The sequence below is a fragment of the Pipistrellus hanaki genome (genome assembly GCF_964339955.1).
Source record: "Pipistrellus hanaki genome assembly, chromosome: 19".
In the NCBI taxonomy this organism is placed as follows: domain Eukaryota; kingdom Metazoa; phylum Chordata; class Mammalia; order Chiroptera; family Vespertilionidae; genus Pipistrellus; species Pipistrellus hanaki.
The window spans coordinates 7926239-7987064 of record NC_140521.1 but is presented as its reverse complement, the minus strand read 5'-3'; the positions used below and the strand labels follow the sequence as shown (position 1 = coordinate 7987064).

Here is a 60826-nt window from a genome sequence, read left to right as displayed (position 1 = left end):
GCTTTCCAGTTGAGTGTGAGAACCCATGGCAGGAAGCACAGGCCAATACCGACTCCCGTCAGGGCAAGCTGGTACCTGTATCCAACCCCAGCAAATCCGGTCCTGAGACACACATACCCGCCTTTTCAAGCGGTCGGATCCGTACACACTGCTGTTCCCATCAGCGTCAAGCACACCTTAGCAGTTTATAAAATAGTGCTGAGCCGAAACCGGTTTGGCTCAATGGATAGAGCGTCAGCTTGGGGACTGAAGGGTCCCGGGTTCCAGGTTCGATTCTGGTCAAGGGCATGTACCTTGGTTGCAGGCACATCCCCAGTAGGGGGTGTGCAAGAGGCAGCTGATGGATGACTCTCATCGATGTTTCTGTCTATCTCTCTCCCTTCCTCTCTGTACAAAATCAATAAAATATATTTTTAAAAAAAATAAAATAAAATAGTGCTGAGCTGAGGGCTTGGCAAGGAAGTTCAATGATAAAAAGCCAAATTAGAAGCTAATCTGCAGGCATTTTTATTCTAGAAGTGAAGGGAGCTTGCTGCCCTCTGGTGGATTATGGATGAGAGAGCAGACACCTGCTGGGCTGCCTGGGGAGCCTCCCGGCTTATCTTTTCTTTCTTTCTTTCTTTAAATCTGTTTCATTGATTTTTTTACAGAGAGGAAGGGAGAGGGACAGAGAGCCAGAAACATTGATGAGAGAGAAACATGGACTAGCTGCCTCCTATACACCCCCCACTGGGGATGTGCCCACAACCAATGCACATGCCCTTGACGGGAATTGAACCTGGGACCCTTCAGTCCGCAGACCGACGCTCTAGCCACTGAGCCAAACCGGTTTCAGCTTATCTTTTCCTTTTTTTTTTTTTTTTTTAAGTTATAAAAATATGGAATGCTTCACGAATTTGCATGCCATATTCTTAAAGGGAGCAGCTGTGGCTCTGGAGGTCCAAGTGCTGAAGACAAGATTTCTGTATCTAGGGCAGCAACCCGCACTGCAAAGGGAGACAGGCAGCTGGGTCTGGAAACCCCATGCCATAGAGGATGTTCCTGAAATATTCTTTTGACTTTGGTACAATTATTGTTCTGTCTTTCTTTCCTTTACAGAGGATAGAGAGAAATATCGTTCCATTGTTCCACTTAATAATGTACTCATCAGATGACCCCTGCATGGGCCCTGACCAGGGACCGAGCCCACAACCCTGGCACATCAGTTCAATGCTGCAACTAACTGAGCCACCGGCCAAGGCCCAACTTTCTGTGAGGATGTTCTGAGCTTTGGTCTGAGAGGGCCACAAGGAGTTTAGTTGAAATGATCACATGCTCATATCAGTACTATAAAACGGTTTATTTGGAGAAAATAATTCCTAAAAGAATAAAGTCATGACAGCACCTGTTGGAATAACTCCCACCCTCTTGCCATCAGAGATTCCCAGTTGGGGCCATGGTCTAACACAGAAAGTTGCTAAGCACGTATCAAGTTCTGAACAATGTCTTTCTTAATCCCAAGAGATTGCACTCGGAGGCCATGGCGTTTCTACCACCCAGAAGTTCAGGCTTCCAGACCCTAAGCTCCAGGGAGAGAAGAGAAGGGAGAAATCCACCCCTAGACCCAAGTCTAGGGCCACAGAAGATGCTTTCCTGATCCTGGTCCTCAGGGACAATCAGCTTTGCAAAGGAATGATATTGCAGCTGGAAGAAAAAAAGAAAAGAAACAGCATCAGTTTGACGGCTCCATTCGGAGGGATCAGGAGGTGAGCCCTCCCGAGTTTTTCAATCACATTCTTAGTCCCGTAAAGCAAACGCCCAGAGAGACCAGGGCTCCCTCCACCTCTGCGTCTATAGACTTCTTCCTGTCTCAAGTATTCATATCAGTTCTGCAGGTCCCCTGGGGATTCCCATCATTTCCCACCCCCTCCCCCCAGCTTTATGTCTAACAAACATGCAATGGGCAATGTGTGCGAATGAACCAAAACAGGCATTTACCCCAGCAGTCCTTTCCCCGCCCAGCGTGTTGGGACAAGTCTGAGCCGGTGCTTCTCCCCTCTGCGGATCACTGTCACATTTAGCGGCTTCTGAAAGGAAAATGAGCTCGTTTATGTTCAACGTCCTTAGCACTCAAAGAAATCCAGGCTAAGATGCTGAGATGCTCTATCAGTGAACAGAGCGTCCGCCTGCAGACTGAAGGGTCCCAGGTTCGATTCCAGTCAAGGGCATGTACATTGGTTGCGGGCATATCCCCAGTGGGGGCTGTGCAGGAGGCAGCTGGTTGATGTTTCTCATTAATGTTTCTAGTTCTCTATCCCTCTTCCTTCTTCTCTGTAAAAAATCAATAAAATATATTTCAAACAAAAAACAAAACAAAACAAAGATGCACAGTTATCTGAAAAAAATTTTTTTAAAAAAAGAATACAAAGCAAAGCCAACTAAGGATGAACCCATTTGAATACCTTTTCTAAAAGAACAGATCTACTGCTTGGTGCACACAAAGTTTTCTGCAAGATATACCAAAACACTGAACAGTGTTACTTCCCAGAGAGAATGAAATTAGAGAAAACATTTACTTTTATATCTTTCTATACCATTAACTTTTTAAAGATGTGTATGTATTAATATTTTTTTAAGTATCCTTTTATTAATTTTAGAAAGAGAGGAAAGGAGGAGAGAGAAACATCAATGTGAGAGAGAAACATCAATGTGAAAGCAAAACATCAACCAGCTGCCTCCCACATGCCCCTGATCAGGGATGGATCCCGTAACCCAGGAATTGAACCGGCGGCCCCTTGGTGCATGTGACTCAACCAACTGAGCCACACCAGCTGGGCTATATGTACTATTTTAATAAAAATTAAAGCAAGATGCATCAAAATTTAAAATTTTTGTGTATCAAAGGATACTATCAACAGAGTGAAAAAAGCAGCCCTTAAAAAGAAGAAAATTCTGACATAGATAACAACATTGAAGGACCACAAAGACATTATGCTAAGTGCAGTACACCAGTCACAAAAGGATAAATATTATGATTCCGGCAATTCTAGGGTTCCTGACCAAATGCCACGTAACCCCCAGCTCACCCCCTCGCTGTGCTGCACCACGCTGCCAATGTTCTGCAGCGACTGGAAGTTCTGGGTGTTTACGGAGCCAAACTCCACAATCTCATCATCCACTTGCAGACCCTAAAGAGAGAAAAGATGGAAAAGCAGGCTAAAGGTTAGGTGTGCTTCTGGTGTTCTTTACCCTTCCACACCTAACTCAATGTCAAGGCCAAGAGCGTTTTCTGCAGGGGACAAGGACCGGCCCAAAGGGAAGAGGTCATGCATGAAGAAGGCAGATAATTGGGCACCTCCTCCGAGGGGTCCTTCTAGGGCAGATGAGGTAGAAGGTGGCCAGGTCTGCCCCGTGTCTGATAAAAGCTGGCGGTTGCAGAGGCCTGGAGATATGAGGGGAAAAGCCAACTGCTGCTCTCTGGGGTCCCGACCCAGGTTCGGGGCAGACCGACGAGGGACAGTCTGGACCTCTTTTGTTCAGGGGTCAGAACTTAGATAATGAGCAGCCACAGGCACAAGGCTGGCCACAGGCCCTAGGTGACCTTTTCATTCTAAGAATACAGATGAGGATGCACTCATCCCTTCAACAAGCATTTGCTGTGTTGTCCTAGCCCAGCGGTCGGCAAACTGCAGCTTACGAACCTCATGCGGCTCTTTGGCCCCTTGAGTATGGCTTTTCCACAAAATACCACGGCCTGGGCGAGTCTATTTTCAAGAAGTGGCATTAGAAAAAGTTTAAGTTTAGCCAAAACTGGTTTGGCTCAGTGATAGAGCGTCGGCCTGAGGACTGAAGGGTCCCGGGTTCGATTCCGGTCAAGGGCATGTACCTTGGTTGCGGGCATGTCCCCAGTAGGGGGTGTGCAGGAGGCGGCTGGTCGATGACTCTCTCTCATCGATGTTTCTAACTCTCTATCCCTCTCTCTTCCTCTCTGTAAAAAATCAATAAAATATATATATATTTTTAAAAAGTTTAAGTTTAAAAAATTTGGCTCTCTCACCCTATCCGGTTTAGCTCAGTGGATAGAGCATCGGCCTGCGGAATGAAGGGTCCCAGATTTGATTCCTGATCAAGGGCATGTCCCTTGGTTTCGGGCACATCCCAGTAGGGGGTGTGCAGGAGGCAGCTGATCAATGTTTCTCTCTCATCAATGTTTCTAACTCTATATCCCTCTCCCTTCTTCTCTGTAAAAAATCAATAAAATATATATTTTTTTAAAATTTTGGCTCTCAAAATAAATTTCCATCATTGTACTGTTGATATTTGACTCTGTTGACTGAGTTTGTCGACCACTGTCTTAGCCAGTTTGGCTCAGTGGATAGTGCTGGCCTGCAGACTGAAGGGTCCTAGTTCAAGTTCAGTCAAGGGCATATGCCTGGGATGTGCGCTCGGTCCCCAGTGGGGGGTGTGCAGGAGGCAGCCGATCAATGCTTCTCTCTCACCATTGTTTCTATCTCTTCCTCTCTGAAATCAATAAAAACATATTTAAAAAATATATGCTTGCTATGGGCCACCGACAGCCCTGTGCCGAATGCGTGGATGCGGCGGTGGACGAACAGAGCCTCGGGGTGGCGGGCCCTGGCTTACCGCGATGCTCGCGGGGGAGCCGGGGCTGATGCTGTTCACTTTGGCAAAGGCCTGCGGGGGGCTGAGGCCCGCGCTCTGGCCCAGGTTCTGGCTCATGGCCTCTTCCTGGGCCTCGGCCATGTCCCGGGCCTGCTTCTCCTTGTCCCGAGCATGCAGCTGGTGCAGGGCCTCCTCCACCTGCTTCATCACCGCCTTGTGGTCGTTCTGCAAGCCTGGGAGGAGGAAAGCGGGTCAGGGCCGCGGACACAGACTCCCTCATCATCCACCGAGTACTCAGCGAGCTTCCTACACGCTCGGCCTTACGCTGAACCACACTCAGGTGGAGTCATGATTCAGGTAACAGAGCAGGGAGCAGAAAATGTGGACAATAATTCCCTTCCTTTTCTTAAAATGTTTTTTATTGATTTGAGAGAGAGGAGAGAGGAACATTGATGTGAGAGAAATATCGATCAGGTATCTTAGCTACACACCCTGACCAGGGACCGAACCCACAACCTGGGCATGCACCCTGACCGGGAATCGAACTGGCGACCTCTCTGTGCAAGGGATGATGCCCAGCCCACCGAGCCACACCAGTCAGGGCGATAATTCCCTCCTTCTATGACCTGGTGGTAGACCACTGGCCTCCCGCCTGTGGCAGTGTGAACAAGCGCCCCGCAAAGACGGCCACGGGACCTGTGACTGTGCTGCTTTATGTGGCAACAGGGACTTTGTTGATGTGATTAAGTTCATGACCCTGAGAATGAGGTTATCCTGGATTATCGAGGGGGTGGGCCCAAGGCAGTGGTTCCCAGCGTGGGGCACATGCCCACAGGGGGGCAATTTGATTTTTAAGGGGGGCAATTCGAGAATGAGTTATTAACAGTGAATTTTTGTATTTATTTATGGCTCTAGGAGCCCCGGATACAGTATACATAGTGACATATTTATGCATTTCAGTTCTCTATTATATGTTTTCAAACTTTATTTGCTATTTTTTCATATCACTTCATATTACTATTTTTTAACAACTTCTTAGTAATGTCTTCCTCAGTTCTTCAACTGTCCTTTCCTCCTTTTATTTCTCTCTTTCACGGATGCCCTGTTCTTTGGGAGCTTGTTTAGACCGAGTTAATGGCCTTTTAGGCCTCCTCCACGTGAACAGGAGTTCACTTTTTGAATAGTAAGAATTCTATGTCACGGGGGGCACCAGGATTTTAGAGATGCTCAGGGGGGGCATGGGCAAAAAAAAGGTTGGGAACCACTGGCAAGGCCATCAAGGGTCTTTTTAAGTGAAGGAGGGAGGCAGACAGCGATGTGACAGAATCGGAGCTGGAGGGGTTTGACTGTCAGCTTTGAAGATGGAAGGAGCCACAAAACAAGGGATGCGGGCGGCCTCAAGGAGCTGGGAAAGACGAGGAACCAGCTCGCCCCGGAACCCACTCTCCGGAAGGAGCACGCCCTGCCCAGCACCCTATCTTAGCCCGGTGAGGCCCATGTGGAGGTCTCACCTCCAGAGCTGTGAGAGAACAAGTCAGTGCCGTTCTAGGCCACTAAGTTATACGAGAAACAGAAAACTAATGCACTGCCCCACCTCTGCTCTCCCTCCGTTCTGGGTCACTATCATCAACAGCGAAACATAATTCCTAACACATAATTGATGTGATTAGGATTGTCAGCGATATCTGACCTGGGTTTCTATTGTTATTTCAATGAAGTTTCCAGAATGAAGTAAAGCTCTTAAAAACAAAAGGAAGCTATAAATACAGAACCCTGAGTTTGACCCATTCCCTGAGCGCTCATTCCTCTGTGGAGACAAGGAGATAACCCTGTCTCAGCGGCAGAGAGGGAGGCAGATAACGTGGGAAGCTGGTGATTTCATTTGTGTGCTTTACTGTCGCCCTCTGCAAGGTGGGGCCCAAGGATCACTCACAGGCGATGTTGTGCCTGGCAGTTCGAACTTGGTACAGGTCCACGTCTGAGCGGGGGTAGCCCTCACAGTCCACCAGCGGCTCATCCATCCCAACGCCTTTTAGCTGCAGAAAAGAAATGTGGATTAAAAAAAACCGCACAGGCCTGCCCGGTGTGGCTCAGTGATTGAGCATGGACCCATGAACCAGGAAGATCACGGTTTGATTCCCGGTCAGGGCACATCATTAATGTCTGTATCTCTCTCTCCCTCCCCCTTCCTCTCTGAAAAACCAACAAAAACATTTAAAAAAATTGAAGTCGCACAGACCTCTTTCCCAGACTTCCTTCGCAGTCATAATGAAGGCGACACCTGTGGACCACTTGGCACAGACTCCGTATGTGACCCACATCCTCTCACAAGTACCCTCTACAGTGAGCCCTGTTTTTTTTTATTTTATTTATTTTTAAACTATATTTTATTGATTTATTACAGAGAGAAAGGGAGGGGGACAGATAGTTAGAAACACCGATGAGAGAGAAACATCTATCAGCTGCCTCCTGCGCCCTCCCTACTGGGGATGTGCCCGCAAACAAGGTACATGCCCTTGACCGGAATCGAACCTGGGACCTTTCCGTCCGCAGACCGACGCTCTATCCACTAAGCCAAACCAGTTTCAGCCGCCTTGTTGTTGTTTTTTTAATTAATTTTTAAAAAACACAAGCACTGCGTGAATCATTCTCCCTTTTTGAAGTTAGACTGTGCAGATAAAACTAATGACTCCTTTGAGCATGAGCCCCAAGGCCAGCCTCCTTGGCTCCTCCAAACCCTCCTCCTCCAGGCAGCTGACATCTGGCCACAGCCTTGGAAGCTGAAAGGGAGTGAAAGCCCCAAACGCTTCCAGCTGTGGCCGAACTTGGATTCTGCTGAATGTAAAAAAGATCTAAGAGGGCTTTCAAAGAAGGACACACTGATATCACCAAGGGCCCTTGAGGGGCAGGAACTGGGGGGCTGGGGACAGGCGAGGGAGAGAGACTTTTCATTTTACATCCTTTGGTAGCCTTTGAATTTTGACCATGGGACTGTATTCCCTATTTGAAACAATACATCTCTTTCAACATTTTAGTCTTTTCCTATGTAAGTCAGAGCATGATGTACAGAAGCAGTGAAACGTGTTACACACTGATGATGATGTAGGGGAGGGATTCTGCAGTTGGACAGCCTTTGATGTGATCTCAATTCTGCCACAAACCACCTGGGTGCCTTGGCTAAGACCTTTACCTCCTTCAGTCTCAGCCTCCTCGGTTATTAAATGGGAACGAAGGTACTAACCCGCCCACTTATCATGGGAATTGATGAGTTGACCCTATGTAGAGTGCTTAGCACAGTGCCAGGAACATGCAAAGTGGGTTGAACAGCGGCCCCCCAAAAGATATGTCCAAATCCTAACCCCAGAATCTGGGGATGTGACCTTATTTGGAAAATGGATTTTTGCAGATGGAATTAAGTGAAGGGTCTCTGAGATCACCCTAGATTTGGGGTGGGCACTAAATCCAGTACTGAGTATCCGTAACAGAGAAAGGAGAGACACATCTGGGACGCGGAGAGAAGGCCATGTGAAGGTAGAGGGCAGAGAAGGGAGTAAAACAGCTACAATCCAAGGATGACTGATAGCCTCCAGGAACTAGGAGAGGCACCCCCCTCTGGGCCTCAGTTTCCTCTTTATGCAATAAGGACAATGATCCTTAACTGTCACACAAAGTCCAGTCCTCTGACCAATAGCATCAGCATCGCTAATAAATTGCCAGAAATGCAGCACCTGCTCCGGCGTGCCCTGGCCCCCATCAGGATGGATTAGCAAAACCCGGAACATCTGGTAAACATTCAACACAGACTGGTGATGCTGGTGACTATCAATCACCCGGCCTCTGCAAACTTATAGCTCTGTGACGGGAGGCAGGTGAAAGGTAAGCAACGCCTCAGTTTCCTCATCCCTAAAATGGGCGAAATAACAGAGCTCACCTCAAAGGCTTGCTGCGAGGATGAAATGAGAAATGAGCTCACGGGTGGAACGAAAGCACGTAAAACCACGCCCAGCACAGAGTAAGGGCTCCGTACGCGCTTGCTAGGATACCCACGCCATTTGGTTCTCAGCGTTAGGAGCCTCTCTGCCACCGACAGAGGCCGCAGCTGCGGCGCCTAGGGCCTCCCAGTCCCCCGGGTCCAGGGGGTGAGGCCGGGGCCGGAGGCGTCGGGGCGCCCCCAGCCGCCGGGAGCCCCGCGCCCACACTCACGCTCTCCAGGACGCCATAGTTGGCCTTGATCTGCGCTTCGATCTCCTCCTTGCGCCGTATCAGCTCCTGGACATCGCTGACCGTCACCGCGCCGGCCTGCGGGGAGCCCCGACTCGGCTCGCCTTCTTTCTCCGACATCTTGGACCTCCAGCCGGGATTCTGGGCACCCGGCTTCCGGTTGCGGACCCCCGAGAAGACTCTGGCTACGGCTCCGCCCGAGGGCCAAAACACCGCGGCCGATCCGTCTGCGAGCGCTGGGAGGAGCAAGGGACGTGATTTCGTCGGTGGGCGGGGTCGCCTGAAGCCGTGCCCTGCTGGAACCAGCGGTCTTGTGGTGCCTCCACCTGGCACAGGGTTCGGAGGAATAGTTCCCTGGACCCCACAGCCAAGGTCAAAGCCAGTTAGTTTATCTCTCTCTAGGGGACTTTTTTTTTTTAATTTATTTTTAGAGAGAGAGGAAGGGAGACGAATAGAGGTAGAAACATCAATAAGAGAGAAACATCATCAACCTGCTGCCTCCTGCACGCCTCTCTACTGGGGTCCGAGCTCACACCCAGGTTTGTGCCCTGACCAGGAATCCAACCGTGACCTCTTAGTTCCTGGGTCCACACTCAACCACGAGCCATACCTGTCCTCATTCATTCAATTAACATTTATTGAGCGCCTACTGGGTGCATTGTGAGAGCACCGTGCATGGTGCTCGAATCCAGCTCTTCACATCTATGCATGTTGGAGGGTTTACAAAACATTCTTTTCTTTTTTTATATAATATATTTTATTGTGTGTTTTTGTTTGTTTGTTTGTTTGTTTTTTACGGAGAGGAAAGGAAAGGGAGAGATAGAAGCATCAATGAGAGAGAAACACCGATCAGCTGCCTCCTGCACACCTCCTACTGGGGATGTGCCCACAACCAAGGTACATGCCCTTGTCTGGAATCAAACCCAGGACCCTTCAGTCCGCAGGCAGAGGCTCTATCCACTGAGCCAAACCGGTCAGGACTACAAAACATATTCTTATTCCTATCCCTCATTTTTTACAAAGCCTACAAGGCTGTGTTCAAATTCAGGGCTCTTGCCACTTACGGCAATGTAGTGATCTTGAGTAAATTACTTCACTTCTCTGAGCCTCAGTTTTCTCATAGGTGTATCAATAGAAATCCATCTCATAGAGCTGACACTTTGCCAACAAATATTTATTGAATGCCTCCTTTGTGTCATACTTTGTCCTGGGTGCTGGATGGGTAAAGAATTGAGTGTTGCCGAAACCGGTTGGCTCAGTAGATAGAGCGTCAGCCTGTGGACTGAATGGTCCTAGGTTCGATTCAGGTCAAGGGCATGTACCTTGGTTGCAGGCCCATCCCCAGTGGGGGGTGTGCAAGAGGCAGCTGATCAATGACTCTCTCTCATCGATGTTTCTGACTCTCTGTCCCTCTCTCTTCCTCTCCGTGAAAAATCAATAAAATATATATATATAAAAAAAAAGAGTGCTGGGCTCAGTGCCTGTCAGATAGTAGAGCTCTATAAAGTTTGTGTTTTACTATTTTTATAGTATTGATGATAATACATTAATACTAACAATTTATCAAATAGTTACAATGTGCCAGACACTGTTTTAAGTGCCTTACATATAAACAACCTCTTGAAGCCAGGATTGTTACCATCCTCACTTGACAGCCGACAACACCATCTCAATAACCAACTTGCCCAAGTAGCAAAGCCAGCAGCCCGAATTTCAGCCCAGCCTAAAGCAAACTGACGGAACTTAATTTCGTAACATGTGCTCCTAATGTTTTGCCCTGAAAGGTGTAGCCTAACCTGAAATAGCCCAGCCAAGAACCAACAGCTGAATCTACTCCTTTAGGGCTGACACTAGCTCTGAAGAGCCGAAACTGGCCCCTAAAGCCGAAGACTGGCCCCTAAGACCCCAACCTCCTTCCCCGTAGCCTGAGCCAGCCCCGAAGGGCCCAGCCTCGCCCTGAAAGGTGTACCAGAGCCCGGGACAGCCCATCCACACCGAAAAGGACACACCATCACCATGTGGTACTCAAACATGTTTACCCTGAATTCGGTCATGGCAAACAAACACTCCAATCCTAACCGAGGGACATTCTTCAGAACAACCGGCCTGAACTCTCCCAGAAGGTCAGCCTTGTGAAATACGCCCGCGTGCTAGGCAACCCCCTAGAACCCACCCCGTGCGGGGTGTCCTGTTTGTCCCTCCGAGTCCCTCCCTGTATTTCATCTGGGTCCTTTACATTATGAATCGTAACGTACATATCTGCGTTTTCCGATGGGCTTAGGCATTACAGCAGCGGTTCTCAACCTGTGGGTGGAGACTGGTGGGTTGAGAACCACTGCTGTAGAGCCTAAGCCCGTGGGAAAACACAGATATTTACATGACGATTCATTGACAGCAGCAAAATTACAGTTATGAAGTAGCAACAAAAACAATTTTATGGTTGGGGGTCACCACAACATGAGGAGCTGTATTAAAGGGTCAAGGCAGGCGAAACCGGTTTGGCTCAGTGGATAGAGCATTGGCCTGCGGACTGCAAGATCCCAGGTTCAATTCCAGTCAAGGGCATGTGCCTTGGTTATGGGCACAAGCCAGTAGGGGGTGTGCAAGAGGCAGCTGAATCGATGTTTCTCTTATCGATGTTTCTTTTTTTTTTTTTTTTTTTTTTTAATATATTTTATTGATTTTTTACAGAGAGGAAAGGAGATAGAGAGCTAGAAACGTCGATGAGAGCGAAACATCGACCAGCTGCCTCCTGCACACCCCCCACCGGATGTACATGCCCTTAACCGGAATCGAACCTGGGACCTTTCAGTCCGCAGACCGATGCTCTACCACTGAGCCAAACCGGCTTTGGCTCTCATCGATGTTTCTAACTCTCTATCCCTCTCTCTTCCTCTCTGTAAAAAATCAATAAAATATATTTTTAAAAACCATTTTTAAAAATAAAGGGTGGCGGCATTAGGAAGGTTGAGAACCACTACTCTAGAAGTTCCTGGCACATTTATTGCTTCGTCTCTCTCAGCACCAGTCTTTGCACCTGCTCCTCCCTCCTCTGGGGCCTCATCTAAGGCCGGGCTGAAGTCAGCTCCTCCTTCAAGACCCAGCACAAACACGACCTCCCCTGGCCATCGATCCCCACCCGCCCAAAGCTGGCCTCTCCCCACGGCATTGTAAATGCACGTGTTTATCTGCGTGTCCACCCACTGAGGACTCAAAGGATGCCGGCTTGAGGCTTATCTTCAAATATTGGACCGAGCCGGCGTTTAACAGGATCCTAAGGGCCAGGCTAAGAGAACAATCCGTGCTCTTTCCCCATTCCAGCTGTTCCGGGGTTCATCTTACCTGTGAGGGGGCCAAGGGTGGTGGACAGACCACCCCCAAAGCCTTTGTTTCACAAAGTTGCCAAGATCTCAAAGAACTGGTGTTTGCCTCTTCCAAACACCCATCTCGTGCTCATTTCCATTTCACAGCCAGACAGAGGCCAAGACCCAGAACTGGGAAATGGAATCCGGAAGCTAGAGCCACCCGGGGGAGACCTCAGTCATAGTTCACACTGCCTGCCTTCAGGGACTCAGCGCATTTCCCATATTCTCTCTCCACCCTGGCCTCGGAGCCAGCCGACTGGCAAGGCAACTACCCTCCGTTCCTGCCTCTCTCACTCAACCGACTGGCCTCAAGGTCCACATTGATGGTAGGTCTGTGGTGGTTGGCTCACTAAGAATTGCTGTAGAATTTTAAATTAGTTACTGAATCAGTTCAGGACCCGTCACAAAACAGCTGACACACTCAGAAGGCTATTTTTAAATATTTTCTTGATTTTTTTTTTTTTTTTAAGAGAGAAAGGAAGGAGGGTGGGGAGACAGAAACATCTATGTGAGCGCAAACATTGATCGGCTGCCTCCTGCATGGCCTCCACCAGGCAATGGAGCCCGAAACCCAGGCATGTGCCCTGGAATCGAACCAGCAAGGTAAAGGACTGTTTACACAGTAACAGGCAAGGGAGCAGATAAGGGATGATAAAACCACCTGGAACTGGCGACCCTAGGGGTCAGACCCCACCCCAAGGGCAGGAGTGGTTTTAGAACCTAGAGAGGGGATGCACCCAGCAGGAGTGTGGCCTTCCGTAGAGGGACACTGGCCCAAACACCGGCGGAGAGGGAGCTGGGCAGGGAACAGCCCTCTTCTCCCTCCTCTCACCTCCTCTCCCTCCTGCCTGAGCCTCTGGCTGGCTGAGGGCAAAGGGGCTTGGGCACAGAATGGGGCAGGAGGGGAGGGACTTGGAGGGACAGACAGGACACCCAGCACAGCGGCCAGTACTTTCGAGGAGATATACACGCGCAAACACGATGGACATAGGATTTCTCGCCAGGGAAAGAGCTTACAAGTACATCTGACGACAACATGTTGCGGAAAAGGGTCACAGCTGTCCATGTTTATGTTTTTAGAAGGTGGCCTGTAAAATTGTACACCTGAAACCTATATCATTTGATTAGCCCATGTCTCTCCAGTAAATTCTATAAATAACTTTTAAAAAAGAAGGCAGTCTGAGTGGATATGGCCACACTGTTTATGGTGGTTGCCAACAGATGAAGAATTATGGGTGGGTTTGTTTTCTGCATTTTCTTTCTCTCTCTCTCTCTCTCTCGCTCTCGCTCTCGCTCTCGCTCTCGCTCTCGCTCTCACTCTCTCTCTTTTATTTTTAATTATGTGTATTTTCTCCCCCCCCCCCAACTTGTATTAATTCTGTTATAAAGAATAAAATAAGCCCTGACCGGTTTGGCTCAGGGGATAGAGCCTTGGCCTGCGGACTGAAAGGTCCCAGGTTCAATACCGATCAAGGGCATGTACCTTGGTTGCAGGCACATCCCCAGTAGGGGCTGTGCAGGAGGCAGCTGATTGATGTTGTTCTCTCATCATTGTTTCTAACACTCTATCCCTCTCCCTTCCTCTCTGTAAAAAAAAAATCAATAAAATATGTTCAAAATAAGAATAAAATAAAACACCGATCTGAGCTAGTTAAACAAAGTATGTTCGTTTTGTGGAAAACTCATAGTTGTGTGCTTTTTGTGCTTTCTCGTGTATATTAACCTACTACTCAACTTCAAAATACACACAAAATCATGAAGAACATTTTAAAATATATATTTATTGATTTTTATATAGAGAGGAAGGGAGAGAGATAGAGAGTTAGGAACATTGATGAGAGAGAGTCATTGATCAGCTGCCTCTTGCACACCCCCTACTGGGATGTGCCCCATGAAGAACATTTTAAAGCCAGTCCAGCTTTGAAAATTGAGATGAGATTCAGGCAACATAAAATTAACCATTTATTTAAAGTGAACAATTCAGTGGCATTTAATTAATTAATTTTTTTTAAAAAAAATATATATATATTATTGATTTTTTACAGAGAGGAAGGGAGAGAGATAGAGTTAGAAACATTGATGAGAGAGAGTCATCGATCAGCTGCCTCTTGCACACCCCTTACTGGGGATATGCCCACAACCAAGGTACATGCCCTTGACCGAAATCGAACCCGGGACCCTTCAGTCCCCAAGCCGACGCTCTATCCATTGAGCCAAACCGGTTTCGGCAGTATTTAATTTATTTACAATGTTGTGCAACCACCACCTTTATCTAGTTCCAAAACATTTTCGTCACCCCAAAAAGGAACTCTGTGCCCAGTGAGCAGTCATGCCCCATTCCTCCCCCACCTCACCCCTACCCCCACCCTCACTCCCAACCCCTACAATCTACATTTTTGTCTCTATGGATTTGCCTATCCCGGATATTTCATCTAAATAAGAATTTAAAACAATACAATTTCTCAGCCAATGGATTTCATATAAAAATTCAAAGCTCCAGCTTCTTGAAGAGAAACCAAGATGGCGGCATAGGTAAACACCTAAACTGCTGCCTCGCACAAAGCTCCAGCTTCTTTTGATCAATATCTGACCAAACTTGGACCATCTCCCCACAGGCAACGACTGGCTGAAGCTGAGTCATCGTTGGCCTAACTGATAAAGTGCGAAGCTAAACTCCACAGCCCCACCTGGCTCTGGCTCTTCTCTATCCCTCTCCGGGGGTCCCGGAGCATTTGGGATTCGAGTCCCTGAATAAGGGCCCCTCAGACCCTTCTTATTTGTTAAAATCCTGAGGGTTTCCAGAGGCATGAGACACACCAGGAAAAAAAATAAAATAAAATAAGAGAAATGTGGACGCGAAATAAGAGGGAACGACTCTCCACTCCACCACTTACCAGGATGAACCACTTATCGTCTCTGAGCCTCAGTTTTCTGAACTGTAAAATGGGCATCCTCATAACCTGCCTCCTGGGGTTCTGTTAAATGCAAAGCGTTGGACACAGTCATTCCTCTCCCTGTAGACGACAGAGACTGCTACCCCAGCTCTCCTAATAGTCAGCGGCAGGGAAGGGACGGTCAGAGAGGTGAAGCAATGTATTGAAGGTAACTCAGCAAACCTGAGGCCAGAGCTCATTGCCCTGTTACCCTGTGAAGAGTGGAAGTCAGTGCTCCGCAGGGAAGGGGGGGAGACGGTTGAGAGCTTGGGGACTCTGGGTGGGGAGGACACTGGTTCTTTCTGGAAGGGATCAATGCTTGGCCTTGAGTAATTCCATCTCCGGCTTATGCAAGTGATAGATAACGGTACTGACGTGATGGTAGTTTGGCCGGGAGGACAGAAAAAAACAAAACAAAAACCCTTTGATGTGCCCTGGACCTCGATGTCATAGCAGCTGCTCAGCCTCCACACCAGTCATGGAGGCTTCCCGCCCCCTAAGCCTCAGGCAAGCAGAGAGCGGAGCCCCTCCTGCCGGCTCAGAAGAGCCCATTATGAATTCCCTCCCCGGGAAGTCTGAGAGCCATATTTTCAAAAACACTAGCATTACTTAAAATTAAATTATAGTTGAGGTTACATGAAAAAGAAACAAAAATGCCAAAACCGGTTTGGCTCAGTGGATAGAGCGTCGGTCTGCGGACTGAAGAGTCCCAGGTTCGATTCCGGTCAAGGGCATGTACCTTGGTTGCGGGCACATCCCCGGTAGGGGGTGTGCAGGAGGCAGCTTGTCGATGTTTCTCTCTCATCTATGTTTCTAGCTCTCTATCTCTCTCCCTTCCTCTCTGTAAAATATCAATAAAATATATTTTTTTTAAAAAAGAAAAAAAAAAAGAAAAACTAACAAAAAATTAAATAGTATAAGCTTACCATTAAACAAACTGTATTAAACACAAAGGAATACGTGCTCGCATTGCCTCCCTTCCTCATTGTTTTACTACCGTTCACTATTACCTGAGCTCTTTTTTTTTTTTTAATATATTTTATTGATTTTGTACAGAGAGGAAGGGAGAGAGATAGAGAGTTAGAAACATCGATGAAAGAGAGTCATCGATCAGCTGCCTCTTGCACACCCCCCACTGGGGATATGCCCGCAACCAAGATACATGCCCTTGACCGGAATCGAACCCGGGACCCTTCAGTCCCCAAGCCGACGCTCTATCCATTGAGCCAAACAGGTTTCGGCTCCCTGAGCTCTTGTTACTGCACGTGCCAGTTTCAAACCCAAGTTCAGTGGCCTCACCTTGGTCGCTTGACTATAGGGAGTATTTACACCACGGAATTCAAATGCTAAAAATCAAGGCTTCCGAAACCGGTTTGGCTCAATGGATAGAGTGTCGGCCTGCGGACTGAAAGGTCCCGGGTTTGATTCCGGTCCAGGGCATTTACCTTGGTTGTGGGCACATCCCCAGTAGGGGGTGTGCAAGAGGCAGCTGATCCATGATTCTCTCTCATCAATGTTTCTGACTCTATCCCTCTCTCTTCCTCTCTGTAAAAAATCAATAAAATATATTTAAAATCAGGGCTTCATTTGTTCATTTGTTTTGCTGTTTGTCTAGGCAGGAATAGGCAGACTATTGGCCTTTGGTTCAAATGGGGACTCCTGTCTCTTTTTTCTCACTGTCTGTTTTTGTAAATAAAGTTTTATTGGCACACAGACATGCCAATTCATTTTCATACAACAGCAGGGTTGAATTGTTAGTTGCAGTAGAAGCTGAATGGACCTCAAAGCCTGAAGTATTTACATTTTCTATAACACAAGTATTTTGTGTTATAGAAAATGCTTGCCAGGACCGAACATCGATGAGAGAGAAACTGCCTCCTGCACACCCCCCACTGGACATGTGCCCACCACCAAGGTACATGCCCCTGACTGGAATCGAACCTGAGACCCTTCAGTCCACAGGACAACGCTCTATCCACTGAGCCAAATGGGCTAGGGTGACTTTTTTATTTTTGTTAATCCTCACCCAAGGACATTTTTTTCCATTGATTTTTCTTTTCTTTATTATTATTATTATTATTATTATTATTATTATTTTGAGAGAGAGAGTGTAAAGGAGGGGGAGAGACAAAGAGAGAGAAACATCAACATGAGAAAGACACATGAATTGGTTGCCTACCACATGCATCCTGACCGGGGCCGGAAAGCAAGCCTGCAATTGAGGTTCGTGTCCTTGATTGGATTTGAACCCAGGACTCTTTGATCCGCAGGCAAACACCCTATCCTCTGAGCCAAACTGGCTAGGGCTAGACTTTTTATTTTTAAAGCAGACAGATAAACGAACTTCCACAGCCAATTACTCCATCCTTTTTATTTTACAATTACAACTGACATTCAATATTATTTGATACTAGAGGCCCAGTGCATGAAATTCGTGCACGGGGGAGGGGGTGTTGGGGGGATTGTCTCTCAGTCCAGCCTGCACCCTCTCCAATCTGGGACCCCTCGAGGGATGTTAAACTGGGCATTTAGACCTAATCCTGGTGGGCAGTCCGACATCCCTTTCACAATCCAGGACTGCTGGCACCCAACTGCTCACCTGCCTGCCTTCCTGATTGCCCCTAACTGCTTCTGCCTGCCAGCCTGATCACCCTCTAACTACTCCCATGCCAGCCTGATTGATGTCTAATTGCTCCTCTGCTAGCCTGTTTGCCCCCAACTTCCCTCCTCTGCTGGCCTGGTCACCCCTAACTGCCCTCCCCTGCAGGGTTGATCATCTTCAACTTCCCTCCCCTGCTGGCCATCTTGTGGTGGCCATCATGTGTCCACATAGGGGCAGGACCTTTGACCACATAGGGCCAGCCATATTGTGTGTTGGAGTGATGGTCAATCTGCGTATTACTCTTTTATTAGATAGGATTAGTTTCAGGTGTTCAGCACGGTGGTTAGACACTTATACACTTTACAAAGTGATAATCCCAGTATCCACCTGGCACTGCCGGTAGTTATTACAATATTGCTAACTATATTCCCTGTGCTGTACTTGACATCTCCGTGACGAGCTGGTTTAGGCCTTAAAAGGGGATAAAGTTCGGGTCACACCCTCATACCCGTGTTCCCCCACGGGACCGGTTCTGCTGGGACAGCTGCCAACAGTGACACGGATGGTCCGGATCCAGGCTCTGCTCAGCGTTTTCTAACCACAGCCTCAGTTTCCTCATCTGTGAACCGGGAGAAGTCACAGTGCGTTGAGAGAATAAAAGTTACTAGCGGGCAATGGCCTGCCAGGGTGGGAGAGAGGCCGTCCACCCCAGGGAACAAGGGGCTGTCACCGAACGGGCTCTCCAGAAGCAGAGCCTGGGACAGAGCTTGGGGTGCAAGATGCGGTCAGGGATCCACATCGATGAGAGGAAGGAGGAAGCCAGATGGGAGAGAAAGAGCCGTCGACTCTCTGGACCCTCGTGTCTGTGGATACAGCGGCCTGTGGCCCCTCAGCCCGGGCACCGGGGCTCTGTGCCCCGGGAGAGAAAGGTGAGCTTCACCCGGCTGGCCCTGCCCTGCTGCCTGAGCCCCGATAACAGCTGGGCACCCCGGCCAGCCCTCACCCCTCCAGGTCCCCAGCTAACGTCTCAGTCCCGGGTGGGAGGGGACAGGGACTCTATCCATAGGCTTGTGCCTCTGCACCCTCCTTAGTTCTGTCTCGGGGCCGGGGAGGGAAGGTCCTGTAGTTACTGCTTTGAGGTCCGGTTTCCAGATGAACGAAAGCCTCTTGGTTTATTGACGGCCCCCGAATATAATGTGAATCACAAACAGGCCACTGGGCCACTCTGTCCAAGCTCTGCACCACACCCAGCTGAGTTTCCTGCTCAGCTCTCCGCCCTACGCTGCCGTAATCGGAGAAGCGTTTCAAGTCTGGATGATATTGCGACTCTGCTCCGCATCGCCTCACAGACAGAGCCTGGAGGGGCCCACATGGCGAAACGCAGGGTGGGGTGGGGTGGGGGGTGTCCGTGACACCTTACCCTCCGGCTCCCCCCCCCCCCCCCCCCGCCGATGGTGAGGAGCCTTCTGGCGTGTAGGCAGTAAGAAGCCCCTGACATCTGACATCCGTGCTAACTGCAGGCCCAGAGGTGGCGGCTATAAAACTCACAGCCGTTTTGTAACAAACCCCTCCCCCTTTGCTTGCATGGCACATGTGCTTAACCCCCTGGCAGTGAATTCAGCATTTACGGGGAGAGGGGGTCCCCTCCCCCGCTGCCTCTCCCCCTCTCTGGTTTCTCCAAAGCCTGGCTCCAGCGCTGAAGGCGGCTTTGACCTTTCCCCTCCCACCAGAGGAGAGAACCACATGCAAAGGCACCAGGACACTGGCTCCCGCACGCGCGCGCACACACACACACACACACACACACACCGCTTAGCCAGAATGAGCCAAGGGCTCTGGCTAGTGGACTCACTCCAGGTCCCCTCTACCATCACACCCCGGAGGCGATCTGCACCTCTCACTGCTCCCCACGGTCACGCCACAGCCACGCAGGCATCAGCCGTGTGGCCTCTGCCAAGGAGGCCCTGCCCGCCGCCCCCAGGCGCCCGGGCCGGTGCCGAGCACACAGCAAGGTCTTCAGAGCGGAGCTCAGGGCCCAGCCACCCGGGCCAAGGTCTGAGGAAGAGAGGCCAGTGTTTGCAGAGCAGGGACAGCACCTCCAGCCTCCGGGAGGACGGCTCTTGCTCCTTCCTTCTTTCCTTCCCCAAACAGTGCCCCTGCCAGGGCCCAGGGCCCAAGTCCACGGCTGCCAGCACACCTAAGCCTGGCCTCGTTGACGGGGGCTAAGGAGCCAGCACAAAGTCCTCCTCTAGCTAAGGCCTAACGCAGCGAAAAACAAAACACAAAAAACCACCGCAGCGCCTGGGCGGGATGGCTCAGTGGTTGAGCCTTGACCTATGAACCAGGAGGCCAAGGTTTGATTCCCTGTCAGGGCACATGCCCGGGTTGAGGGCTTATTCCCCAGTAGGGGGCGTGCAGGAGGCAGCCGATCAATGATTCTCTCTTATCACTGATGTTTCTCTCTCTCCCTCTCCCTTCCTCTCTGAAATCAATAAAAAATATATTTTGCCCTGATGCGGTTTGGCTCAGTGGATGGAGCATCGGCCTGCAGACTGAAGGGTCTCAGGTTCAATTCCAGTCAGGGGCACGTACCCTGGTTGTGGGCACATCCCCAGTAGGGGGAGTGCAGCAGAAGGCAGCTGGTCGATGATTCTAACTCTCTATCCCTCTCCCTTCCTCTCTGTAAAAAAAAAAAAAAAAAAAAAAAAAAAAAAATCAATAAAATATATTTAAAATATAAATATTTATATATATATATTTTGAAAACACACAAATAAAAATCAGTAAAGCTGACCCAGGCAGCAGGCGCAGGGAGGGGGCGCATCCAGAGGAAAGCAGGGGCGAGTGGGGCGGGTCTCCTCCCAGGCGGCAGGTCACACGGGGCACGGCCAGGCCCAGGGGTGCCCTCCGCCTCGGTGGAACCTTCTGGCCCGCGGGCTCCGCTCTGGCTCTCCTTTCTCTCTGGGTTTCTCAGCTGCCAACCTAGACCTGGGGCAGGGGGGTGAGATGGGCCGAGGGCGGGCCGGTGAAGTACCCCAGGAGGGGCAGAGTAAGGAGGAGGGACCACCGTGCCTGCCTCCAGCTCTGCCCAGGACACAGAGAAAGGGCCTTAGCCGGTTTGGCTTGTGGTGGCAGATGCCAGACTGGCGGGAAGCGGCAAACCACATACACACGGAAGTTCAGAAAAGGACTGTGTGTCCTGCACCGGTGCTGGCTCAGCGGAGTCCCCCCTCCAGAGGCTGAGCCCCGAGCAGCAGTGGGGACTGGCCTTTTACCCCCCCTCCTCCGCTAGCTCCTGTGTCTCTCAGATACGGACTCAGCTTCTGGGGAGATATGGGTGGTTGACCGATGGTGAAATGAGATTACAGGCATCAAGAGATGAGCAAACAAGCTGGGACCGGTTTGGCTCAGTGGATAGAGCGTCGGCCTGCGGACTGAAAGGTCCCGGGTTCGATTCTGGTCGAGGGCATGTGCCTTGCTTGCGGGCACATCCCCAGTAGGGGGTGTGGAAGAGGCAGCTGATCCATGATTTTCTCTCATCGATGTTTCTAACTCTCTATCCCTCTCTCTTCCTCTCTGTGAAAAATCAATAAAATATATATTAAAAAAAAAAAAAAAAAGAGAGAGAGATGAGCAAACAAGATCACAGGAACCAAGATTTGGTCCAGGTAGGATGGCTTTCTCAGGCTCAGTGGCTGGAGCACTGGCCCGCGGACCGAAGGGTCTTTGGTTCGATTCCCGGTCAAGGGCATGTTCCTCGGTTGCGGGCTCAATCGCCGGCCGATGGGGCTGATCAGTTGGACACGTGCAGGAGGCAACCCATGGCTGTGTCTCTCTCACACTGAGGTTTCTCTCTCTGTCTCTCCCCTTCCCTTTCATTCTTCCCCCCACCCCCCCACCCAAAAAAAAAAATCGATGGGAAAAAAAAAATATCCTCGGGTGAGAATTTAAAAAATAACAACAACAGAAGAAAACCGAGCGGGAAGGGAGGAGGTGCCTGGCGGGAGCACGCAGGCCGGACCTTGGACCTCTGCTCTCCCCGGCCCGGGCTGGTGGGGAGGGGCCCAGCCCTCGCCTGCCATTTGTCGGTTTTTCTCGCCGGGAACATGGAAACGCTGTGCCAGGTGATCCCTGAGGTCATCACCAGCCGGGAGGAGCCGTCTCTCCGGGTGTTGTTGTGAAGACGGACGGATGCAGGACCTTTTGGGAGCCAAACGGCAAGAGAGCCGTGGCCCAGTCCTGCCGGACGACGTCGGTCGGTGTCGGGGCTGGAAAAAGCGTTTCCAGGCAACCACTCAGAAACAGCCCCCAGAGAGTTCCTAATGTCGGGCCGGGTCCCTGCAGAGAGGGCTCAGCCCGGAGCTTCCGGGCCTGGGGCTGTGCTGACCCTCAGGGCGATGCCACGGCCGGCCAGCACTCACACTCCATCCTCCCGCCACCTGGAGGTACCGAAACCTGGGCCAGGGGCAGAGCCGTGACCTCTGTCCCCAGACTCAAGCTGTGGCAACACCAAGGCCCCATCCCATTCTCCAAAGAAACATAACTCATCATAACCGCCATCGACAAAGCCCCTACTCTGCAAAGACGTGGGCTCTATCGCATTTCACCCCCACCGCACCGTCCACGCTCCCATTTCACAGACGGGGAGACTGAGGCTCCGAGGGGCTCGGTGTCTCCCGTCAGCCACCCAGGACGCAGCAGCTCCAGGGCTTGAACCCCACCCCCGGGCCTCTAACCATGATGGGGTCCAATGGAGGCAACCCTCTGGCCCGAAGGTGAACCCCACGGGTGTCCTGCAAGCGGGGCTTCGGGCCTAGTTCCTGATCCCCTCCTACCCCCACGCTCCCTGGACAAGAATTCTGGGGCCGGCCCTGGGCTCCAGCAGCTGGCCTTGGCTTCTGGAGGGCAGAGGTCACAGTCCAGGCCCGTGGTCCTCGAAAGAATGTGCCCTTGGCTTCGTGCCCTGGCCACGGCCTAGTGGCCCTGGGCCAGTCACTCCCCCTCTGCAGACCGGGCGGCACTGCCCTGTGCGGGGCGGCCGCCGGCGCGCAGGCGCCCAGGCCTACGGGCTGCCAGGGCTGGCATCAGCTCCTCCCCCTCGCGCCCCCCCCTCCCCGGGAAGACCCAGAGGCCAGAGGCGGGACCTGCTGAGGGTTAAATACTGCTGCCCAGCACTCCTCCCGGCCTCTCGCCCCAGTCTTCCCAGCAGGACGCCCTGACCCAGCTCCACCATGGTAAGTGCCTGCCCAGGGCCATGGCAGCTTCCCCAGGGGGCACGGCCAGCAGGGAGACTGCCAGACACACTGTGTGGCTGAGTTTCCGAGCCTCACTATCCTTTTCTTTCTCCTTAGACGTCTTACACCGACAAAGGAGAGAAGGTACGCAGAAGGGGAAATGTGGGCCGGGGGCCAGGGACACTGGGGGGGGGGGCGGGTCAGCAAACCTCAGAAGAGGAATAAGGCGCTGGCTGGTGGGCTCAGTGGTTAGAGCGCCCGCCCAGGCACCTAAGGGTTGCAGGTTAGATCCCCAGCCCTCATCGGGCGCTTGAGGGAGGCAACCAATCAATGTGTTTCTCACACATTGATGTTCCTCTCTCTCTCTCTCTCTCTCTCTTTTCCACATACACCTTCTTCCCTCCCTTTCTCTAAAAATCAATGGAGCCCAGGGCCAGCGTGGCTCAGTGGTTGAGTGTCACCCTATGAACCAGGGGGGTTCATAATTTGATTCCTGGTCAGGGCATATGTCCAGATCTCGGGCTCTATCCCTGGTGTGGGGTGTGGAGACAGCCAATCAATGATTCTCTCTCATCATTGATGTTTCCATCTCTCTATCCCTCTTTTCCTTCCTCTCTGAAATCAATAATATATATAGATATATATGTTTTTGTTTTTAATAATAAAAATAAAAATCAATGGAAAAAGTGTCCTCGGCGAGGGGTGAAAAACATGAGTAAGCAGACGGGCTTGTGATGTCCCGGATGCACCTCAAGGTCACCTCTGGCCCCCAGACCGTGCTGGAGGCACCCTCGCCTTCCTAAGAAAAACACCTGCCTCTCCTTAAATTCCTGCCCGTCTCTCAGTCCTGCCCGGAAGCTCTTCCTAAGGTCCAGCTGCAATCTGTGCTGCTGTGGCTGTTCCCCTCTGTGAGAGCCGGGAAGGCCTCCGAGGGGCTCTGGAGCCCACGTTCTGCAGGAGAAACCGGCTTTGCATCCCGAGGGGGCGGACCAGGGAGGTGACCCAACTCCCGGCGCTCAGTCTCACCCCCTCTCCCCTCCTCAGCCCCAGAGAGGCCGATTCCTCCACTTCCACTCGGTGACCTTCTGGGTTGGCAATGCCAAGCAGGTAGAGGCCTGGGCGAGGTCCCGGGGTGGGCAGAGGGTGGGCGGGGGAGGACCTCGGGGATCGGGGAGGACTCCGGCGGAGCCTGTGATTGGCTCCCAGGAGGGGAGGATCAGGGGCAAGGCCGGGACCGGCTCCGAGGACAGACACTCCAGGTCCTATTTACACAGTCAGGGCCAGACCCCAGCAGGAATCTTATCTGCGGTCAGGAGGGGTCAGAGGGCAGACTCTCTCCGCAGGAAGGACTCTGCCCTGGGGCCGTGGGGCCGGGCAGCTGAGGGGAATGGAGCTCTTGTGGGGGCCCCCCGAGACGGCCCCTGGGCCCTCACGGTGGCTCTGTGATGCCTGCAGGCGGCGTCCTTCTACTGCAGCAAGATGGGCTTTAAGCCGCTCGCCTACAGGGGCCTGGAGACCGGCTCCAGGGAGGTGGTCAGCCACGTGGTCAAACAAGGGCAGGTGAGTCTCCCAGAAGGACCCCCACTCGCCAGGAAGCGCCCCCCCCTTCCTGCTGCTCCCCGATACTCGTGCCTTTGGGTGAGGTAGACCAGAAGGCCCTTTCTCCGAGCTGACCCGTGCGGCCCCCCACCCCCACCCCTGCCCTGACCCCTCCACCAGGCACCTCGGAACCACACGCAGCAGGGATCTCCTTAGTTTCTCCTCCTCCTCCGATGCGGGCCTCACGGTGCTCAGGGAAAACGCGCAGAGGCCTCAGGCATCGGAGCGAGAAGTCTGAGCCCAGAGGCCTCAGCAGCTGCCCCAGGCCCCCGGGGAGGCGGGCACACAGAAGCCCCCAGTCCTTCAGGGCCAAGGGACACACTGAGGCAGGGCAGGGACTGCCACCCGGGGCCGGGCCCTGGCTGGGGGGGCTACGCTGGTTCCTTCTGGCCCCACCAGGGGCGTCGGGGGCGAGCAGGGAGGAGGGGTGGGGTCCCCAGGGCCACAGCTCACCCGCCTGCTCCTCTGTGTCCTAGATCGTGTTCGTTTTCTCCTCTGCTCTCAACCCCTGGAACAAAGGTGAGGGGACCCCCCCCCCCCGAGGGGTTCGAGGTTCCCCGGGGCTGGAGACCTGGCACCATGGGTGGGATCAGGGGTCGGGGGTCGGGGAGGGGGCCTCAGCCGAGAAGGAGATGGAGCCCAGCAGGCGGGGAGCAGGGGCGAGGGGCCGTGACTCCACCTCCTCCCCCGCCCCCGCGGCCGCAGAGATGGGCGACCACCTGGTGAAGCACGGGGACGGCGTGAAGGACATCGCGTTCGAGGTGGAGGACTGCGACTACATCGTGCAGGTGAGGGGCCGCCGGGCGGGCGGGGCCGCGGCCAGGCTGCCCTCTGACCCCCCGCGGCCGCCGGCCGGGCAGGAGGGCGCCGCTGGGCTGGGGGACACGCGCTGGGCTCCCAGGGTCCTGGCCTGACTGCGCGTCCTCGCCCTGAGCCTCCGCCTCCACAGCGAGGAAATGGGGGTGACTCACCACAGCACCCCTACCTCACCGAGCTCTCCAAGGGGCCGGGAGGTCCCAGGGCCCACGTCTTTCTTTTCTTTCTTTTTTTTTTTATTTCAGAGAGGAAGGCAGGCGGAGAGAGAGATAGAAACGTCAATGATGAGAGAGAACCATCGATCAGCTGCCTCTTGCACATGCCCTTGACCGGAATCGAACCCGGGACCTTTCTTTTTCTTTCTTTTTCTCTTTTTTTAATATATTTTATTGATTTTGTACAGAGAGGAAGGGAGAGAGATAGAGAGTTAGAAACATCGATGAGAGAGAGTCATCGATCAGCTGCCTCTTGCACACCCCCTACCGGGGATGTGCCCGCAACCAAGGTACATGCCCTTGACCGGAATCGAACCCGGGACTCTTCAGTCCCCAAGCCGACGCTCTATCCATTGAGCCAAACTGGTTTTGGCTCTCTCTCTCTCTCTCTTTTTTTTTTTTTTTAATTATTTATTTCAGAGAAGAAGGGAGAGGGAGAGAGAGACAGAAACATCAATGATGAGAGAACATCACTGATCAGCTGCCTCCTGAGGATCAAGCCTGCAACCCAGGCATGTGCCCTGACCGGGAATTGAACCGTGACCTCCTGGTTCATAAGCCGACACCCAACCACTGAGCCACACCACCAAGGCACAGTGGCCATTCCTTGAGCACGACTCTACACCAGACCCTTCCCCCGAGAGGCAGTTCAGAGGTTCAGATCCCCGATCCCGGAGGCAGACTGCCTGGGCAGTATCGTACTACTTGCTGTGTGACCTCGGGCAAGGGGCTTCACTTCTCTGTGCCTCGATTTGCTCACCTGTAAAGTGGCGACAATGGGGGCACTTTTCGCATAATGTGAGGACGAAAGAGGTTAATACCTACAGCACTGCCTCACAGGTGACAAGCACAGATGCGCTACACACATACATGAATCACGCGTGTAAGGCACCTGGCAGAGGGCTGACACATCATCGGTGCTCAGTTAATGCCAGCTCACATTCTTCTTATGGAACACCCCCGCCCCCCCTTTTTTGTTTTTACAGATGGGGGAACGGAGGACTGGAGAGGGGACAGGGCCACAGAGGGAGTTAGGAGAGGCAGACAGACCCCCACCCCCAACCGGCTTTGTCTCCCTTAGAACCAGCTCTGGGCCTGGGCCTCGGTGCCCCAATCTGCCAAACGGGCGTGAGGCCTGGGTACCAGGGCCGAGTGCAGAAGCCGCCGGCCGGGGTTCCTGCCGGGGCTGGGCCCGCAGAGGTGGCCCAGCCGGGGCGCCCGGCCCTCACCGCCTCCCCCGCCCTCTCCCCCGCAGAAAGCCCGGCAGCGGGGCGCCAAGATCATCCGGGAGCCCTGGGTGGAGCAGGACAAGTTCGGGAAGGTGAAGTTTGCGGTGCTGCAGACGGTGAGTGCACCCCGGCGCCCCCACCCTCCTGCCACCCGCACCCACTGAGCCGCCGGGACGCCCCGCCTGGCACAGACCCCTCCTGCACCCCCGCGTCAAAGCACAGCCTTCTCCCCGGGTCTGCTCACCTGCAGCGCCTGCCCAGGTGCAGAGGCCGATGAGCGCTACCTGCCGCCCCCCCACCCCCACCCGGTCTACCCCTCCCCACCTCCCTTCCTCCCCAGGGGGTGACGTCATGGGGTGAGAAGCTGCAGGCGGGGCCTGGGGAAGCCGCACCTCTGGGCCAGCGGTGTGACTTTGGGCAAATCACTGCCCCTCTCTGCAGCCACATTCAACGAGCAAGGACTGGGGCTGGGCCCTCTGTGTGATCGGAGACGCACTACTTAACCTTTGTAAAAAATCAATACAATTTGTAAAAAAAAAAATCAATAAAATATTTTTTTATATTTTTTAAAATATATTTTATTGATTTTTCATAGAGAGGAAGAGAGAGGGATAGAAAGTCAGAAACATCAATGAGAGAGAAACATCGATCAGCTGCCTCCTACACACCCCTTCCTGGGGATGTGCCCGCAACCAAGGTACATGCCCTTGGCCGGAATCGAACCCGGGACCCTTGAGTCTGCAGGCCGACGCTCTACCCACTGAGCCAAACCGGTTTCGGCTAAAATATATATTTTTAAAAATGGTTCCCATCGACGGCGCCTTCGGCATGGCCTGACCCAACGCCCTCGTCATTCGTAGTCACATCTGTTCACGCACCGGCACTGACCGAGGTGCCGACCACACGGCCTTGAACCGGTGTCCCCGCCTCGCAGAGCCTCGGTCTGGGGGACACGCAGAGCCAGAGGAATTCCCTGGTGTCAGAGAGGGGCCGGACTTGCCCCAGGTCACACAGCGGGTCAGGGTGCCTGTCCCGGGCTGGGACCCCGGGCCGAGCTGGCCTCCGAGGGGGAGGGGGCGCGGGGAGGGGCCCAGCCAGCCAGCCTGGTTTCCGCCCGCAGTACGGGGACACCACACACACCCTGGTGGAGAAGATGAACTACACCGGCCTCTTCCTGCCCGGGTTCAACCCCACGACCGACAGGGACAGCGCGCTCTCCAAGCTGTGAGTGCTCCCGGACAGTGCTCCCCTGCTCTGGGCTTCTCCGCAGGGGTGGAGCCCCCGAGGGCCCCCACGGGTGGCACGGAGGGGCAGCACAGAGCCCAAGGACGTGGGCTCTGGAACCAGCCCGCCTGGGTTCAAATCCCGGCTCTGCCACTTCACAGCCACTTAGCCTCTCTACACCTCCGTGCCTTCACCTGTAACATGGGGCTGGTACGGGCGACAGAAATAAGGAATAAGATGCCGGCAGCGGGTGCCACGCATCAGGGAGCTGTTACGGTGGCCGAGGAGCCGGAGGGGAGGAGGGCAGGGTGAGGCAGTGACTCTCAGCCCTTAACCGAGTCCCTCTCCCAGGCCCCAGAGCAACCTCGAGGTCATCGACCACATCGTGGGGAACCAGCCGGACCAGGAGATGCTGTCCGCCTCGGACTGGTGAGCCCCGGGCCCAGGCCCTCCCCGCAGAGCCCACGCCCCAGGTCCCTGTCCCAGGACCCCGGCGGGGGCCCCAGAGCGCCGGCTGGCAGGAAGTTCCCTGTAGAACCGTCTCCATGGAGACCAGAGGACTTAAGAAACAAAGTGGCCTTGACCGATGTGGCTCAGCGGATAGAGCGTCGGCCTGCGGACTGAAGGGTCCCAGGTTCGATTCCGGTCAAGGGCATGTATCTTGGTTGCGGGCACATCCCCAGTAGGGAATATGCAGGAGGCAGCTGATTGATGTTTCCCTCTCATCGATGTTTCCAACTCTCTATCCCTTTCCCTTCCTCTGTAAAAAAAAAAAAAAAAAAAAAAAAAGGCCCAAAATGACCCCCAGGTGGAGGCCAGGAGGTACTGCCCCCACCCAAGGGGCACCCGGGTGCAAATTAGGAGCAAGGGCCCCCGCTCACAGCTCTGGCCGTGGAGGCACTGCTTTCCCCTAAGAGTCTGGTAACAATACTGCTCCCGCCCGACGGGCCGCGGCCGGGATAAAGGGCCGAAGGCGCGATGTGTGTGCCGGGACGGCACTCCTCCTCGGAGCGCGCTCCGGGGACCGGCTCCGGAAGGTGGGACAGGGTAAGGGGCGGGACAGCCCCGATGTTTAACAGTGTGTCCCCTGTCCCGAGGCGTTTTAAAAATCGGGACTGTTAAACATCGGGGCTGTCCCGCCAGAAGCGGGACCTCTGGTCACCTTAGGAGAGGGGCCCGGCCCCTCCCGCCCCTGCAGGTACCTGAACAACCTGCAGTTCCACCGCTTCTGGTCCGTGGACGACACGCAGGTGCACACGGAGTACAGCTCCCTGCGCTCCATCGTGGTGGCCAACTACGAGGAGTCCATCAAGATGCCCATCAACGAGCCCGCGCCCGGCAGGAAGAAGTCCCAGATCCAGGTGGGGCCGGTGGGCGGGGGAGGACATGGGGAGGAGGGGTGAGGGCCCCATGGGGCCGGTGGGTGGGGGAGGAGGGCGCGGGGAGGAGGGGTGAGGGCCCTGGTGGGGCCGGTGGGCAGGGGAGGAGGGCGCGGGGAGGAAGGCGCGGGGAGGAGGGGTGAGGGCCCCGGTGGGGCCGGTGAGGGGAGGAGGGCACGGGGAGGAGGGGTGAGGGCCCCATGGGGCCGGGGAGGGGAGGAGGGCGCGGGGAGGAGGGGTGAGGGCCCTGGTGGGGCTGGTGGGCGGGGGAGGACATGGGGAGGAGGGGTGAGGGCCCCATGGGGCCGGTGGGCGGGAGAGGAGGGCACGGGGAGGAGGGGTGAGGGCCCCGGTGGGGCCGGTGGGCGGGGGAGGACATGGGGAGGAGGGGTGAGGGCCCCATGGGGCCGGTGGGCGGGAGAGGAGGGCACGGGGAGGGGGGTGAGGGCCCCGGAGGGGACGGGACGGTGACAGGATGTCCTCCGCAGGAGTACGTGGACTACAACGGGGGCGCGGGCGTCCAGCACATCGCCCTCAAGACCCAGGACATCATCACGGCGGTGAGCAGCCCGGCCCGGCCCCGACCCACCCCCCACTCCGCGCCAGGGCCGATCCCCGCAAACAGGAGGGGGGGCAGTGCAGCCCCCGTTCACCGGCCCCTGCGGGCCCTGCCCCTCGCGGGCAGCACATCCTCCACCGCAGAGCTCATCTCTCTCCAGCGCCAGCCCCGGGCCTTCGCGACAGCAGGTGCCGGAGCTAACAGGAGGCCCGCCTCCTCCGCCCGGCCCCGCGGGGACTCGCTGTGTTTCTCCCGGGGCTCCCACCGCCTCTCGGGGCTCCCGTCGCCTGGCCGTGGAAAGGGGGATGTTCGGTCCGGAGGGATCGGGTCCTCGGAGCCAAATTAAATGTCCAGAGTCCACGGCTCCGGCCCCTGGGGCGGCGGGTCCTCCCTGCTCCTCCTACGGCTGCCCCGTGGCCGACTGCCCCGTTCCAGCCCAGCCCAACCGAGAATTCACTGCGTGACCCTGGCAGTTCCATTCATTCCTTCATTCGTCCGTTCACTCACTCACTCACTCACTCACTCAGCAGGTGTTTAGTGAGGGCTGACTGTGTGCTGGCTGCTGTTTTGGGTACCTGGGACCCTTCCATGGAGGCAGGGATCGAAACAAGCCAAATGGAAGGCAGAGAGCGCTCTGGGGGAAGAGGCAGCGAGGCCGTGGGAGGGAGCACGGTTCCCGGAACAGTCACAGATCTGCCCCCACGTGCACCGGGCGGCCAGGAAAGACCTCCCGAGGAGACATTTGGGAACGCGGAGCTGGAAGGGGCAGAGTGGGAGAAGCACGTGGCTCTCGGGGGGAAGCACCCCGCAGGAGGGACAGCCAGGGCAGAGGGAGGCTGCGGGAACAGCAGGGTCACGTGGCCGGAACGGCATGAGCGAAGGAGAGCGGGGCAGGAGCCCAGCTGAGCAGGCGGGAGTGGGGGCAGGTGGTGAGGACCTCCGCTCTGAGCCGGGCACCCCCGTGGGGCACGCAGAGCGGCGACATGGCCCGCGCTCTGGGGGTGACGCTGAGAAGAGATACTTGGTCTCTCCGTGCCTCGGTTTCCCCGGCTGTGAAACGGGGACAGTATCCTCCGAGGGCCTCCGGAGATGGCTGCTCTCCTGAGGGGGGCCACACGCCCCCGAGGGGGAAGGGCACGGGGTCGCAGCACACCCGGGCCGTCTGGGGGAGCTAGGACAGGGACCCTGCCTCCTCCCGGCCCGCACCTGCACCTGGCCGGGGATGCTGAGCCTGGAGGAGGAGGCCGACCTTGACCCTGTTCTCAAACAGATCCGCCACCTGAGAGAGAGGGGCATGGAGTTCCTGGACGTGCCATCCACGTACTACAAACAGCTGCGGGAGAAGCTCAAGTCGGCCAAGATCCGGGTGAAGGAGAGCCTGGACGCCCTGGAGGTGAGGCCGGGCGGCTCCGGGGGCAGCGGGGAGGCGAGTGGAGCTCCATCCCCCCTCTCCAGCGCTGCCCACAGCCCCGCCCCGCCCCAGGCACGCAGACACAGAGCAAAGCCAGACCAGGCCCCCCCGGCAGGGGACTTGCATTCTGGTGGGGGAACAGGTGACAAGCACACAGCACAAACACCAGCAGAGAGCCAGGGAGTCAGTGCCCGTCGGGAAGTTAGAATAGCCTGTGACGGAGCATGACCTGGGGCCGTGTCACAGGAGGCGGTCGGGGAAAGCCTCTCTGAGGACCTCCCGTTTCCAGGGGAGAGAGCAGTCCTGGCAGAGGGAACAGCAGTGCAAAGGCCCTGAGGCAGGAGCTAGCTCCAGTGCCTGAGGAGCAGAAAGACTAGAGTGGATGGAAGGACAAATGGCCTAGGTCACAGGGGTAGGCTATTTAGGACTTTGGTCTTTGTTCTTCTGTGGCCGAAAGTCATAGTAGCTTTTTTGGGGCGGAGAGGGGGTTTCTGATCATTTTAGTAATATAATAGAGGCCCAGTGCATGAAATTCATACACGGGTAGGGTCCCTAGCGGCTGCCAGCTGGGGCCTCCCTTTGCACCCGCCTTGGCCTGACACCCAAGGCACCGCCAGTTCACCTGCTCCACCATCCTGCCATGGTCAGTTCTGGTAGGTCCTATTTTGGGAGTGTGGGGGCCCCCATCCTGGCAGTGCGGGGTCTCAGACGCTGGCCATGTTCTGCATCGCCCCCTGGTGGCCAGTACACGTCTAACTCCCTGTATGTCGGAAAGATGGATTTTTTTTAAAGAGGCAAAAGCAGAAGCAGGGAGAACTCTGGGGAGGCTACTAGGTGGTCCAGGCCAGCCATGATACAATTGGGGAATCTCTTTAATTTTTACTTATTTATTTTGAGAGGGTCTATTTGGAGCTGTCTGGAGCTGTTGGAGACACAGGCCTTTTCTTGGCTTAGGGCACATGTGTCAAACACAAGGCTCGCGGGCCAAATCCAGCCCGCCAGGCCTTGCAATGTGGCCCGCACCGCACTGTCATCACTGCACTCCGCTGTCAGTTTATGACATTGTCAGTTTATGACTGTTCAGTAAACCATTCGGCCCGCGATTTAGGCTGGATTTTAGATTTTGGCCCCTTCTCTGATTGAGTTCGACACCCCTAGCTTAGGGGGTGCAGGAGCCCCTTCCTATATGGACTTTGTAAGGAATCCGGGGTGCCAGGCTCGGCAGGTGGTGGGCCTCCCCGTGACCCCGCCCTCTCCTTCCAACCTAGGAGCTGAAAATCCTGGTGGACTACGACGAGAACGGCTACCTCCTGCAGATCTTCACCAAGCCCATGCAGGACCGGCCCACGCTCTTCCTGGAGGTCATTCAGCGCCACAACCACCAGGTGGGCGGCACCTGCCCCCCAGCCAGCCCGAGGGGGGCATGCAGGTGAGCCTGGCTGGCTTCCTGGACTCACAACTCACCTCCCCTCTCCTGCTGCAGGGCTTCGGAGCCGGCAACTTCAATGCACTGTTCAAGGCTTTCGAGGAGGAGCAGAACTTGCGGGGCAACCTCACAGACATGGAGACCAACGGCGTGGTCCGGGGCATGTAGACCCGCCCCCGCGAGCCCCGCCGGACCCGCCGAGGCCCCGCCCACCGGCCCGCGCACGGCGGACCACGCCCCCTCGCCCTGGAACCCGCCCACCCGCATCTCTGAACAGCAAGCCCTTCTCTGATTGGCCATTCACTCTAGATCCCGCCCACCAGCTCGTTGGGATTTCCGCCCCAAAGTCCCGCCCACCTCCTGACCACGCCCCCTCGGCCCAGGGCAATAAAGCGGACGGGGATCCGATGCGGTGTCTCGGTGTCTGTGTGGGAGGCTGGAGCAGTGGCGCCGTGTGGCCGCAAGGGGGCAGCAGCGCTGCAGGAGGCGTCCGGGTTAGGGGTCGGGTGCCCCCCAGCGGGAGCGGAGGGAGGCGCCAGGTGCAAGCGCTTTGCTAACAGGACCGCCCGGTCGTGGGGAACCCTGGAACCGGGGAGCAGAGGGCTCACACTCTAGAAGGGAAGACAGTATCGTCTGCTGAAGGGATAAATGCTATCAAGAAAGTAAGGCAGCCAGAATCGGTTTGGCTCAGTGGATAGAGCGTCAGCCTGCGGACTGAAGGGTCCCAGGTTCGATTCCGGTCAAGGGCATGTACCTTGGTTGTGGGCACATCCCCAGTAAAGGAGCGTGCAAGAGGCATCTCTCATCGATGTTTCTAACTCTCTATCCCTCTCCCACAATAAAATATATTTAAAAATAAAATAAAATAAAGCAGGGCCCGGCCGGCATGGCTCAGTGATTGAATGTAGACCTATGAACCAGGAGGTGAGGGTTCCATTCCCTGTGTGGGGTGTGCAGGAGGAAGCCCATCAATGATTCTCTCTCATCATAGATGCTTCTAACTCTCCCTCTCCCCTCCTCTCTGAAATCAATAAAAATATAATTAAAAAATAAAAAGCAAGCGGGTGGTGTGGAGGTGGAACTGGAGAGGGGGAGATTAATTTTCCATCAAGGGTGACATGTGAGGGCCAGCGCAGGAGAATGTGGAAAAACAGCATCCCCGGAAGAGGGAACAGCAAGAGTGAAGGTCAGAAGGTGGACCCACCGCCCCTGGCAGCCTTCTCCTGCCTGGCGGCTTTCTGATCTCTAAAGAGGAGCCCAAACTCCTGGGCACGGAGAGGGGACGGTGAGCATTCTTGCTCTGCGACCATGGGACACACACGGCGTCTGGCTCTGAGAGGTAGAACAGGGAGGAGGGGTCTGAGCCCCCTTCCCTCAGTGCAGCTCCAGTCCCGCACAGCCTCGCTAGTTCATGCTCAAGTGTGAATGACTACTTGCAAAAGAATGACGCAGTTGGGAGAGGAGCTACTTACTAGTCCTAAAGCTGTTGGAAGGACATTTTTCTTCAAAATCAGACACTCAACCCATTGAGCCACACTGGCTGGGTTCTAAAGTAAATTTTTAAAAAATGGGTGGTGGGCGAGTGGCCAGGGAGAGATCAATGGGGAGGGAGGGGGGAGACATATGTAATACTTTCAACAATGATTTAAATAAATAAAAAAATCTCGTGGGTCCCCCCGTCACCTCACCACTGGACCGGGCAGAGTTGAGACCTATCTGGAATACCACAAACACCGCCTGTATTTCACTCTTCTCCACCTGCTAATCCATCCCCTCCCTCCTCGCATGTAGACAAGAGCACTGCTGTCTCCTTAAATGTCCAACGTTTTTGAGTTCTAGTCATGGCAGCAGGATATTGAATCCACCTTCCTAAATTGCAGACTATTAGCAGTATTAGATCCCCAAGGTTTTAAGAAAGGTTCTGGACGGAAAACTATAAAAAGCTGTGCCTTGCCGGGCTAGTGTAGCTCAGTGGTTGAGTGTTGACCTATGAACCAGGCCACAGTTCGATTCCTGGTTGAGGCACATGCCTGGGTTTTGGGCTCGATCCCCAGCGTGGGGTGTGCCAGAGGCAGCCGATCCATGATTCTCTCTCATCATTGATGTTTCTCTCTCTCTCTCCCTCTCTGAAATCAATTAAAAAAAAAAAAAATATATATATATATATATATATATATATATATATATTAAAAAGCTGTGACTCAGTTTAAGATCTCCTTCTGCCCTTGGCACAGCCAGCCCGCCCTCCACGGGGGCAGGGTGTGCCCCCAAAAGAAAGCAGAGAAAGGAGGGAGAGGAGAGCAAGAGAGACGGCGTATCTGTAAGAAAAGTCAGTATATTTATGGTTTGCTTTATAAAAGTTACTATAATACAATGGTACATAGTATTGAATTCACAAAAATATGAACAAATATTTACAGCAAGACACACCCACAACGGAAACACTCCTCTTCAAAACAAGATCCATACGGAGAGAGCCTAGAAGCACAAACACCCCTAAAAGGCGAGGGTTCTTTTCTTTGCGGGAAGGGGGGGAGGAGGGGAGGGGAGGGGAGCAGGTTAGGGAGGGGCGGGGGAGGGGCGGGATCAGAAACCCCCAACACTTCCAAAGCAAAGATTTGTTCAATGAGAAGGAAGGCGTTGAAAGAAAAACCGGCCGATCCATTTCTGGACATGACAAACTAATCCGGGCTGGGGTTCCTGGGGACATCTCGGGCGGGGTGGGGGGGAGGCCAGGTCTCCCCACATCCCCTCCACTTCCTCTATTGGGGGGCGGGGGGGGGGGGAGAACAAAGACAGCCCCTTGGGGGCTGCACACGGAACTGAAATCAGCCGTCTCTACAAGCTACACGTTTCCTCGTGTGAAAAATAAATATTTCCTCGGTCGCACAATTAGGCAGAAAACCGCAAACGGGAGAGAAGGTGGCCGCTGTGCCCAGGGTCCCCCTCTGCGTCTCAGCGCCGCCGGCCTCGGCGGGCACAGTCTCAAACAGAGAGGGCTCGGGGTGAAGGAATCGGAAGAAAGAAAAAAACACAACAAAATCACCAACGACAAAAAAAAAAAAAAGAGAGAGAGAGAGAGAAGAGAAAAATAACAATTCTTTGTACAGAATTTACATGATAACAAGCTTGACACAAGCCGAGATACCAGAGGCCCCTGCGGGCGGTGGCGGCCTCCAGGGCGGGCGGGCGGCCAGTCCTGGTCACGTCCCGTCAGTTATGCACACGCCTGTCCTGTTCTGCGTCCGGGGGGCGGGACCTGGGTGATTTTTTTGTTTTTTGTGTTTTTTTTTGTGTTTTTTTTTTTTTTTTGGAAGTACAAAGAAATGAGCCAAAAAAAAAAAAAAGTCTTCCCACGTGTTTCTACAAGAAACAATGTTCCCGAGAAAAAGTCCTTTCCGGCAGCCTAGCTATTTACACAGAAGTGGGGTCTGAGCTTCGCACACCTCCTTCCCCTTTCGCTGGATTCTACACGCGCACGAGAACCAAGCCCGTGGACTCGAACCCTGCAGAGGGCGGTGGGGAGGGGGGGGAGGGCGGGAGCGGGGGAAGGAGGGGCTAAGAAAAAGAAAAAAAGAAAAAGGAAAGAAAACCTTGTCAGGTCTAGATCTGAATTCTGAAATCTTTTCCGAGATCTTCCTTTTCTCTGGGAGAAAGCGTCTCACTCTGGAAATAAATATGCGCTTGATGTCTTAGGGAGAGTGCGGGCTGGGAGCGGGCAGGGGACGCTTATAAACGAAAAAGTCCACGTGCGTCTCGGTCAGACGGCCGGTCAGACGCCCGCAGCGGCCAGCCGGGCCCCGCCTGCCCCGGGCGGCCCTCCTCGGGCCCGTGACGCCGGGCCCTCCTGCTGGGCCCCTCGCTGCTGGCATTCGAAGGAGAAAGTAAACACTGAACCCAGACTTGGGGTGGCAGAGAGCCTGGGGGGGGGATTCCTGCCTGGGACGTGGCCCCCCTGGCCGCGGGGGGAAGGACAGACGGGGTGGTGTCTGTAGGTTCTTCTCCCGGAGTCCGTGGGTGGAGGGCGGGCCTTCCATAGTGTTCTGAGGTCAGAGCCGCCGGCAGCCCCTCCTGTGTGTGAGCAGCACCCGGCGGCGCCACGACTGCTGGACGGTCAGCGCCCCGGCCCACAGCGGCCTCTGCAGCCCCTGCCGGGGTCCCCGCTCCCCGAGTCTGCCTTCACATTTCAACGGTTAAAATGTCTTTTCGTGTGACAAGAAAGAAAATAAAGGGAAGACAAAAAAAAACAAAACAACAACGTAGCAGCATTCACGGAAAGAGGCTGATGACAAACCACAAGGGGAAAGAGGCAGGAGAGAGAGAGAGACGGAGCCGGGGAGAGCGACGCAGACAGAGGTGTTCACGTGGCGTCGGACGCGCGTCCTCGAGGGACACACGGGCTGGCGGGCGGGCGGGCGGACGGACGGACGGACGGACGGAGAAGCCCTTTCCCGCCGAGGGCCGGAGCCGGGCCTGGGGTAGTGTTGGGGCGCCAGGCCCTGCCGTGGCCGCTGGGTAGAGGACAGCACCTGAAATGGGGCGGGGGCCGGCCCGGGCCGGGCTAGTTGAGGGTCCCCCGGCAGTTCTCGGAGTTGCAGAGGCAGGGGATCTTGACGTCCTCGATGGGGAACTTGTAGTCGTAGGTGATCTCCTCGTTGACGTTGATGTGCTGCTTGGAGTAGATGACGATCTTCTTCTGCGACTCCACCGTGATCACCTTGGCGTAGCAGTTGGGCTGCGGGCCGGCGGGGGGCGGGGGGGGCCGGTGAGCAGAGGACCCGGGCAGCCCTCTACCCCCAGGGCCCCCGTGGAGCCCCGTGCCTGCCCCACGCCCGCCCCATGCCCCCACGCCCCCGCCACCTGCCCTGGCCTCAGCTCCCCCAGCCTGGCCTCCGTTACTATAATAGACAATGACAGTGGCGACAATCATCAGTTATCTCCCCGGGGCTTCCGCTTCTATGTGCAACGCAGGGGACTCCCCGTTTGTGTCTGTAGCCCCGGCCTCACGGCTGTGCTCCAGAGAAGGGGTCGGCAAACTCCGGCCCCCAGCTGCCCCCATTTCAGCAAATAAAGTTTTGTCGGCACACAGCCACACCCATCCTTTACATATTGCATAAGTTCCTTTTGTTACAGTGGCAGTGAAGCCGTTGCTAAGAGATGGTCTGAGCCACCAAGCCAAAAATATTTACGGCCCGGCGGGCCTGGCGCAGTGGTTGAGTGTCAGCCTATGAGCCAGGAGGTCAGGGTTCGATTCCCAGTCGGGCACATGCCCGGTTGCGGGCTCCATCCCCAGTGGGGGGCGTGCAGGAGGCAGCTGATCAATGATTCTCATCGTTGATGTTTCAATCGCTCCCTCTCCCTTCCTCTCTGAGATCAATAAAATATATTGTATATATAATTACCAATGACAGCAAAAGTTTGCTGGCCCCTGCTCCAGACCCAGAAACCCTAAGAGTGCCCGGTGTCTGCCTGTGGCAGCTCCAGCAGACACCTCTGGGGAGCACTGCACCATGCACACAGGTCCCCCAAGCCTCCACCTCCTACCCCCCGCCCCCGCCCAGCAAGGCCAGATCTGCCCACACCTGGCTGGGGTCTGTCTCCGATAGCCCGCCTCTTCCTGTTAGCTGCTCCCCACCCGGGCCAGAGGCTGCGGCCAGGGCCCGTCACCCCACCCCACCCCACCCCACCCGACTGCCGCTGCCTCTGCTGAGGAAGTCTGCCCTGAGCCACAGCCAGGACCTCTCCCCACAGGGCAGCACACACGCCACCTGTGACCCCACACCTCCCAGCGGCCTGCCTCAGCTGAGAGACCCTGTCAGCTCTGCCTGCCAGGCCGTGACCGCCCCCCCAACCTGCCAGCCTCAGCTCTCACCCTGCTCAACCCCACAGCCCCCCGCTGCCCCCAAACAGGCGTTCCCCCCCTGCCCCGGCACCACCTGTCCTGAGCGATCCCCTCCCTCCCTCAGCCCTCACAGGAGAGTCCCCGGGAAAGTCCCCACTGGTCACCACCCTGAGGGCAGCAGGCCGAGAGGCCGCTGGTCAGCACACTCGGCAGGCCTGCACGCAGGACACACTCCCGGGAGGACCTGCCCCTTCCCGTTCACAGAGCAGGACGTGGAGGCGCGGAGACACCCTGTGCGCAGCTTATGGTCACGGGCTAAGCAGTGACATCAAGACCTGAAACCGGAGTGAGGGGTGTTCTGCTCCAAGCCCCCTGTGCTTTTTATTTATTTATCTGCTTATTTTTATTTAATTTCAGAGCGGAAGGGGGAGGGAGGGAGGGAGGGAGAGAATCATCGATCGGCTGCCTCCTGCACACCCCTTACTGGGGATCGAGCCCACAACTAGGCCATGTGCCCAGACTGGGAATCGAACAGCGACCTCCTGGTTCAGAGGTCGACGCTCAGCCACTGGCCCACACCAGCCAGGCGGCCCGGGCCTGTTTTCAGAGTGAGAAACTCCTCTCCAGGACACCTGCCCGCCCCAGACCTGCGAGGCCCACCGGGGGGTCACCAGCCACAGGTGAGGCGTCTCAGTCCAAACTCTTAAGAGCAGAGTTAAAACTCAGCTCCTCAGTCACTCACTCCAACCACACACAGGTCGGCGCTCGGCCCTGCACAGGGCGGGCCCGTGTCCGCGGACAGCACGGACCCAGCGCTTTGCCCGCACCGCCCGGACCGGGCCTCACCGCGCCCTGTGCCCACTGCGCGGATGGGGAGACTGAGGCCCAGAGGAGAAGGGCTCCCTGCTGGCGGCCCCCCCGGCCCCGCCCCGCACCGGCACTCACGTTGCAGCTGTGGTTGATGAAGCGCGCGAAGTTGCCGCACTTGGTGGCGTCGATGATGGTGCGTGGTCCACCCGGAACATGTAGCTGCTCCCGATGCCCTCGTCCCTCATAGCGCTTCTCCCGCATGTCGGCGATCACCTGGCAGGAGAGCCTCTTAGGGCTGGGCGCCCGGCCCCCCACGCCCGGCCCCCCACGCCCGGCCCCCCCACGCCCGGCCCCCCCACGCCCGGCCCCCCCACGCCCGGCCCCCCCACGCCCGGCCCCCCACGCCCGGCCCCCCCACGCCCGGCCCCCCCACGCCCGGCCCCCCCCACGCCCGGCCCCCCCACGCCCGGCCCCCCCACGCCCGGCCCCCCCCACGCCCGGCCCCCCCACGCCCGGCCCCCCCACGCCCGGCCCCCCCACGCCCGGCCGCAGGGCAGCGCCCGCCGCCCGCCTACCTGGCGGATGTTCTGGCCCACGTACTCGATGACCATCTCGTCGGCCGCGATGGGCTCCATGGCGAACAGGCCCCAGTCGTGGATGTGGCTCTTGCAGAACTTGAGCTTTTTCTTCCGGAACTGAGGGCGGGAGGGGGGGAGGGGGGGTGAGAGGGCGGGGAGGGGAGGGAGGGAGGGGTGAGAGGGCGGGAGGGGTGAGAGGGCGGGAGGGGTGGGGGAGGGAGGGGTGAGAGGGGGGGAGGGGGGAGGGAGGGAGGGGTGAGAGGGCGGGAGGGGGGTGGGGAGGGAGGGGTGAGAGGGCGGGAGGGGGGAGGGAGGGAGGGGTGAGAGGGAGGGAGGGGTGAGAGGGCGGGAGGGGTGGGGAAGGGAGGGGTGAGAGGGCGGGAGGGGTGGGGGAGGGAGGGGTGAGAGGGGGGGAGGGGTGGGGGAGGGAGGGGTGAGAGGGCGGGAAGGGTGGGGGAGGGAGGGGTGAGAGGGTGGGAGGGGGGTGGGAGGGAGGGGTGAGAGGGCGGGAGGGGGTGGGGGAGGGAGGGGTGAGAGGGCGGGAGGGGGGAGGGAGGGAGGGGTGAGAGGGCGGGAGGGGGGAGGGAGGGAGGGGTGAGAGGGAGGGAGGGGTGAGAGGGCGGGAGGGGTGGGGGAGGGAGGGGTGAGAGGGCGGGAGGGGTGGGGGAGGGAGGGGTGAGAGGGCGGGAGGGGGGTGGGGAGGGAGGGGTGAGAGGGTGGGAGGGGGGAGGGAGGGAGGGGTGAGAGGGAGGGAGGGGTGAGAGGGCGGGAGGGGTGGGGGAGGGAGGGGTGAGAGGGCGGGAGGGGTGGGGGGAGGGAGGGGTGAGAGGGCGGGAGGGGGGAGGGATGGAGGGGTGAGAGGGCGGGAGGGGTGGGGAAGGGAGGGGTGAGAGGGGGGGAGGGGGGAGGGAGGGAGGGGTGAGAGGGCGGGAGGGGGGTGGGGAGGGAGGGGTGAGAGGGCGGGAGGGGGGAGGGAGGGAGGGGTGAGAGGGAGGGAGGGGTGAGAGGGAGGGAGGGGGGAGGGAGGGAGGGTGAGAGGGCGGGAGGGGTGGGGGAGGGAGGGGTGAGAGGGGGGGAGGGGGGAGGAAGGGAGGGGTGAGAGGGGGGAGGGGGGTGGGGAGGGAGGGGTGAGAGGGCGGGAGGGGGAGGGAGGGAGGGGTGAGAGGGCGGGAGGGGTGGGGGAGGGAGGGGTGAGAGGGGGGGAGGGGGGAGGAAGGGAGGGGTGAGAGGGGGGAGGGGGGTGGGGAGGGAGGGGTGAGAGGGCGGGAGGGGGGTGGGGAGGGAGGGGTGAGAGGGCGGGAGAGGGGTGGGGAGGGAGGGGTGAGAGGGCGGGAGGGGTGGGGGAGGGAGGGGTGAGAGGGGGGAGGGGGGTGGGGAGGGAGGGGTGAGAGGGCGGGAGGGGTGAGAGGGAGGGAGGGGGGTGGGGAGGGAGGGGTGAGAGGGCGGGAGGGGTGGGGAGGGAGGGCGTGAGAGGGGGGGAGGGGGGGTGGGAGGGAGGGAGGGGTGAGAGGGCGGGAGGGGTGAGAGGGAGGGAGGGGTGAGAGGGAGGGAGGGGGGAGGGAGGGAGGGGTGAGAGGGCGGGAGGGGTGGGGGAGGGAGGGGTGAGAGTCCCGGTCTGGGCCCTGCCGCCTGCCGACGGCCCGGCCTCACCTTGAGCTGGTTGAACTTGAGCAGGTCGCTGTCGCAGCTGCCGGTGAAGGAGGACAGCAGGCGCCGCTGCTCGGACCGGCGCTCGGAGCCGGCCCGGGTGGAGGCGTGCGGCTGCGCCGGGATGCTCATGCCCTGCGAGGGGCGGAGGTCAGAGGTCAGAGGTCAGGAAAGGGGCGAGGCGCCCGTGTCCCCGTCACCGCCCTGATGAGCTCACCCTAACTCTGGGTCCCTGCCACCCCACTTCCTCGCCCCAGCCTCCGTGCCTCCCCTTCCTGACAAACAGCGCCCTCCACCCCTCCGTCCTTCCCGGCTCAGCGGGGGCCTGGGACACCCCGCTTCTCTGCTGCAAGATGGCGGTGTGTTTCCTCCAAGCCCCGTGGCTCCCACCACGGCCCCTCACAGCTGCCCCGAAACTCGAAACCACAGCTCCTGCGGTCACACCCTCAAACCCCGTCCTCCCGGCCGCCCTCACCCTCCGGCCAGCTCCTAGCACCCGAAGCCGCACCCTCCCACACACTGCGCTGGCCGGCGGTCAGCACTCCACAGGCCCTGGTGATGCCCGAAGTGCAGGTGCCACCCCCTCCCTCCTCAGCGCTGGGCGTCCAGCTCCCAGGCCAGGCCCACCCGTTCCCTTGTCTCTCCCGCCCAATCCACTCCACTTCCAACATCCTAACATTCCTGCCGTTCCCTCACTGGTGTCCATGTTTCCCCCACAGCCGCCCGAGCCCGACCCCCGCACGTCCGACATCGGTGTGAGCGGTGTGAGCGAGAGATCACAGGCTGAGCCGGCCCCGCCCGCCCTCTCCAACCCTCCTGTGGCTCCTCCCGTACAGAATGCAAATCCTCTACAGAATGCAAATCCTCGTCCTCCCGCAGCCTCTCCGGTGACACCTGGCCTGGCCTTTCCTTCCCGCCCAGGCCCTGCCTGCCGCAGCCAGTCCTCCCCTCACGGGACCCTCTCTGCTCAGCTCCTTACGGAGGCTTTCCTCTGCTTCTCGGCGGCCCCTCCCCGTTACCCACGGGGCTGTTTCTCCACTTCATTCAGGTCTGGCTCAAGTGTCACCTTCTCTGGCCCCGTCTCGCCAACCCCCAGCCTCCTCTCCTGTGGCCTCCGCCTGGCACCCATTTGTTCACTGATTTCCTACCCCCCTCAGGACGTAAGGGCCGCGAGGAAAAGAATGTCGTTTTGTTCGCTGTCCTGCAGCCCAGGACGGCGCCTGGAACACAGCGAGAGCTCCGCAGGGATTTGCTTCATTGAAAAAAGGCACGGCCCGGCCGGGGTGGCTGCTCAGTGGCTGAGCATCGGCCTATGAACCAGGAGGTCACGGTTCGATTCCTGGTCAGGGCACAGGCCCAGATTGCAGACTCCATCCCCAGTGTGGGGTGTGCAGGAGGCAGCCCATCGATGATTCTCTCTCATCACTGATGTTTCTAACTCTCTCTCCCTCTCCCTTCCTCTCTGAAATCAATGAAAGTATAAAAAAATAAAAAAGTAAAATTAGACCTAACTGCTCTGGCTCAGTGGATAGAGCGTCGGCCTGAGGACTCAAGGGTCTCGGGTTCGATTCCAGACAAGGGCATGTACATTAATTGCATGTAGGGGGTGTGCAAGAGGCAGCTGATCCATATTTCTAGCTCTCTATCCCTCTCCCTTCCTCTCTTTAAAAAAAATCAATATATATTTTTTAAAAAGTAAAATTTTAAAAAATTAGAAAGGAATGAGTGAGCCTTCTGGAAACGCAACTGAGCTCTGCCCACACCCCTGACTGAAGCTCTCAGAGGCTCTCCCTGCCCGCCCTCCCCTCACCACTCACACTCTCCATGTGCCACACCCGCCACCACCCTCCCCCTGCCCGCACCCCGGCCAGGCCCCCGGCCCGCCGCCCAGGCCCGAAGGCTCGGTGTACCTGGGTGTCCGTGGGGGGCTCGTCCGTGCTGGCGCGGGTGCTGTTGAGGTATCTCATCTTGTCCTTCTTGTCGATGGTGTAGAAGCCCTCACTGCGGGCGCAGCCTGTGGCGTGCTCCGGGATGTCATCCTCCCGCTTCTTTTTCTTGGCTGAAGAGAGGCTGGTGGGTGGGTGTGGGTCAAGGGCCACGTGGACACGGATGGCAAACCCCTCCTGCGACGCGCCCACCGGTCCCGCCGTGCCACCCTCAGACCAGCCTCCAGGAGGATACGGACCCCGCCTCATGCCCACCACTCCGCCACCCGGCCCGCCACGGCGGCCAGAGCTCCCAGCTGCCAGGGGTACCCAGCTGCACAGCTGTGGGCGTGTCTTATAATTACCCACTCTCTGCCTCAGTTTCCTCATCTGTAAACTGGGTTCCTAACGGTGCCTCTCTAGATAGCTACTGAGATTTAGGGGCCTAGCAGAGTTCCTGACACGAAGAAAATGCTCAGCAAGTCCGTTTAGAGCAGTGGTTCCCCACCGGTAATACAGCTCCTCCTGCTGTGGTGACGCCAACCATAAAATTGTTTTTGTTGCTACTTCATAACTGTAACATTTCTGCTACTGTTATAAATCGTAATTAAATATCTGTGTTTTCAGATGGTCGCCCAAGACCACTGGCTCTACAGCACCGGTTCTTAACCCTGACCCACAGGCTGAGCACCGCTGCTGTGGAGCCTAAGACCCTCGGAAAACACGTAACAGTAGTAAAATCATAGTAACAAAAATAACTTTATGGCTGGGGTCACCATGAGGAGCTGTATTCCAGGGCCGCGGCATCAGGAAGGAGGAGGACCGCTGGTTTAGGACGGGGGAGGCGAGTTCCAGCCTCAAACACCCTGTTCACCAGCGGCTCTCAGGGGAGCCTGCGGTGAAGAGCCACGTTCTGGAGCCAGATTTCAGCTCTGCCACTTTGGGGCTGTGTGACCCTGGGCAGGCTGCTGAGCCTTTCTGAGCCGCGGCTCCTACACAGACATGATGGGACCTCCCTGGGCTGCTGCCTCCGTTACGTGGAACGGCCACTCCGCTCCCCTCGGTCAGCTGTGAGCCCTGCCGTCTGGGGTGAGCCCGGCTGGCCTGGGGGCGTTTATAGCGTCAGTGCCGACCCCGCGTGGGGACAGACGCTGCCTCTCGGGGCCGGTGGCCGTGCTCCCTCCGCCCTCTCGGGCCGGGGCCGGGCCCGGGCCGCGGGCAGGATATAGGGGTGGTACACCCAGAGCGTGTCGTTGAGCCAGTCCATGCCGTTGTCCTGCTGCAGCAGCCGCTCGTAGGTGACGCACAGGAAGCGGATGTCCTCCTCGTCGATGCCGCCGTTCCAGATGTCGTACAGGATGGTCATCTCCTCGAACTCGGAGCGCGGCCGGAACAGGGGCGGCGGCGGGGAGCGCCCGGGCGAGGCGGGCGCCGCGGGGTCCTCGTGGCGCTTCCGGGGCGGCCGGCGCCAGGGGCCGCGCGCCTTGGCCAGCTCCAGCAGCTCCTCGGCCGCGTCGTCGCGCCCGCGGGCGCCCGGGGGGAGGCCCTCCGACAGCCACTGGTTCTCCAGCTCCTTGAAGGGCAGCTTGGCGGGCTCGGCGGGGGGCGGGGGCGGGGGCGGCGGCGGCTGGGGGGGCAGGGGCGGCGGGGGGGCCGGGAGCCCCGTGTTCCGGAAGTCCAGGGTCACGGCCCGGGGGTCGTGGGCGCTGGGGAAGACCGGGGTCTGCGGCTGGCCCGGCAGGAGCAGGAGGTCCCTGCCCAGGGCGGCGGCCCCCGGCGGCCGGACCAAGGCCCCGTCCAGGGAGAGCAGGGCTGGGGGGGACCGGCGGGGCCGGCCCGGCTTCCTCTTGATGGGGGGCGGGCAGGAGGCCAGGGGGGTGGGGAGCAGGGGCGGCAGCTGGGGAGGGGCCCGCGCTTGGGGCCGCAGGACGGGCACGGGCACGGGCAAAGCCAGGGGCAGGGGCAGGGGCAGGGGCAGGGGCAGCGGCAGGCCGGTCTCCAGGAGCACCTGGGACGGCAGGGGGCCGGGCCGCTCGTCCCGGCGGCCGGGGGGCAGGGGGCAGAGGGGCAGGAGCAGGGGCCCGCCGGGCTCGGGGAAGGTGGGCGTGAAGCTGAAGTCCCGGCCGGGCGTCCGGGGGAGCCCGCCGCTGCCCAGGCCGGGGGACTGGGCCGGGTAGGAGAAGGGGCTGCCGGGCACCGGCGGGGAGCTCAGGGACAGGGTGCTGCTGCCCCCCGACAGCGGGGGCTCCCCGCCGGGCGTGGCTGGCACCGTCTCCATGCTCTGCGACTTGGCCAGGCCGCAGATGCCCGGCGTCCGCGGGGGCTGGTCTTCGGGTGGCGGCTCCAGGGGGGCGGGCGGGGCCGGGGGCTCTGGGGTCTCGGGCTCGGGCGGAGGGCTGGGGGGCCGGGGCGGTCGAGGGGGTGGCAACGGCGGCTGCGGAGGCACGGAGAGCAGCAGAGGGGGCTCGGGCTTTGCTTCCGCGTCCTCCCCTGCAGAGACGGGTGGAGACCAGGCCACGTTAGTCGGTTCAAACACCTCTGGGTGCCCTACTTCTGCCCCACTGCGCACTTGATACCTGCCCCACGCACAGCTCCGCGTCCCCGAGACTCTCCTGAGCGTAAAGACGGAGGCCCCCGCCCCCGTCCCCCCCCGCCGCCGAAACCAGCTTGGCTCGGTGGATAGAGCGTCGGTCTGCGGACTGAGAGGTCCCGGGTTCGATTCTGGGCAAGGGCATGTGCCTTGGTTGCGGGCACATCCCCAGTGGGGAGTGTGCAGGAGGCAGCTGATGGATGGTTCTCTCTCATTAATGTTTCTGACTCTCTGCCCCTCTCTCTCCCTCTCTGTAAAAAATCAATATATATATATATATATATATATATATATATGATTATTAAAAAAATAAAAAAAGACGGCACCCAAGCTGAGCCCCTGAGGACTCTCAGCCTCCAGCCCGGGGTCGGGGACACAGCAGGTGCCGGTGTTAAACGTAAACCGGAGGCGGAGGCACGGCCGGCAGCCTCTGCCTGTCTCTAGAACAGCGCTGTGGACAGGGACTGCGCTGTGAACCAGGAGAGGGGGCTCTGTGAGCCAATCGGAGCCCCGTGTCTCCGGGGCAGGGCCTGTCGGGGCCTCTGCGCGTTCCTCCACGTGTTTGCCGCGTTCTCTATCGCACCAGCCGTTCCCTTGCACCTCGGCCTGGAACCAAAGCCCTCCGGGGCAGATCTCTCTGTCTGTCTGTTAACGCCTCTACAACAGCACCGGGGACGCAGCCACGTCTCACTAAAACGCCTGTGAGGACCAAGGCCTGCGGCTCTGCAGCTGAAGAACAGAACTAAGCGCATGTAACAGGCTTCTTCCCTGAGGGCTTCAAGTCAGAGTGCGAACTAACAGCTGGCTGCCTCGCTGAGTCTAAGTCCATTAAAACTAAGGACCACAGACCCAGCACCCTGCTCCCCACCGCCCTCCAGGGCTCTCACAGCACCGTGTCCAGTGGCCCCCAGCCGGCTCAGGGCCGAGCAGACACGTCCATGGCGGCGGGGAGTTCTAGTGGAACGCACTGCCCGCCCGACACGCTCCGCGCAGCTCCAGCAAGCCCGTGTCCCCGCCTGTCTCCCGGCCCCGCGCCCCAGAGCCTCCCCACCTGCCTGGCCCTCCTTTGGGGGAGCAGGGCCTAACCTGTGGCACCTTCCACACCCCCATCCTCTCCTCCCACCCCCCCGCACGGCGGGGGCATCGGCCACCCACCCCATTTTGCAGATGGGGAAACTGAGGCCTGGGAAAGTTCCCTGATGTACCCAGCGGAGCCTGGGCTCCTCCTGCCCCCGCCCCACAGTCCCCCGGGGCCGGGGCAGTTACCTCGGGGGGGCTCCGGGGGCGGGGGGAGGCGGGCCTCCGTGTCTGTCGCAGGAGGCTCCGGGGACGGGGGCCTGGCCGCTTCCTGGCTCGGACCCGGCTCCCTGGGGGGTTCTCTCGCGCCCGCGGGCGGGGGCAGCTCCTCCATCGCGGGGGTCCGCTCCCCGGGGCCCTCGTCCTCGATGTCCACTTCCTCCTCCGTCACGGGCTCGACCACCGGGGCCCGCGCGTCCGCGTCCTCCTCGAAGCTCTCGTCGGGGACGGCGGGGGCCATGCTCTCGTCCGTGGTGGCCTCCTCCTCCTCCTCTTCCTCCTCCTCCTCCTCCTCCTCCTCCTCCTCCCCGGCCGCCGGCTCTTCTTCATCCTCCGAGGAGGACGATGACGAGGACTCGGAACTGGACTCGAACTCCGAAGACGAGGAGCTGCTGCTGGAGGAGCCGAGCCCCGCCCTGCGGGTGGCCACGCTCGCCGTCTCCTCTGGGGGGGACACGGGGGGAGCGGTCACTCCGCCGCGCAGGGGGACACGGGGGGGACACGGAGGGGACACGAAGGGACACGGAGGGAGCGTGGGGGGACATGGAGGGGGCGGTCACTCCCGCTGTGCGGGGGGACACAGAGGGACATGGAGGGAGCGGTCACTCCGCCGCGCGGGGGGACACGGGGGGACACGGAGGGAGCGGTCACTCTGCCGCACGGGGGGACACGGGGGGGACACGGAAGGACACGGAGGGAGCGGTCACTCCGCCGCACGGGGGGACACGGGGGGGACACGGAGGGACACGGAGGGAGCGGTCACTCCGCCGCACGGGGGGACCCGGGGGGGACACAGAGGGGGCGGTCACTCCCGCTGTGTGGGGGGACACAGAGGAACACGGGGGGAGCGGTCACTCCGCCGCACGGGGGGACACGGGGGGACACGGAGGGGGCGGTCACTCCCGCCCTGTCCGGACATCTCACAGGAGCAGGACCGCAGGGTGCGTGGGGCGTGTGCCCAGACGGGCTGTGACCGGGCCAGGCTCTGCCGCAGAGGCCCGCTCACCTGCGTCCGAGCCGCCTTCCTCCCTGCGGCTCGCCTCCGACCCGGCCAGGTCCTCCTCGCCGTCGCTCTTGGAGCCTTCCCGGCCGTCGCTGTCCTCGTCGTCCTGGGGGACGGAGGGGGTGAGCACAGCGCCCCTCGCCCGCCCGGCGCCCCGGCCGCCCGCCCCGAATGGCACCTTGTCCGACGTGGAGGAGGAGGAGGAGGAGGAGGAGGAGGAGGAGGAGGAGGAGGAGATCTGGCTCCCGGGGGCTTCTTCCTCTTTCTCTTCTTCCTCCTCCTCCTCCTCTTCTTCCTCCTCCTCCTCCGTGCTGTCCGGCTCCTCCTTGTCCGAGGCCGAGGAGGAGGGTGAGGTGGACGAGGACCCCGAGGAGGAGGAGGCCGACGAGGACGAGGACACGGACAGTGACTCCTTCTCGTCCTCCTCGCCGCCGCTGTCCAGCTCCAGGGGCCGGGCCGGCCGCCGCCGCACGCCCACGCCCTTGGCGTCCCGCTTGGCCAGCTCGCTGGGGGCGTCCGCCATGTCCCGGTCCCGCTCGCGCTCCGACTCTGCGGGGAGGGGGGTGTCGGCGGGAGGAGGAGGGGAGGAGCCGCCCCCGGGACGGAGGGAGACGGACACACACACACACACACACACACACACCTTCGTCCTCCTCGTCCACCGAGGCCGAGGGCCGCAGCCGCTTCTGGTCCCCGGCCGTGGCCGTGTCCGGGGGCTCCTTCCGCTTGACCTTGAAGGAGGGCAGGCGGATGGCCCCGCGCAGCCCGATGCCCAGGCCCAGGCCCTCGTAGCCCAGGCCCTCGCCCTTGCCCCACGACTCCAGCAGGCACGAGGTGATGCGGTCCTTGGGCTTCGGCCGGTCCTCGTCCTTGTGCTCGCCCGACTTCACCGGGGTCAGCGAGGCCTGCGGGCGGGAGGGGACGTCCCCGCGGTGAGGGGGCCGCCCGCCGGCGACTCCCTGGGCGCCCCCGCCCCCTCCCAGGGCAATCAGCTGCTCCCGGGACGCCCCGGAGGTGGCAATTCTCCAAAAACATCACTTCAGCCGAGACCGGTTTGGCTCAGTGGGTAGAGCGTTGGCTTGGGGACTGAAGGGTCCCGGGTTCAATTCCGGTCAAGGGGCATGTACCTTGGTTGCGGGCATATCACCAGTAGGGGGTGTGCAAGAGGCAGCTGATCGATGTCTCTCTCTCATCGATGTTTCCAACTCTCTATCTCTCTCCTTTCCTCTCTGTACAAAACCAATAAAATATATTTTTAAAAAAAAAAAAGTGGGAAATGTTATTAAAAAAACATCACTTCACACCCGGCACGCGTGCGGGCCTTTCCTGGGGTGGGGCAGTGTCCCCGGGGGTGTCTCGGGAGGAGAGGGTGCTGGCCGGGCCCCCCCGCTCCGGCCCCAGCCCCCCCCCCCGCTCAGCCCCGGGCCCCCCGCTGCCGCCCACCTTGGCCATCCGCTCCTTCTTGTCCCACCACTCGTCGAAGGCCCGGAAGGCCACCACCTCCACCATCTTGCGGTTGAGGTCGCGCTTCATGATGGCCTTCAGCTCCTTGAGCACCACCAGCAGCACGCCGTCCACCGTGGCCTTGTGCGGGTCCTCCTGGCGCGGCAGGTAGCCCGGCGGCGGCACGGACGGGTCGAACTTGGGCAGCGGCGGCCAGGGCTGGCCGCGGCCGGGGCCCGCGCCGCCCAGGGCGAAGGGGCCGCGGTAGGGCGGCAGGTTCACGAACTGCAGCCCGGCCGCGGCGGCGGCCATGAAGGGCGGGTAGGGGCAGGCGCCGTGGCCGGTCATCAGCCGGCTCAGCATCTGCGTCTGCATCTGGAAGGACATGGGCATGCCGCCCCACTGGCCGCCCAGCACGTGGCTCATGTCCACCTGCATCACCGGGAACAGCCCCGGCGGGAAGGGCGGCAGGGGCGGCAGGATGGGCGGGGGCGGCACGCCGGGCGGCGCCGGCAGCGGGGGCGGGGGCACGGCCACGGCCGGGTGGGCCGGGGGCGGCGGCGGCGGCGGCAGGGGGGGGGGCATGGGGAAGCCGGGCTGCGGCGGAGGGGGCGGCGGGGGCGGGGGCAGCGGCGGGAAGCCGGGGGGCGGGGGCAGCGGCAGGTTCGGGGCCAGCACGGAGGGGCCTGCCACGGCCGCCGACCCCGGGGCCACCACCATGGGCTTGGGGCAGTCGGCGCTGGTGATCGGGGCCGAGGGCATCTCGTCGTCGGAGATCTCCATGTCCTCGCCCGAGGACTGCTGGCCCTGCGGAGAGAAGGGAGACGGCGTGAGCGAGCGTGAGCCTGGGGGGCCAGGCCAGGCCAACCCCAGAATGCTCTCTCAGCACCGGCGAGTTGGAGGAGAGGCCTCCAGCCACGTGGCCTCAGCAACGCACATCACCTCTCTGAGCCTCAGTGTCCCCATCTGCATAATGGGCGTCCCAGTCCCTGCCTCCGGGGTTATCATGAGGACCCCGTCATTTCACAAACACCCCCTCAGCACTGTCCTCGGTGCTGGCCACGCAGCGCTGAACAGGACAGACAAGGCCCCCGGAGCTGGGCCCCCAGAGGGGGGAGGCAGAAGGGAGTCGGGAGAAAGAGGTGAGATACGCCGTGTGTCCCGGAGAAAAAGGAAGCCGGGAAGGGGGTGCGGGGAGAGGAGGAGGACAGATTCTGCTTCCGTTTGAGAGCTTCTGTTTCAATTTGTATTCAGAGAGGATAACGCTAATAACCAGCGCCTCCGCGGCTCTCCCTGTGGGCCTGGCGCTTCTCTCAGCACTGCACCTACATCAACTCAGAGCGCCCTACGGGCCGGGCCTGCCAGCTCCTCCTCTGCGGAGCGAGAAGCGGGCACAGAGAGCTCCCGTCCTTGCCCAAGGCCACACAGCCAGCAGGAGGCGGAGCGGGATTTGAACCAGAAGGGGCTCCCGGTCAGCCTGCGGTCCTCCCTGTGGCAGAGAAGCCGGAGGAGAAGGAGGGGTGGGGTTTGACAGGACTAAGGCTACATAAACAGGAGGTATGACTTTGTTTCCCTTAATTACCCTTTTCATCGAGTCTCATGATGGATGATGGGCCCCTCTGTATGGGCCTTTCTTCTCTCACTTTATTTTTAGGATTGCGTTTATCGGGGCGACAATGGACAGTAAGACTGTGCGGGTTTCAGGCGTACCGCTCTATAACACATCCTCTGTGTGCTCTGCTGTGTTTTCACCGCCCACGTCAAGACCCCTTTCCCTCTGCTAATCACCACACTGTTGTCTGTGTCTGAGCTTTGTTTTTGTTTTGTTTTTTTTGCTTAATCCCTTTACCTTTATCACCCAGCCTCCCAACTCCCTGCCCCTCTGGCGGCCAGTCTGTTCTCTGTGTCTATGAGTCTGTTTCTGATTTGTTAGTTCATTTTGCTCATTTGATTCCACATGTGAGTGTATCACATGGTGTTGTCTTCCCCTCACTGGCTGTGCCACTTCCCATGATGCTCTCCAGGCCCACCCACGCTGCTGCAAACGGTGAGATTGGTGAGATTGCCTTCTCTTAACCGCACCGCAGCTCTCCGCCCCCTCGGCGCCTGCGGGCCACGTGGCCGCCGTCAGTAACGCTGCGGTGAGCACACGCGCCCCCTTCCTTATCCGCGCTGTGACCTCGGGATGCCGGCTCCCCTCCCCCCCTCCTGACAGGCGAGGAAACATGGCGAGAGCGCCGAAAGCCACTGGCCCGAGAGGCAGAGCCGGGCACCGGCAGGCCGGGGCTCCGGCCAGGATGCCGCCTGGGGCGGGGGCTGCTGTGGAGCCCAGGGATCTGGTGGCCACCCCGGGAGAACAGGGGAGTCGAGGGCAAGGGCCAGTTTGCACTGGGGTGCAGGGGGGAGGCGTGGGGCTGCACGGTGGGGGTGGAGCAAGAAGGCAAGCAGGGGTGGGGAGGAAAGGGCCGGGCCACCCCCAGGCTCTCGAGTCGGGACAAGAGGCGAGAAGCTGCCCTGGGCGAACCTGGTGGAGGCGGACGGGGGGTGTGCAGGCGGTAAGGTCAGCCTAGAGGCGAGGAAGGCCTCACAGGAAAACAGGGGGTGGGGTGGGGTGTGGAGAGAAACAGCAAATCTATGGCAGCAGCAGCAAAAAGCTCTGGCTTTTGCTAGGTCCTCTCTATTCTCCTTCTCTCTCTCCCTTCCTCCCTCCCTCCCTCCCTCCCTCCCTCCCTCCCTCCCAGGGTCCCCACGCGAATGCTGAGAGAGCGAGAGCGAGCGGCGGGCAGACCCAGCCTGGTGCTCCGGACAGCGCCCAGAGGATCAGCCCTGGACAGCGCCCAGCAAGCGGCGCCGCCAGCAGAGGGTTAACCCAGCCAGCCAATCACGGGAGCCGGGATCTGCGCTTGGCCTCGGCCCCTCCCTTCCTCCCTCCCTCCCTCCCTCCCTCCGCCCGGACTTGCCTGGGGTGAGAACCAGAGCCTGGGGTGAGAACCAGAACCGGAGGAAACAGCCCCAGCGCCCAGCACCAGCCCAGGCGGTGCCTGGAGCTCCCCCTGGGGCGCCTCCCTCAGGCCCAGTGTGAGGCAGGTGCTCGCCCCTTCCCATTTCCCTGGCCCCGAAACTGAGACTCAGAGAGGGAAAGTGCGTGCCAGAGCCGGGGCTCAAGGCCTGGCGCCTGCAGTTTTACCCACCAGTCTGTGAAGAAAGGGGATCTCCCTCCTTTATTCCCCCTCCTCCTCCCCCCCTCAAAGCGGGCCTCCCTGCGCAGCCCCGGGGGGCAACTCCTTGGTCAGTACCCAGGAGCAGAGATGCTGCTCTCCCAGCGGCCAGCAGGGGGCGCGCGAGGCCAGCCTGGAGGTCCTCAGTGCTCCCAGGCCTCCCAGGGCTAATAAGGTCCCGAGGCATCCAGGGCCCTGGCGCTCTGGGCCTCAGCCTCCGCCGCTTCCCTTCAGTGACTCGGGGGGGGGGGGGAAAGCCCACCCTCCGACTGCTCTGTGCCTCTCTGCCCGCTGGTCAATGGAGGGAAGAGGGAGGGCCGCCGGGCTGGCAACCCCCACCTCTGCACACCTGTCAACTCCCCAGGCTCTGGCTCTGCGGCACCTGAAACCACTTCCCCAGAACTGCCCGGAGGGCCCCTGGAGCCCCAGCACCTGTGGTCCCTCCTGGGCAGGCCGTGTTCCTCTCTGTTCCTCCCCGAGGCAGCCAGACCGGCCTAATCACAGGGCCTTTGGCGGGGACCCTCCTCCCGCCACCCACGGGGGCACTGTGCTCTGTCTATGCCCCTGGCCGCTCTTGCCCATCCGGCCCACAGGTTCCGGCCCACAGGTTCCGCACAGGTCTCCCGGAGGAGCAGAGTGGTCAAGGAAGATGACCTAGTACCCGCCTCCTCCCCTCCTTCCCCCCTCCCCCCCACCAACCCTGAAGCTGGGGGTTCGGGCAATGAGACCCCAGGAGAGGATCTAAGGGTGAGGACAACCTCCTGGCTCTGGGCTGCAGCCTCCCCCTGGGCTAACCCTTAACTCCTTCACCACTGAGCCAGGGGAAGTGGGAGAAGGCACGTTTCAGTGCCCTCCCTGCCTGCCCGCCATGGTTCCCCCTCCTTCCGGAGGCTCCAGGGCTCCCACCTTCTCCCCAACCTTCCCGAGGAGCCTCGGGACCACCCTGACCATCCATCCCTCAGCCGCCCCACAGAGCAGGGCGCCGCACCATCACCACAGCCCGCACCATCACCACAGCCCGCACCATCACCACAGCCCGCACGCTCCGGGACCCGGGGGCCTCCCCCCACAGACGGAGCCAGAAGAGATCCCTGGGAAGCCCTGGCTTCCCACTCCCAGGAGGGCGGCAGAACTAGGTCACGCTTCCTTCTCGCCTCGGCTACTCGGGAACCTAAGAGCCAGACCAGCGGCTCAATCACAGCCTCGTGCTTCCTGCATCCCTTTTTTTTTTTATCCCTTTTTCATTCTCTGCCGCTGACCTGCTCTTCTGGCCGCCCTAGCCCTGCTGCTTCTATGTCTTAGCTAGATGTCCAAGGAGATGCTGTTTCAGACGGGGAAGGAGGGAGACACACCAGACAGACAAAGCCCATCCCAGAGGAGAGACGGACGGACAAAGCGGGCGGTACCTCATCCATCTTCTCCGAGGTCGGGGTCCTGTCTCCAGCCAGGTCCAAGGTCGCCTCGGTCGCCTGGCCCAGGAGGCCGGAGGGGTCCGGGGGGCCCGGCTCGGGCGGGGGGCGGGGGCCCAGCCCCAGGTCCAGCTCGTCGTCCTCGTCCGAGTCCGGCAGGGGCGTGGGGCTGATGTCCTCCAGGCCGGTGCTGGAGGGGCGCGAGGAGGGCGGCGTGGGGCCGCGGAAGCCCGGCTGGCAGTTGGCGCCGAAGGGCGCCAGCGGGGAGAGCTGGGAGGAGGAGGAGGAGATGGGGCTGCCCTCCATCTGCAGCTCCGGGTCCGAGTCCTGCTCCGGGAGGAAGGGCAGCTTGGTGCGCTGCTCCTTCAGCAGCATCTCGATGCGCGAGTCCAGGCTGTCGTGCGGCTTCTCCAGCCCCGCGGGTGACGGCGCCTCCAGCGTGGGGGTGCCCGGGCTGTGGCAGGGCTCGGGGCTCCAGCCGAAGGCCGGCCGGCCACCCAGCTCCAAGCTGTTGGCCTCGGGGGGCGGGGGGCCGGGCGGCGTGCCCGGCTTCTCCTTGGTCCGGGGCTCCGTGGGCGGCAGGGGCGGGGGCGCAGGGGCCCTCCGGAACTCCCCACTGTCCCGGGCCCCGAAGGCGGCGGCGGTGGCCGTGGTGGGGGCGGCCGTGGTGGTGGTGGGGGCGGCGGGCTCCTCGGGGGGCGGGGGGAACGGGGGCACCGGAGTCTGGTAGGGGGAGAAAGCGGACTTGAACGTGACCCCGGGAGCGGGGGTCGCCTGGGCGGGGGGCGGCGGAGTGTGGGCGAACGTGGCCGAGTCCTGTGGCTGGGCCTTGAAGGGAGGGCCGCCGCCGGCCCCGCCGCCCACGGCCCCGAACGGGAGGTCCGCGGAGCCCCGGAAGCCGGCCGCGGCCCCGGCCCCCGCGGGGGCGGCGGGCGAGTTGTGGACGTAGTGGTGCTCGTGGCGGCGGTTGTAGGCGTCCGTGAACTTGCTCTCGTGGCGCCGGGGCTTGAAGGGCACAGCGGGGTCCTGGCCGAAGAGGTACGAGGGCGTGGGCTGGCGGCTGGAGTAGCTGGAGTCCTGCGAGAACGGGGTGCCCAGGCGCGGCGTGAGCGGGGTGCCCTGCCCGTAGGAGTTGGGGGTGTCCAGGCGGCAGCTGGAGTAGGCGGTGTCCTGGGAGAAAGGCGTCCCGCCGCTGTTCGGGGTGACAGAGGAGGAGCCGGAGCCACAGCCCGTGGAGAGGCCACCATCCTTGAGGCGCTTCAGGGCATCAGACAACTAGAGAGAGAGGGAGAGAGAGGGAGAGGGAGAGAGGGGGGTGAGGTCACTGGGGGGGTCTGTCCCCCTCTCACTCTGGCTGCCAGGAGTTCAGAGCCAAACTGGTCGCCTCGGGACGGCAACATGTGAAGTTGGGGGCGCGGGAGGTTGAAGAGGAGCATCTGGCTGGTCCCACCCTTTCTCTATCTACTCTCAGGGCAGCCAGTTATCCTCGGGGACCCTGCAGGGTCTTTCCTGTCCCTCAGGCGGAGAGAAGAGAAGATCCAGGACCTCCTTCCCGCCTCCTTCCCGGCAGGGGGAGCAGCAAGGACTACGGGCGTGGGGCTGAGAGGGGCCTCCCAGCCTCTGGCTGAAATTATAGGACCTGGCAAAGGAGCCGAAGGAACCCAGCTGGCCGGCGAGGGACCGGGCTCTTGGTTCGGGAAAAGCCGCTCCGCAGGGAGGGTGGCGGCAGAGGCTGGGGACAGGCTGGGACGGCTCTCAGGTGTGGGTGGGCCGTGGAGCATCCTGGGAGGCGGGAATTGGAGGGGGGGTGTCAGTCTTGCTCTGGAAAGAGGGACCTGAACTCTGCTTTCTGGGTGCACGGGGCACAGGGTGCAGCACCTTCGAGGAGAGCGGGCTCCAGGTGGGCTCTGGGGCCGTGGGAACCCCAGGCTGTGCGTGGCCAGGCTCGGTTCCCTCCTCGGCCCCGGGGGCCACACGAGGGAGCTGGTGATGGGGAGAGGGGCGCTGATGTGATAAACCCACCTGCAGGGCCTCGTTCACGATGGGAGAGACCGCATCCAGCTCGCCCACCGGCAGGGTCTGGGGTGTGTACCGGCCCGTGACCAGCAGCTCATAAAACCGCATCCGGGTTTCCCCTGTGGAGGGACAAGGGAGGCGGGCTTCAGCCAGTTCCCCGACGGGGCGGCCCCCACAGGCTGGCTTCTTTGTGGGTCCCCGTGCCCGAGACCCCAAGCCTGGGGAAGCTGTGTGAGTCTATCCCAGTTCCCACCTCTCTGCACCCTCCCCAGGAGCCCCATCTGCGCCGCGAGGCTGCTACGCTGTATGATTTTTCTCACCTGAGACTCAGAAGTTAATGCCCGGTGGGGCTGGGGTTCCCCCAAATACAGAAATGCCACCCCAACACAAAGCCTCTTCCTGCACCTGGACCCCCCGAGAAAAGAGCCAGGTCCCCCCAGTCCTGCCCTTTCCCTGTGCCAGGAGCAGCCAGGGCCTGGCGGCGTGTGGGGAGGAGAGGGGGCAGTTTGTGGGTAACTGATGGGGGCCAGGTGACCAGCAGTTTACAATAAATACCGGGTTCCTGTGAACACCACAGGCCTCTCCCTCCGCACAGACCCCCAGCTCGGGGGACCAGCCCCATCCGGTGACCTTCTGCCCCTCAGCAGAGAGGCCTCCATAGACAGGGGCCCCAGATCGCTGGTATTTATAGAGCCCCGTGGGGCAGCTGCTTACATATGCAAAGGAGCCGCATTCCTTGAGCTTCACTTTACACTTTACTGCTCTCTTTCTTGAAATACAAACTTAGCTGGCAGCTCTGAGGGCCCCCACCTTTTTTTTTTTCTCTTCTTTGCAGAAATGACATTTTGGTGAGAGCCGGCAGCTCCTTCGAATGGGGAGGGGGCTCCCCACTGGGTTCTCAGGCCTGCAGCCACCCGAGGGGATGTAAGTTTGAAAGGGTCTGTACTCCCCTCACAGAGACTGACAAACTGGACCTGGGGGTGTGGGGGGCCGTGGCTCAGAGAGGAACCTGGAGACTCAGGACGAGGTGCAGCTCAGCAGAGTTCAGGGGACAACAGAACCCACCCAGGACCAGCAAGGCCTCAGAGACTCGGTCCATGTGCAATCACCATTAAAAGCAAAAATAAAGGTCCAGCGCTTTCTGTCTTGGGTTTTGTGTGCTCTGGAAGCCGCCCACCTCAGCCCAGCCAGAGACCTGGAGGGGCTCTGGACCCAGTGAGAGTATCTGCCCGGTCCCGGGGCCAGCCTGTCCTCAGAATGCCCCCCACCGACCTCAGCCCCTTGCTCACCCCTCCGAGCCGGCTTCTTACCCACAGGGTGGGAGGTGTGGCCTCCCCAGCTGGCCGCTCCCAGCAGCCAGCAGGGAGTGAGCACAGTGCTGGGGAGGTGCTGCTGTCTCTTTAAGAGAGAGGAGGGACCACACAGTGTCAACCCTAGAGCACCCAGAGCAGCCCGCCCCACGCTATCTGGAACATTATCAATGAAACCACACTCGGGGCCCAGATTGGTTCCCACTTCCAGGGGGAGGGGGCGGCATGGGGGGAGGGCACCCCGGATCCCGGGAGGACTCCCCTTTTAGCTGAGGGACACACTCCTTATGCATTTTTAAAGACATCCTGGTCTGCCCTCCCTCACCCCCCCTCCCACAAATAAACAAACCCAGACTCCTCCCCTCGCAGAGGGCAGCGCTGGGGACTCACTGCCGAAGCCCAGGCCACCTGGGCTCCGGAGGGGCCGCCCTGGGTGTCCGCGGTGGGGGATGGTCCCCGGAGGCACAGTGGCCAAGGACCCGCACATTTGGTAAATTACAGCTTGTCTCCTAGCAACTGACAACACATTTAGCTCCACGTGATTCTATCCTCAGAAAGGGGGGGGGGGCAAAAAAAATTTTTAAGATGGTACAGAGGCATTCAAGGGAGAGTGAGGGGTCCCCAACACTGCAGGAGGGGCTCTGGGGGCGGGGAGGGGCCGCACTGACAGGTCTTGAGCTCCTGAGCCCGCCCCCGCTCACCTTTGGTGTCCAGCTCCACGTGGATGATGTTGCCCATGACCGAGGTGCTGTGCAAGTGCTGCACGGCCTCCTTGGCGCCCCGGACCGTGGCGAAGACCACCTTGGCGATGCCCAGGTGCTTCTTGGTCTTGGGGTTGTACAGGATCTCCACCTCCTCCACCTCCCCATACTTCTTGCACATGTCCCGCAGGAAGTTTTCGCGGATGTTGTCGTTCAGCTTGGCAAATGTCACCTGCTTCGGAGGCACGGGGCCCACGTAGAACTCATCGATCTGGCAGCAGAGGAGGAGGAGGAGGAGGAGGAGGGAGTTTGGAGGGCATTGGAATTGAAGGGGAAACACACAACCTTCCCTACTGGCCTGCCCTTTGAAAACAATGAAAGGTAGAAGAGTAAAAAAATAAAAAATAAATTTGGGGGGGAAAAAACGCACGCGGGCGGGCCCGGGAAGCAGAGGATTAAATCGTTTGGAACGTGGAAGTCCTCCGGGTTCGAAAGGGGAAAAAGAAACAGTTTCTCTTTCTGGCCCCCTGACCCTCCCTCCATTCGGGCCTCGTCTCCCGGCTGCCGGGTCCGGAGCGACCCCTGGGGCTGGGAAGCGGTCCCCTGGAGCCCCGAGGCCGGGCAGGGGGGCGGGTCCCGGCCGAACCCCGGCGGGCGGGAGCCCCCAGCGGGGCGGGCGGGACACGGCATGGGCACCCCGATCACGGTCTCCCCGCGGGGTCCCCCCGCTCACAGGGGCTCCGGGGGGCGCCCCCCTCTCTCAGTCATCCCCCCCTCCCCTCCCCGCCAAAACTTCCCCGTCTGGGGCGGCGGGAACTCGGTCGGAACCCATCCGGCAGGGCCCGCCAGGACTGGCGTTATTTTCGAACTCGGGGAGGGGAGGAGGGGCCGCGGGGCAGGGGGAGGGGTCCCACCTTGAATTTGGGCACCGACAGCTCCAGCTCCTTGTTTTTGGTCCAGATCCCGACCACCCGGGGGTCCTCGACGATGTCCACCGGGCGGTTGCTGGACATCTATGGGGAGCAGAGGGGGCGGGGGTTGGTCCCGCTCCCCGGGGTCAGACCCCCCCCTTCTCCGGGCCACTTGTCAAACTCCAGGCTGGGGGCCGGGCTGACAGTTGGCCGGGGGGCCGGGGGGTCGGGCCGGGGGTCCCCCCTCCCGGGGGCGGGGAGGGAGGGCGGCGGGAGGCGCGCCGGGACGCTCACCGCCAGGCTGAAGTGCTGCCCATCGTAGCGGTACAGCTTGTGGTGTCCCTTCTTCAGAGCCGGGTCAATCATCAACTTGTAACTTCTCCAGTGGTGGTTCCTCCTCTCGCCCGAAGGGCCGGGCTGCGGCGGGGGCTGCTGGTGGTGGTGGTGGGGGTGACTGTTCTCCATGCCGTTAACCCAACCTGGAGGCGAGCAAGTTGTTGTCGTCCCCGCCGCGGCGGCGGCTCACACACTCGCCCGGGAGCCGAAGGTCCGGCCCCCACCCCCTCCCACCTTACCAGCGCGCCCCGAAAGGCGCTGTCTCGCCGGCTCCCCCCCCCCCCCAAAAAAAATATAAGAATAGAGCGAGAGACTCTAAGCCTTCCGGGAGAATTAGAAGCCCGCCCGCTCGGCCACCGTCTCCGGGAGACAGCCAGGGGCTCCCGGGGGCCCCCGGTGCAGGCTGGCGGGGCCCCGGGCGCCGGGAGGACGCGGGCTCCGGCCCATGGAGCCGCCCGGCCGCCCGGCGTGGCGCGCACTCGCTCGCTCGCTCGCTCGGCCCGGCTCGGGCGCGGGGCTCGCGGAGGCCTGGCTCCGCCCGCCGCCCGCCCGCCCGCCCGGCCGGGGCCCGGGCCCGAGGCTGGGGGCTCGGGCCTCTCCCTCCCCGGGCCGCGCTTACATCCCCGCCGGGCGCCGGCCTCCCTGCGCCGCCAGCCAGTACATGGTGTCCCCCGCGGGCGCCGAGGCCGGGGCTGCGGGGCGGGGGGCCGGGCGCGGGGGAAGCCGCCGCCGCTGCTGCCGCCGCCGCCGGGCCCGGAGCTGCTGCCGCCGCCGCCGCCGCTGCCGCTGCCGCTGCTGCTGCTGCTGCCCCGGAGGCGGCTGGCGGCGGAGGCTCGGCTCCCAGGAGCCGCACATCCCACAATACACCGCTAAGGAGCCCGACCCGAGCGCTCACCCTCCTCCTCTTCCTCCTCCTCCTCTTCCTCCTCCCCTCGCCGGCCTCGCCGCTTCCCCAGGCTCTCCCCGCGGCGGCGGC

The 60826-nt window shown here is 59.3% G+C and overlaps 3 protein-coding genes across 4 annotated transcripts; 1 reads left to right on the top strand and 2 right to left on the bottom strand.

The window, feature by feature from the left end:
• Positions 1–1320: 1320 nt before the first annotated feature.
• PSMD9 (proteasome 26S subunit, non-ATPase 9) lies at positions 1321–15337 on the bottom strand. 2 transcript variants are annotated; one of them, XM_084867324.1, is made up of 7 exons: positions 15083–15337; positions 8806–9059; positions 6536–6638; positions 4624–4835; positions 3066–3167; positions 1978–2066; positions 1321–1683 (listed from the first exon to the last, which is right to left on the bottom strand). In XM_084867324.1, exons 2-7 carry the CDS (start codon positions 8941–8943, stop codon positions 1656–1658), a joined length of 672 nt encoding a protein of 223 aa, XP_084723450.1. In that variant the 5' UTR covers positions 8944–9059; positions 15083–15337; the 3' UTR covers positions 1321–1655. The 2 variants fall into 2 exon arrangements, with proteins under 2 accessions (XP_084723450.1, XP_084723451.1); XM_084867325.1 differs by lacking the exons at positions 4624–4835; positions 6536–6638; positions 15083–15337 and having other exon boundaries at positions 8806–9049.
• Positions 15338–22772: 7435 nt separating this feature from the next.
• On the top strand, positions 22773–33223 carry HPD (4-hydroxyphenylpyruvate dioxygenase). Its single transcript, XM_084867310.1, has 14 exons — positions 22773–22957; positions 23075–23101; positions 24002–24064; positions 24413–24517; positions 25033–25075; positions 25262–25344; positions 26843–26932; positions 27937–28040; positions 28392–28469; positions 29239–29401; positions 29908–29979; positions 31249–31371; positions 32658–32774; positions 32873–33223. Exons 1-14 carry the CDS (start codon positions 22955–22957, stop codon positions 32981–32983), a joined length of 1182 nt encoding a protein of 393 aa, XP_084723436.1. The 5' UTR covers positions 22773–22954; the 3' UTR covers positions 32984–33223.
• Positions 33224–35132: 1909 nt separating this feature from the next.
• Positions 35133–59993, bottom strand: SETD1B (SET domain containing 1B, histone lysine methyltransferase). The gene is given in 18 exon segments (XM_084868470.1): positions 35133–37550; positions 39603–39664; positions 39667–39706; positions 39708–39740; positions 40043–40162; positions 41696–41827; positions 43603–43951; positions 44751–46107; positions 47474–47947; positions 48510–48612; positions 48685–49055; positions 49150–49411; positions 49950–50756; positions 54574–55851; positions 56599–56711; positions 58604–58874; positions 59518–59616; positions 59809–59993. Coding segments are annotated over 18 exon segments (6216 nt in total). The 5' UTR covers positions 59980–59993; the 3' UTR covers positions 35133–37376.
• Between the last annotated feature and the right edge of the window lie 833 nt (positions 59994–60826).

Excerpts from the sequence above, each read along its gene's own strand:
- HPD (XM_084867310.1), top strand. Across the intron at positions 31,372-32,657 it reads AGAGCCTGGACGCCCTGGAG|GAGCTGAAAATCCTGGTGGA; the intron begins GTGAGGCCGGGC and ends CTTCCAACCTAG. Across the intron at positions 32,775-32,872 it reads TTCAGCGCCACAACCACCAG|GGCTTCGGAGCCGGCAACTT; the intron begins GTGGGCGGCACC and ends CTCCTGCTGCAG.
- PSMD9 (XM_084867324.1), bottom strand. The coding sequence starts at position 8,943 with ATGTCGGAGAAAGAAGGCGAGCCGAGTCGGGGCTCCCCGCAGGCCGGC. Across the intron at positions 6,639-8,805 it reads ACTATGGCGTCCTGGAGAGC|CTAAAAGGCGTTGGGATGGA; the intron begins GTGAGTGTGGGC and ends TCTTTTCTGCAG. Across the intron at positions 1,684-1,977 it reads GCGGGGAAAGGACTGCTGGG|CTGCAATATCATTCCTTTGC; the intron begins GTAAATGCCTGT and ends TTTTTCTTCCAG.